The 72,089-nt window shown below is 38.2% G+C and overlaps 1 protein-coding gene across 4 annotated transcripts; it reads right to left on the bottom strand.

The window, feature by feature from the left end:
* Positions 1-13,982: 13,982 nt before the first annotated feature.
* On the bottom strand, positions 13,983-67,331 carry TRAPPC8 (trafficking protein particle complex subunit 8). Of its 4 annotated transcripts, XM_084219150.1 has the most exons (31): positions 66,194-67,331; positions 60,656-60,850; positions 58,439-58,522; positions 55,613-55,702; positions 54,192-54,366; positions 53,644-53,797; positions 52,428-52,509; positions 50,750-50,997; positions 49,021-49,136; positions 47,623-47,773; positions 46,224-46,324; positions 44,636-44,741; positions 42,990-43,121; positions 40,494-40,718; positions 39,374-39,482; positions 38,444-38,638; positions 38,125-38,255; positions 36,953-37,027; positions 36,147-36,273; positions 34,956-35,113; positions 33,708-34,150; positions 31,204-31,351; positions 29,867-29,963; positions 29,344-29,412; positions 29,187-29,227; positions 27,439-27,624; positions 26,847-26,948; positions 20,170-20,217; positions 18,676-18,821; positions 17,034-17,123; positions 13,983-15,008 (listed from the first exon to the last, which is right to left on the bottom strand). In XM_084219150.1, exons 1-31 carry the CDS (start codon positions 66,348-66,350, stop codon positions 14,774-14,776), a joined length of 4,416 nt encoding a protein of 1,471 aa, XP_084075276.1. In that variant the 5' UTR covers positions 66,351-67,331; the 3' UTR covers positions 13,983-14,773. The 4 variants fall into 4 exon arrangements, with proteins under 4 accessions (XP_084075276.1, XP_084075277.1, XP_084075278.1 ...); XM_084219151.1 differs by lacking the exon at positions 20,170-20,217; XM_084219152.1 differs by lacking the exon at positions 58,439-58,522.
* Between the last annotated feature and the right edge of the window lie 4,758 nt (positions 67,332-72,089).

Here is a 72,089-nt window from a genome sequence, read left to right as displayed (position 1 = left end):
CCCTCATTTCTGTGTAAGAGAGTTTTTCAAGAGACCCAGAAGGGCTAAGAGCGCTCCTTGAAGTGTTGGCACTGATCAGAAACAAAGGCAAAGTTATTTCACTTTACGGAAAACAGATAAATAGAAAAGTATGATACGAGACCAACATGTGCTCAGGCAACTAAGATCTTTCTGCACACTCAACTAAAACCAATGAGCAATGCAGTGAACATTTATTTTAGTTGGAAAGTCAGCACCCACCCCATTCCACACACAAAGCTTAAAGTTTGTCATTGCCTGGTTTTTGTAGAAACAGTCCTAATTTCTGGTTATTCAATGTGGATCTCACCCACAGGATGACAAAATGTGGCCACTTCTAGTTTGCTCTTCCTGATAGAAACTCCTGTGGAGCATTTGTAAGAGTGTCTAATGAAGGACATTACATGGTCCCCTTATGGCAGTGTTGGTGTTCTACAAGGCTCAGAAATATGTTAGTGTTAGAAAGTTTGTCCTAATTCTTCCTGATTTATGGCTACCCAAAATAAATTAATCCCCTTCCTCTTTGCAACAGCCTTGAATAATAGATAAAATGCTGTTATATTGCCCTCCCATTTCTTCCTCCTCTGAGCTTAACTCCTTTTCCAGTATTTTTCATGCTTTCCTTTTAGGCAGTATTTTCTTTAGGCTTCCAACCCATTGTTTTCCTGCACTCCAGACTTCATCCTTCAGTTTACAGCCTCAAATTTGTTGCCATGACCTCCACAGCCCATAGGCACATATCTGTGGCTCCTCAACCAAGCATAAATTTGAACTAAGTTCTGCTTGGGTTTTTTTTTTTTATTCTGTTCATAAAATCTGGAATCCTCTGCAGTCACTGGTGGCTTTGGAAATGGATAGTTTTATAGATTTTCCATTCTTGCATCAGAAGTTATTTTTTCTCTGTGTTTAACAGAGATCATTAGAAACACAGTGGGTTATAAATGTTAGTACCTCATGCCCTGATCACACTGCCATCCCTCCCAGCAGTTACTCTGCTGACAGACAAACACTCCACAGAGCTCAGGGAACAGACAGAACAGATGCCTATGGCTCCACCAAATAAGTCCTTTTTCCCTGAACAGCAAGGGTTTGGGTTGTGGACTTGGTTTGGTTTGTTTCAAAAGGGCAATTAACTCACTGGCCCAGCTTAGTGGTCCACAACCTCAGACCAGCAGATCATAAAGGATGATTCTCTTTAAAGCTTCATTTTTAGGCATTTTGCCCACAAAAGCTAATGGTAGACATAAAATAGTGGAGTGCAGCTATGAGCAAATTCCTTCTTCTTGCAGGAATTCTTTTCTAGACCTTTGATATTCACTGTGCCTTTTCTCATCCTGCTACAAAGTTTTGGAGATGCAAAGGCTACAGCCACAGATAATACCAGTATATTGTGGAACTCCCCACCTGCTGCTAAGTAACAACTGCTCTCACACAAAGTCCATCAGCCCTTTAAATGACTTTGCTTTATATCAAATGCTTAAGACACTCTATTCCTTACCTCAAGTCCTTTACTTAAGAATTTCAGGATTACTTTGTCCAGCTTCTCAAAAGGACAGGTACAATATTTTCACTTAATTGCATCATTTCTGCATTTGTCATTGTCCTTGCTGGTTTCTCTTAGCTGTCCCTTACTCCATCTTCTTTCACACCAAATTTATTTTGCCTTCTCTTTTTTTCCAACTGGCCCCCTTTTGTACTTTTAAGCCAAGTTTGAAGATTACACATCTTTTTAGCCTTTCTCCTTGTATTTCTTTGTAAACATTTTTACTGGCTGTAGTATCTTGATATTATAGAACTTCCATCATGTCACAGGAAAAAATTGTAAAGAATCCTCCTTCCATGAGCCCCACCAAGACAGCTGTGACAGAGCCCCCAGATCATCTTCATGGCATCAGGCTTAGTCATTCACTGCCTGAAGAATCCTTTCTGTATGGAGTCTAATTCCCTGTGACTTAAAGGAACATTTCTTATGTCTCATATGATATTTCTGTAAGCCTGAGGTCTTGCAGGATGCTTGGAAAGCTGCTACAAGGTTTTTCTCATAAGTGAGAGTTTCTGGAGTTGTGGGGCTTGTGAAACTTCAGTGGTTCTAGATATGGTGCCATAAACTTACAGGTGCAGAAACATTACAGGGTGCTAAAGAAACCTGGCACAGACCTAGATGAAACCATGTCATACATTTGCAGCAAAATTCATGGCACCTGAATTATATCCCCTCCCAGGAATTCCCGCATGGTGCTCTCAGGCACATGGTGTGATTCTTAGGGCTGTCCTGCGCAGGGCCAGGAGTTGCACTTTGATGGTCCTTGTGGGTCCCTTCCAAATCAGAATATTCTGTGATTCTGTGGTTTCCATTCCCTGAAGAATTCCTTCCTCAGGTTTGGGGGAAGAGGAGGATGGTGAGGCAAAGAAGGAAACAGCTTAACTTTGAGTTTTGTCTCCTCAACTCACATCTTTAGCCACTTCTGCTAACTTTGTTAAGTGGTTTCCATTCATTCTGGTTTCTCTCCCAGAACAAATAATTTGCAATCTAACTACCTAATCTAAAGGAAAAATACTTTTGTTCATAGAACATCCTTGCAGCATATTGAACCTGTCTGAGGCCATGCACACCCTACATGTGCTACTGAAAGTCTTTGAAACCCTCTGATGGTGGTTAGACACTTTCAGTTGGCTCCCTATCACCTGGTTTGGAGCTCTGAGAAAACCTGCCCAAGTGTGCAAGTGTTTGGACACAGCTGCTTACATTTCCTGCTCTGACACAACAGATCTTGCCTCCCTGTGCAGAAATAGTGCCACTAAAAAGTGGCACTATCCTTTCACCATCTGACTACTAGTGAAAAACTGAAGATGAACCGCAGAAAAATGTCAAATCCAGTTTTCTGTTATCACATGGGAATAAAACCACATTTCCTGGTGTTTAAATTTCTCTTCATATGAACTTTCCTGAACTGAAATTCTATTTACCATTCACAAAAAGCCAGTAGGAAACTGGCTGAGATGTGTTTAATACCTAAGAAACATTTTTTGTTTCAGGTCAAAATAAAACCAGTTTATGAGGTGCTAAAAAAAACAAGGACCAAATCCATCTCCTGTACCTTCAGTAATCACATTTCAACTTCTCAAACAAATATTCAAAGACCCAGAGAAATAATTATCTAAGTTGTCCCAGGCAACGATACATTAAAAATATCTCTATGCAAAAGCACTGCAAGAATAATAAATTATATTGGCCCTTCTACTAATCTCAGGAACGTTAAAGTCATGCAGTGTGGCTCCAGAGAATCATTTAAGCTTTTTATGGATCATGGGATTTCACGAGAGTAAATTCCAAGTTTCCATTCTTTGCCTAATGTTTTGAGAGACTAAGAAGTAACGCCTTCAAGCCTTCAGCTCAGTGGATAGTAGCCTCTACAGTTTTCCTGTAATCCCCTGGATCCCAGAACTGGCATTCCAACCATGACAATGAGGCAACACGGAACAAACAATTCCCGAATGGAGAAGATCGGCGGGATGAATGTCTGCTCAAAGCTCCATAGATTCCATAACTGCATCACAGATGAAACATTGCATCAGCGAATGCCCCGGGACAGCTCCACAGCAGGAGCACCACCAGAGCTGCCAGCAGGGAGGTGACAGAGGACAAGGACAGGTGAGAAGGAGCACTCTGGGCCGGGGACACGGCGCAGCTCGGGGCTCCATCCTCCGCAATCCTGACTTGCGCTCCGAGGAGCGCTCTGCCGGCCAGAGCCCGGCCTGAAGCCGCCCGGTGTGAACATCCCATCCCTCCGAGGTGCCGCTGAAAGGACGCGCTGCTCCGGCTGTGCGGCTGCCGTCCGTCCGCAGGTCTGCGAGGCGTTCGGGGACGGGGTGAGGAAGGGATGGAGCCCTACGGGGAGCCGGGCCCTGCGCCCTGCAGCCGCCCGCAAGCGCCCGAGCCCGGCCGCGCTGCCCCGGCCGCGCTGCCCCGGCCGGCACCGGAGCGGCCCGGAGCCTCCGCCCGGGAGCCGGCAGCCGCTCCGGCCGCGAACCCGGCCCCGGGTCCCCTAGATGTGACACACGATGTGACACACATCGCACGGAGCTGTAGCTGTTCCTGTGTCGCCGGGGAAAATCTCCATCCCGGACTCCGCAACACCGGGGTAAAAAAACCCCAAACCAAAACCCAAACCAACCCTTTTATCTCCGCTATAAAATGTGGTGGTGTGCTCTCACCACTCCTCAAAATCTACTGCTGCATACAGAGAGGTGAAGGGACAGCCTTTCTGATTAACCAAAGCAGCTCTAGAGCAAACCTGATTCAGGTTGAGTAGCTATGATATTTTCTGAAAAATCCTTTCCTTAGGATATTTCCTCCTGAGAAGCTGAGAGGCCTCAGGAACAAAATGTAAACAAAGATTATCTGCTGCTGTGGAATGCAACAGGTGGATCTGTGATTGGTCTCATCTGGTTGTTTCTAATTAATGGCCAATCACAGTCCAGCTGTCTCGGACGGTTTCAGTCAGTCTGAACCTTTGTTATTCATTCCTTTTCTATTCTTAGCTAAGCCTTCTGATGAAATCCTTCCTTCTATTCTTTGTATAATTTTAATATAATATATATCATAAAATAATAAATCAAGCCTTCTGAAACATGGAGTCAACGTTCTCATCTCTTCCCTCATCCTGGGACCCCTGCAAACATGGTCACAAGGTTGTCCCTGCTGCCACACAGGGCTCTGGAGCCCACATCATATCCAGGCCAGGGCAGAGGAACCAGGGCTGCTCCATGGTCCCTGCAGGGACCCAGGAGCCACTGGAGCCAACCTCTTCTATCCTTCCCAGGTACCACAGGAGGCCACTAGGTCAACTACCAGAGAGCCATAGAAGCAGCACACACACATCCACACCTGGTGAGAAATACAGATCTATTTGTCACACTTTCAGCACAAGCTGAACCCAAAATGTCTCTGAAAATAGAAACTGCCCCCAAAAGAGCAGCACGTGGTGCTGAGGCAGGGGGTGCAGGGTGGCATGTCAGCAACCTTCAACCACCAACCATACAGCACCATTTCTGAGTGTCCTCTAAGCCATGACACACAGGCACTGAGTTGAAATTATTGCTCCTTAAAGAGTCATATTTTATCATTTTCCAAAAAAGAAAAAAAACTCCAATAAAAAGCACCTCTACTTAAACCCACTGATTTTTGTACCAAAAAAAAGGGAGTAATTATTTTCCTTAAAGTTCATTTTATTCAAAATATGATAATGAAACAGAGTGGAATACAAATCAAAGCCTTCTCGTCATTTTTTATTTTCTCTCCATTAAAACATTCCTTTATTTTGATTTATTCCAGTTCTGCAAATCAAGAAGTCCCATAGACTGTTGATGTTACAAGCAAAATTACGGCATAGTATACAATTCCTAATATAAGTACCTCTCCCAGAAAACTTAAATCTTGTTTTCAAAGCTAATGCCCATCTGGAAACTGTTCTGACTTTAACAACAAGGCTGCAAAATATCACCTAGTCTCTGAATTCATAAAATCAGAAGCAAAGTAACAGTACATTTCAGTATATGTACTGGAATATCCTCTTCCATCCCAAAAAGTAACATTTTAAAGAAAGTGGGTTTCTTAGGAAGCAGTCTAACCTTATGGTTATTTTTGACTGGAAAAAATAGTAGCCAAGGAATTTGAATTGATTTGCACTGATTACTAAAGTGAAGCAATACTTTGATGGAATGCAAAGAGAGAATACCAGGAATCCTGGAAGTCACTAACTCCCCTGGTTCTTAAATTACTCCTTTGCATTTTGAAGCACTGCCCAAATACATCCTGCCTTAGATTTCTGTCTGGGCCACAACACAAATACTTCTCTTTCTGTAAATTTTAAGTTTGTTTTGCCAGTTTCATTTTGCTTTTGCAGAAGACAGTTGTCGTGAACAGCAATTTTAGAGAGGTCCATGATTATCCATTGAAGCCTTCTGACCTCCAGTCTAATATTCTTTAAATCAGTATAAAGGATAATACAGATTTAATCTCAAAAAAGAACCCTTCAGAAAAGCTCTCTATTATAGGACACAAGTCTTATATGAACAATGAAAAGCTCCATCAGCATATTCCCTGGGTTTGCCAGAAATATCCACCAGAGCTTATCTGCCCCTACTGGTGTTTCCTGATATTTCTACAGGAATCTGAGGGAGAAGGAGGCTAAGGCTTTTATGCCTATCTCCTTTTCCCATCCAAGGTGAGGAACAATGGTTATATCTCTCCTTCTTCCATTCTGCTAATGAACTTAGAAAAGGAAATCTCAAATAGTAAATTCATACAACTTTTCAGATACCATTTTCCACCCTCCTTCTTCTCTTGGCCACAGGTGCAGCAACTGCTCAGAGTTCTCATTTACCCTATCACTTTGTCTTAGGTCCAGTATCAGGACAAAATAAATTTAATTGGGATGAAATATTTATTTGGATTTTTTCCCCCTCTGTCCCTTTTTAGTTGCCTAGTGACTGCCCTACTTGCAGATGGGATAGAGTTCATTTTTTCTTAGTAGAATGAAAATATGGACTTAGGCATTTTTGTCCCTACTCCTAAAGAAATATAGTGATCTTAAATTAGTTTCATAGACACAGACACTCTATTAATCAATTATTTCATATGTCAAACAACAGTAGTGTGTCAAACAGTTGGTTTTGCACTATTAATGTGTAAAAGCAGAATTTTGAAATAGAGACATTGACTTCTTTCTCCTCACTCAGGTGCCAGTGCTGTCATTTCTCATCTCTGTGTCTTTGGAAATGCTGCATTGATCAATGCATCCCTCATACAGGTGCTGTATAAGGAACACCAGACCTGACTGTACAATGATAAGCAGCCACACATGACTGAACACCCCAGACAGGAATAATTACCTGTTTTAAAAACTTAACTGTCTACAGCAGCATACAGGATTTTTACTAAGATAGTTGATGCAGAGCATTCTTAATGAGCAGGACCAACTCACAGAAGACAATTCTATTTGGCAAACTGCCCTGATTAAAGATGTGGATAACACAGTCCTCATTTCATTCACCACCAAAGTGTTGGAATTCAGCAACTTGCTTTTAGTTGCTAAGTTCCTTCTAAATTAATTTTGCAAGCAGGAGTTTCTGGGCTGCTGTCTCACCTGCCCTGAGGGTGCCAATGCAGGTGTGTTGGTCTCACAGCTCACTCTGGGATCAGCCAAAGAGCAGGTGCTTGAGCTCTTGTTTCCATACTCTTTCTCCAGAGCTGCTTGGTGCTGCAGGGATTTCACAAGGCTGGAACCTTCCTGCCATGCTCTCCTCACTCTCACTGAGATACAGAGGACTGACAGCACAGACAGCATCAACTCACAGAAAGCATGTTAGTTTTGAACCAACACACCTAAATGCACAAGTTTTCATTGTAAAGATTCTGTTTGGGGGTGGGAAGCCACAAAGCTGCTCCTTCACTACTGCTTCTCATTTCCACCAATACCTAATGAAGCCAAAGTGAGGAAGAGGATGGTAGCACAGTGAAGAAGGTTTCCACTACATAGCTGCCCTTCCAGGGTCAGCCCAACACACGTATTCTTGTTAGTCTTGTGTAACAGAGACATACCACTGTGCAAAGACCTCCACTGAAAGGGATTTAAACATCCTGGTTTTAATTGGCATTTCTCCATGCTAAGGAAATAAATGCGTTTTCATGGCAACCTTCATCAATGTCAAGTTTCACACTCAGAAATTTTATTGTAAAATGCTGAAAATACCTACCAAGACTTCTAAGAAATTCTAGCCCACAGCCAGTTACATAAAAGACTAAACAAAAGTAAACTTTTCTCAGGAGTATGTTCAACACCCACACATATTTGCTGAACTCTGGCTTTCAGAGTAAAAAAAAAAAGTCTTATCTGGTAGGAAAGAATGTGGTGACAAGCATCAATAAATTATTCCCTATCTCCTTGCAATCTTTTACAGATCCATTATTTTAAAAGTTCTAGATATTAGTCTAAAAATATATGTACTTCTAAATGGCAATTCAGTAAGTTAACAAGATACTCTGCTCTAATTTGCATCCATAACAGAACAAATAAATTTAATAGTGTTTTTAGTACCTCTGAGGATACAATTCATCTAGAATGCTTAGCATCCACGTGACCTACAGATGAAGAGAGTGGATTTGAAAAGCAGCCAGAAAGAGAACATGAACCTCTAAGGCAGTGACATCTCCCCTCTGTGATCTGGAAAATAAAAGCTGTTATCCTTGAGGACAGATGTTAAAATGAAAAACAGCATCACTGTGATTCGTGAGTCTTGTTCTCCTAACCTGACTGACGTGTTCAATCAGTTCTGTCAGAGCAGGAAAACTTTCTGGGACACTCTTCTCTCGTAGGCCTCTCACTCCTCCTCCCAAGCAGAGCCAGAAGTGCTTTGAACTGCCACTGCCCTTTCTTCTCTCTGGCAGCTCCCTCCAGTTGCCCATGGCATTACAATTGGGATGGATTTTTACAGAGGTTTTTCGGGTTGCTTTTTGGGGGGGGGTTGTTTGTTGGCCTGTGTTTTAAACTTGTCTCATGGCTGCAGAACAGCCTTGCTTCTTAGTACAAGCAAATAATATTTTCAAGTATTTCCCTGACATTGTGAGAGCTACCAGTGCAGATTACCAAAACCTGCTATTTTCAAAGCATCTCCTGGGTTCAAGAGCTTCAGGTTAACTGCTACTAAAACTAAATGCACCTAATACAACCCTGGTGTCACAACTATAACAAGTGGAGCCCATGACCTGAGTACACTTTTGTCCCATGTGGCATGCCCCAAACAACAGCATCTACACTGACAAATGAGGAAAGATGGGTCTATCAGTGATGCTTTCTTCACGAGGGTAGTAAGAAATATGTTGTCTGCGAATTTCAGGAGGTATTTCTGGTTTTGGTCAGAAGGGGTTCTTACTTCCTCTACAGACTCCTCAATATATAGTAATAGCTCTCTCATGCTAGGGCTTCCAAGTACCTGGGGATCGTGGGGCAGCTGTTTAATGTTCATCACTAAGTTATTTCCCTCAGTAAGTAAAAATCTATAGGAACAGTCTTTGTTTCTTTCTTTTTTTTTTTTTAAGCAGAATTTTCATCACCCTGGAGGAAACAGGGTAAGGAACTATGCCACAATACTCAGGAGGAGAACAATACATCCATTCTAACTTACAAAGAGGAAAACCCACAGGAATAACATTTGCAAGCATCAGCTGAATTGATTTATACACTGCTTAGTCTATAAGCAACAATATTTAAACTGTGTTCATTTTTCCACTTCTTCAGCTACCACTAAGCAATTAGCAAAACTCATTAACCAAGTGACATTTTACAAATTATTTACTCCTGTAAACTAGAAATATGTAGTAAATAAATCTTGAGTAAAATAGGATCAGGAAACACTCAGTGTTTAATCTGTATTCACGCATCTAAAAACAGAAATGTTGAAAAAATTATCTTCTGTTCCAGCCTAGCTTTTACTCTGTAAGAGTAATTTTTCCCATGAAATTGTTCAAGGGATGGAAGAGAAGGCAATGTGCATATGAAGAAAGACTAAAGTTCCCTCAGTGGATTTCCATTACTGCAGACATCTTTATATTTTAGTATACTCAGAAATAATCCCTCATGTCACTGGAGCAAGAGTGTAATAAGTGAAAAACATCCAGGAGTCTCTACTGCATACATTGCAATTCAGCAACCTGACTTCTGATACACCTGGGCTGGGTGACACGGTTGGTGTACACAGCTCTGTGTCACAGTATATTCTGAATTAAAGGCAATCTTGAATATTAAAAGTTCTGCCCCCATTAATCTGACTGTGGCTGTCGTTACACCACATGGTTGCATTCTCCAGGCAGTCTCACAGGCAAGATGATGGCTTTTCAGTAAGGTAGTTGTACTTACATTTCAGCTGAAGAATAACAAAAATGTTGATTCTGGAGTTTAGTCAGAGAAAGGAAATTTTAACTTTAGATCAGTAAGAAAGCTTTGGTATAGTACTCAGATTCTTTATATTGTGTGGTTATTGTGACCCTGGGTTTAAATAATGAAAATCATTTTTTTTTATTTTTCATTTTCATTATTCTAATTACACACTATTCTCTTTCCCAGGGCATAGGTATGTTCCAGTCACTCTGGCACTTTGACAGAATTTTTCTCAAAACTTAATTATATTATCTTTTTATCTTAACAAACATGTTATACATGTATGTCTCTGTGTTACACGGGGAAAGAAATTTGGTAACAGCTCAAAATACAGCCTGTGGGATCCACACTGGCCCTGGGTATCGAGTATTGTTTCTGCTGAAATTCACTATGTCAGTGAATCCAAACTTGAAATTCTTCTATTTTTATCTTGGAACCTTATGCATTTCTTCTGGAGCAGCAGACAATTTGAGTAGCTGCCAAGGAACAGTTCCTTTGTATCTCTCTATTCTGCTACTGGACTTGGCAAAATCCTATCACAAACATGAAATCAAAGCGCAGCTAAGTTTATGCTTCCAGAAAGAATAGAATTTTCTAATACTTAGAACTTTTTCAAAAACATCATGAAATTATTTAGTAAATGAAACTAACTTTTTTTTTGAGGGAAAGGTGATGTTTCAAGGCACAGGTCACTAGAGCATTTGTACCTGAGCAAAAACTAGTTACAATCAAAGCTGGAAATGAATTGGTGCTCATTTCCTTTGTTAGCTTCAAGTCTTGGATCCTGAGAGACAATAGTAATTACCAATGACCTATAACATGAGGGATAATAAGGAGTACGATTTGGCTTTCTGTGTAAGAACTCAGTGGGAGAGAAACAGATCTTCAAATCTTCTATTGACAAGTTCCTAAACACAGAACTGACCTCTCCTTACATTATTTTTCCCTCCTGCTATTTTTACCTGAATCTTTGAATGATACCAAAAGGTTGCTATGAGTTGCTGAATCTGTCCTCACTCAAGTATAAAGTTCTTGATAGAGAGAATAAGAAGTTTATTTTCCCTGCCTATATAGTGGACATACCTTTAAAGCCACTGTAGTGGGTATATCTCAGTTACTGCAATTTATCCATAACCTTCCCAGTGCATGTCTATGGTGCTTTTCCCAAAAGCTACCAACATTTTTGGACATCACAGTCAGTGTTTCTGATTTTGCTTTTGGTTTTTTACAAACTCTCGATCTCATTTATCACTGTAAAAAAATGGGATGAAAAAGTTATTTTGAGTGGAATTTTTAGAAGACTCTAAGAAATCTATTAAGAGAAATTTCCTTTTATTTAGGAAAAAATGTTTTAAAAAGGCAATGGATAAACTGTTTCAGCGCAGTTTTTCTACTTAGAAAGTTAACATTTTATTATTTTGAAATTAAAAAAAAGATAATTGTACTTATTTTTCCTCGTCATCTTTCATTCTAAATTTTTCACTGACCCTATGTGTCTAGTCCTACTTGTTTCACTGTACAGACAGTCTTTCCAGGACGAGCGAAGGATTTCAGAAATCTGGCAGATTTTAAATTTCACAAAACTGTATTTAAATTAAGGGGACTTCAGTGGATTTTGTATTAATTGGTATCAAGTCAGGCTGTGTGGCAAAGACCAATTATCTTCAAACTTCCAAACCTGGAATTGTAACCAGCTCCTAGGGAACACAGGTTTTCACAAATGCTGAGTATCAAGAGAATATTACCAGCCTTAAACCATGGTACAAAATGACTTACGTAATTTGCCAGACACTTTTCTAGTAACACAGCAATAAATTAAACCTACACCAACCACAAGAGTAAGTAAATGGCCATTTTGTTTAAAAGGTAAGCAATTAATATTGCTTTTGCTACAAACTTTTAGGTATTTATTGCTAGTTAAGTCATTATTCCATAACTCAATATTTAGACAGGATTTTAAAAATGTCATTTCAGATAGAGACAAAGTGAATTTCTGTCCATAAGTAATTTAAGTATTAAAGTTATGATAGTTCTTCCTGTTTTGAAGGATAGAAAAGTTTAGGTTACAAGACAAGGCAACAAATTCAGAAAACTCCACAGCTTTATCAGCATAACCATCCCTTCAAAACCATTTTAGAATAGAATACTGTCCTAGTTTCAGCCAAGACAAGTATACAATATTAAAAATACAAGAGGAATACTCCATTTAGAATGATTTCTACTATTTTTGAGGAAGCAGATGGGGATTGCTGCTTGACACAAATAAAAGCACAAGACCTTGCTATGTTATCACAGTCATCTCATACAGACTCTGACTGACTCTGTAAAACCCTATCACTCCAGATCTGCATTCCACAATATGGTAATCTGTCAATGCAGCACTTCAGCAATTTTTGGCAAAGCAGCTTACAACCACCTGAATTCCCCTAGCAAAGGATGGAGCAACACATGCCATGAAGTATGGAAGGGATGGCAGAATTCACCTCATCTCAGGGGCAGGTTTGTTGGTTACTCGGCTCAAAAGAAAAGCCTAATTTTATGTATATTAGTATATGGAATTATTTCTGTATTTTAAGTAATACAAGATAGAATTGGTCCCATATTCCCCAGACTGAAACAGCATTTTATTCTTCACCAAAACCTCCAGCTTGGCAAGTTTCATGGTTTTATGTTACAAAGATAGCAAGAAAGAAAAATTCAGTAGATTCCTAGTACAAAAAAGAACCCTTGGATCTCACAGTCTTTGAGAGCTTTTTCGAGCTATCTCAAAAGTAAAATGTGATATTATGATCTACTGTGAGCCCCCACATTGCTGTGACAGAAGTAAAAGCATGCCTTTGCAGATTACTTATTTACTCAATAGCAAGACAAGATCAATTTTCATTTCAATAGAACTGTTTTCCATCATCACTAGGAGTCCACTATGTGAACAGAGCTTCCCATGTGAGAATCCACTAAGGAGGCATGGTTAGCTCTATTTCCATGCTAGTTCCTCTCCTAAACAATCATACTGTGTCCCAAAGACACACTTAGAATTTCTAATGACAAACCAGGAGAGGCAAAGAGCATGTCTCCAGCTAACCATTGCTACTGCAATTCCAAGAAAGGAAAAGCTCCACCATTGTATTTGAAATCCAGAAAAGCAGGTTACCCCCAGACACCCACAGCTGCTGCTGTCTCTCAGACTGATGAATCACAGACAGCTCAGACATGCAGGTGAGCGTCAGAGCTTACGCATTTGGGTCTGCAGTGCTGAGAAGCTCCAGGAGCTGCTTTGCCCTGCATCATCTCATCTCACTGCTCTGTCAAGAGATCCTCAAATTCTCACCTGCGTTTTACCTACCAGCCACTGCTCAGTGGCTGGATCTCACTGAAAGCTGCCATTTGTACCACCTCCAGCCTCCATCAGAGAAGCCCAACTCCCTCTACAGGGTCTCTCTTCTTTTCATCCAGTTTCTAAACACAATGCTCTTGATAACCCACTTTGGACAGGCTGTCTTAAAATATACACCAACTGTGACTTAGAACACTGTGGCCTACAGAGCACAGCTGAATGGCATCAATAATGACCTTTCTTTCCCTAAATGGGGGTAAGACAGAAAAAGCAATGATGGCACAGCTTAAGGCTGCAATGCTGAGAACCTTTCAGATTATTCTTTCAAGCTGAACATCAGCAGAAAAGGACCTGAGGCCTGAAGCAAGATCTTCATTGACAGAGAATATTTCAGTATTCTATTGATTTAGCAACATGATCCACAGTCCTATGAAGTTTGACTATGAAAGGTTATGCGCTGTGAATGCGTTCCAACGCTTTCAGGGAAGTCTAAAGTCCTAGAGACAGTAATGCAATAGTACCAAACATGAGTAAAATTGGAAACCTTACCTAATAAGAATAAAATGCATCAGAAGGTTATGCGCTGTCTCAAACACCAGCACTGTCCTGTGATAGCAGCAGAACCTGTGGATTGCTACAGCTGTATGCAAAGGGAAACAAAAAGGCCACCAGTCCATACAGTGAATATGGTGTATGCTTTATTCTATTTACAGTACATTTGTTATAAATATAATACATTTCTTGAAAATCTTGAGTAGATTTTTTTTTAAACAGATCAGTTGTTATAGTTACATAATAAAGTAAGTGACAATTTAAATGACAATCTCATGGTTGTGAAATAGTGCATTCTGTTTTGAGATGAATGAGAAAATACTCAAACTGGTTCAAATTTTGTTTTAAATACCCTAGGTGGACTTTCATGTAAACCTTGAGAAGTCACCAGTTTCCATAAATATGAAACCAAAATCTTAAACTAAAGAACCAAGAATCAGAAATGGATTTGAGAGATCTTATTGAACTTCACAGTAAGGTTGGGATTTATCATGACTAATGGCTTCAGACAGGAAAAAGCCAATGAGGTTTTCTTCCTGAATCATATCCTAATACAGCCACAAATATTAAACACACCATGCTGGAAGTTGAACAGCAGTCAAGCTGCATTTTTGACAGGGCATTGGACATACAAGTATGTTCAGACCTGCAGTTAGAGTATTTTATGTTATGAGTATCTTAATTACCAGAGAAGAAATACATTATAAAAGGATAAACGTATGTTCAGTCCAACGTGCATTGCACCGAGAAACAAACCGACAAGTCATCTGAATATTCTGCTATTTTCTTTTCTACACGATCTTTAGTAACAAGTTAGATGTTTGAGGTGCTATTTCAAAAAAACTGCAGCAAAATGTCAACCAGCAATGTAAGAAAAGAATCCCATTTATTTTTTCTTTTAGTGCTTTTGTGGGTTTTTTTTAGGAAGTGGTCAGATATTATTGATAATAATCAGTGCAGGCATGGAGTTCTGCTGACTTGTTTCAAACAAAGTAACTTGGTCCACGAGCTTGGCAAATACTCTGGGGGTTCCAAGGTTATAGACACCTGTATGAACGAAGCAAGCTTTGAGCTGCAAGCTATAGACCTCCTGGCCTTTAAGCTGAAGCTTGTACTGTGTTTGCCCAAGCCATGTAAAAGATCCATGTATTTCTAGTGCTTCAGAGCTGAAAAAAAAAAAAGGATAAAAATGTTAACTCTCTGCACTTAAAGCATGTATTACCAATTTACAGGATTCCCTCCAAATTTTCCCAAGATTTCAAAATGCACCAATTTACAGGATTCCCTCCAAATTTTCCCAAGATTTCAAAATGTCCTCCTCACCAGGCCCTTACAAAGATTGACACTTTCTAAAAACTTTTCAGAAGTCAGTAGGGAACTTATGTTACTATGCTGGCTCTCCTTGGATGAGTGCCAACTGCCATTTGTCTTTGATGCTGCTGAGTCTTTTTGACTGCTTGCCTACAATCACTACCCTTAAATCACTGCCTTCCCCAAATGCATACTGCTGTCTTTGTTCTGCACACCCTCCTAATCTTTAAGAGTAGGTTTTGTAGCAAGACAAAGCTGGACTTTGCAAGGATTAACAGCTGCCATCATAGCTTCAGACAGAACTCCACTTAACATTTTATTGAGATACTGTAATACAACTTCAAAAAAAAGATCACCTGTGTCTCTGTCTTCTTTCCTACCACATCCCTACCCACTCACACCCATTCCCACAAATACATACACACAGACTCAAAGTATCTAGGATAGCCTTGGGTAAACTTAGGGATGTTTATGTCCATCCATCAGCTCAATTTAACTCTGGGTCTTACCAAATACTTTTTAATGTTCTCTGTTTCATTTAAAAACTCTTAGAGTGGCTCTCCCCTTAGCTCAGATGAATCATTATAAACCTTTAATGCATTTCTTTGGTTCCTAATGTACCTGTACACTATACACAGGACACTAATTACACTAAGATGTAGAATGAAGAACTCAGCGTATTCTCAGCTCTCTACATAACTGGCACACAACACTAACACTAAATGTAGTAACAATTTTCAAATTGTCACAGTTTAAGGAATTCCTATTTCAGTCACTCTTAGGTCTGTCCCATGAGCTAGAGTTAAATCAGACTGCATGTCCCACAGGAATAGTCAACATGGGCATACACTGCTTTAGAGATACTGCGCTGATACATTAGGAGAGAGCGTGTGGGGGGCTTTCTTTTAAAGCAGCTTCAAGGTACATGAGGAGTACACTATCTTTCCAAAGACATGTCTTCCAATGTAACACAACATGACCATCTTGTCAAAAAACAGATCAGTGAATGGATCCCTAACTGTACCTGGAAAGTGAACCACACAAATTTTCTGTCTTCCATTTCTGAACCCGTGTATTGGGCTCTGGGCTTTTAAAATCTTACTTGGCTCCACAGACTGTTGGCAAGAAGCCACTGCTCCCCCATGACTAAACCCCTGCAAAGTCTTCACAATCTTTCTCCCTTCCCTGATGGCAAACAGACTAGGTAGTATTATATCTAAGAAGGCAGAAGGGGAGCTGTCACCTGCATTAATCATGAGTTGAAGTTGCCTTGTTTAAACAGAAGTGGCAGAATTACTATGGTACAGATACCATGGTACTGAATTCTCTATTCCACAAAAAATCTTCAGTAAAACTTTTAGAGGCAACTCATGAACATTTCCTCAATGATAATATTTTCCCACATACAACTACAGCACTAAGCAAAAAGGCAGTTATAAAAATCAGCTGCTAAACCTAGAGGAAGTCTTAAAAATATCCAAGGTTCTCCAAAATTTTACATGAAACCAAATTGCGAGAGGAAGTTGCTGTCTACAAATTACTCAGAATTCTAAAAACTAAAACCTAACAACTTATGTTAAATAAAACTGGTGAAGCTCCTATTTCACTAGTGGAAAAGCATTCCCCTTTCTCTAGGAACGATCTGCCGAGTTTTAACTACTCAAGAGTCACAAAGATTAAAGGTCCTGTCTTAGCAGAGACTGCAGAGACTGAAGACTCACAGTTAATTGCATGAGCCCTTTATCAACCTCAATTCTTTCAAAGAAGCCACTGTAGAAAAAATCCTATTCTAGATACTCAATATAGTTAAAATATTACAAGACTCCCCAAGCTAGGAAGGGATCTTAAAAAATATTGGTTTATTAACATCTGCACACTACCTTGTTGGTTTATGCCGCAAATCAATCATCACATCTACAACAGCCTGGGAACAATTGGAAAGTAGAAGAGTGACAGGTACCAGACAGAGGCTGCAAAGAGAAACAGTTCCACATTAAAGAAAAAAAAATGCTATTCTGAGTTATCTTATTTATACTCTTAAACAGTTAAAATGAATTCCAGCAACAGGGAATTTATATATAGTTGTCAATTATGCCAATGTAGGTAGAAATGTAATCACTTACACTGACTAGAGCTACTTAAAATAAAAATTGTCAATTAAGGCAAACTGCATTGGCTCATTTGGGCCAAATGAAGTTACCACCTCCATTCATCCAGCTGAGAAAGGAGACAAAAAGCATAAATACCATCTCAGTTTACAAGAAATCTGCTTGTGTGACATGAGACATTCCAGAATGGGATAACATGGTCCAGTACGCTATTTTCCGCATTTCTGGTTGGCACACTTTGACTGGATACTTTGCTTCTGCACTGCCTCCCATAGAGGAACTGCTGACACTAGGCCTTAAGTTATAACCTGAACAGTGTCCAACCAGAACAGACAGCACGTGTATACGTGGATTTAATGCAGGCCTTTATAGTAAATAAAAGTAATGCAGTTAATTGATATTCTGCTTGTTCACAATTACTATTATCATTTCTATAAATAATGCTGCAACAAGAAAGACCCCAAGATATCAACAGCCAGGAACACAAACTACTGCAGCTAAAACAGCTCTACGTATTCAGCAAGTGATTTGTGTCACTGGAATTCCTTGCCATTGCCTAAACAGTTTAAATATCCTAAACTTGAATAGTAAGAAAATAACAATTTGAGACTGTAACCAGTAAGAGGTGAATGTCTCACAGGGATAATGCATTCTTTATCACTGTCATTAAAATACAGCACCTTATAGAACATTTAAATGTTAGATTTTAGAAACAAATCCCTTTCTTTTGACAACTTACATTAATTGTTATAAAAAACTGTAACACAGTAGAGCTTTCAGATAAACAACTCAAGCCTAAATAGGTACCTTCATGTTTCAAGTACAACCCATTTAATGTTCAGCACTTAAGCCAGGGGGGTTGTTCATATCAGTACAATTCTGAAAGACTTATGGATTTTACAAGTTCCAACCAATTCACTGTAGCAGCAGGCTTTTTGACAAAGGTTAATACTGATATTCTTCCAGGAAACAAGCTCCAGTGATCTGAACTGTTACCACCTTTCCTTGTGATGTAAGTTAGAACCATGTGCAGCTAACCTTGACAAGTGAGATGTTGTAGACATAACAGCTCCTTTGAGCTAAAAGTACATCTTTGTCTGGCTTCTCAAAGAAATCACACTGCTTACTCTGACAACAAAAATAAACACAAAGGGAGCAGACTATTTTTTTTCAGTAAGTTTGATAACATTACTTATTAACATTAAAACTGTGAGCTATGGTGTTACAGTCCATTCTTTTTTATATGAAACTTTCATTTTACCTATAAACTTCTGAAGCAGTGAGTTTAAAAGTGGAACAAGATTTCGCACTTGCATACCAGACTTTAATATCATAACGCACACAGCATCTCTCAAAAGGATTTAAATCCAATTAACAATATTTTTGAAGTTTCTAAAGGTAATGTTTCACTAACCTTTTTTGATGAAAAGAATGATTAAAAGACTCTGGATAATGAAGACTTGTCTTAATAAGATTAGAAAGCTGCTCTGGTGTTGGTCTTGCAGGTACCGGTGTGTTTTCTGGTCGAAAAAACTTTAAGAGAACTGTTTCTGGTAGTTCCTGAAACAAATTTAGAGTAACATTGAAAATGGTAACATAAGGTACAAGAAATCCAGTCACAGAAGTTACAATTCTCCATTATGAACTATAACTCATAAGGGAAACAAGTTTGCAGCATTAAGAAGCTCACATTTTTTTCCAAGGTGGTTTGTATTTTAAGCATGCTGGATGAGGAACTGGTATGATTTATCTATCACCCTCTTTTGAGACAGATTTCACAGTTGCTTATGAAAATCCTATCTGTGCAAGTTTCACAAAAGCATGGTAGTGTTGCAGTGGTTTGCTAGTGCTTGGGTTTGGTTTCTAAGGAAAAGGGACAGCATTTACACTGTTCCCTGTTCAGCAGCTGTACCTAACAACAAAAAAATTCATCACCTGCCCTAGGAAGTTCAAAACAGGAAAGCCAACGAACAAGTTTCCCAGAACAGATCCAAAGTAAAGCAAACAAATTTACAGGAACGCTTGAACACTGACAGAAGGACTGAATAACAGAGTTTATTTGAAATTACATAACAAGCAGTGGCAGATATGAAAGTTACCTTTTGCTCCCAGCTGAAAGCCCAAAACAAGCTCTAACACACTACCTGGGATTCCCCCTAATCCTTTGGATGGAATGAGTCTCTGAAGCAGAAGAAATTAAGTAATACAGAAAGCTGCAACCAGCCTGAATTTGGTGCAGCTTTTCTGTCCAATATCATCTAATCTGGTTTGTGAGTAGGATTTATTCAGGAAGGGGCTGCCCTTTAGTACTTCCTTATGAACCTATTCTGCAGAAAATCCATCTTGAAAGGAAAAAAAGAATTTGCAGCAGTAAATGTCACTGCCTACTAAAAACACATGAAACAAGATTTTTAAAAAGCCAGCAGTAAGTTGGTACAGTATAATAAAGTTAATACTTGTCATTAAAAGGTGATAGATTGTACCTTTTAAGTTGAAAAGAAACAGTACAGGCAATGAAACCTGATTTAAAAACCAAACACACTGGGTGTTTGGAAATGTGTGCAAACACCTTAGCTGCCATGCTGATAATACCAGGAAGACACCAAATGTTTTCATAGGCTTGTAAGTCTTCCCATTGAAAGGAAGAGGAGTTTTTTCAAAAATAATTTGAGAAGAAAAAAAGATATTCCATTGTAACAATAAAATATATTTTAAGTGTTGAATTAATTTGGTGTTTCCATCCTACCCTATCTAACAACACAAACTGACAGCATTAAATACAGCAGAGATTATAGGTTCTCATGTAAATTATTCTCTCCCCTCAAATAATAGTCCAACCAATCTTCAAGGCTGCCTTCAACCACACAGCAATATCCTACACACTGTAGTTTGCCCTAGAGTCAATTACCTGTTCCAAGTCCTCCCAATCAGAATTCCCGAGTATTTTTTTAAAACCCTACAAAAGACAAATATGAATATTTACCTCTACAAGTAGACAAGAACATAATGAAATGCAGCAGAAACATTTACTGGTGAAAGTGCAGAGTGCTGTTTATACTTCAAACCTTTAGTTCTAATATTACACCTCTGATGAAGGACTGGAAAGCAGCAAAATTAATCATTTTCCAGCAGAGCTAAACCTTAATTCCAGCCACCTTTGGGGTGTCAGAGTCAGAAAAGATATCTGTCTCTCCAGGTTTAGCTGCTCAGACTCTAGGCTTTTTGTGATGGTGTACCTAGAACAAATGCTAAGATACGACATTTAGCCCATTTTTCTCTTACCTAGTGAATGGTTCAGGAAAGAATTAAGGACTTCCAAACAATAATCAAGAAGATGTGCATACAGATCAGAAAACTACCTAGAGACTGCTAATAAATGCTAAATTTAAGGATGCATTAAACTCCTGCCCTACTCTGGAGCTTGTGAAAATGGATCAAAGCTTAAAAAAACCAATTCAAAAGCCCATACCTACTTGGCACCCGTACCTTCCCTTCAAGAAGATACACCAATAATTAACAGCCTTATACTGAAAACAAAGCAAAAGAAAAATCAAGAACTGAACAGGTGGTATTTTGTTGCTGAACTCCTTGATTGTCAGCCCAAGTGAAGTATTGCCTTTTAAAAGGAGGAAAAAAAAATCTGACCCCTAAAATCTGCTTGCTGACCCAGTGTGGTTCTTTGCAAAGCCTCCAGCAGTGTCACAAGCTCCAGTAACCAGCATAAGCTGCATACAAGAAAGCCACATCAAAGGTTAGGATTGTCCCTTTCAAAAAACAGTTATGGTGTAATTTGAGTGTCTCATCTACACAAACTGGTAGAGGTAGAGAGGCTTGACGGAAAGAGGTTGGAAGATGGGTGTGTTTTTGTTATTGTTTTACATTTTATAGCTGCATTTTAAAGCTTTTTTGGTTTTGCCTAAAAATACACAACAAGCATTAGCACCAGAACAACAGTGCTCCCTCAGTTATGTTCCAAGAGCTACAAAATGCACAACTGGTGTTTGGAAAGTTGTTTTCTATTTTTAGAAAGCTTCTTGTTGCCCAAAGCCATTTACAAAGGCCAGCTTCAAACAAATACACTCAAATCTAAACAGCAGATTTCTAATTCAAGTAGAATAATCTCAACATCTTCACTTATTTGTGTTACAAGAAAGTCCCAACCATTAGAGTCTGGTATTTTGCTAGTTTGAAATAGCTATAAATCATCTCTATATACACTTCTGAAATGGTGTTTTAGTCATTCACACTAGTTTCAGATATCTCCTGCAATTATGCTCAGCTAAAAGTTGAAAAAGCAACATTTTTAACAATTCAAATCATCTTTTAATAGGTGTAACAGACAGATCTACCCATAAGTTCCTTAACATCTTCGAATGCATTTCCAAATTGAGAAGCTCCTCCTTTTCATCAGATAGACCGAAGTGAGGGTAGATTCACATACGGTCACTTTAAAAGATTTTTATACCAATATTACACATATTAAAATTTTCAGTTTCATAAACAATATTCTTAGAGAATGGGTCAATGTGCCCTTAAGCACACCAGAAAAAAGTAAGCACTGTAACTTGATTTCCAAGTTGGACAGAAAATCAGCATATTTGCCCCATAAACCACAAGTCACACATAGCCAAAAGGATTGACGTGCTCCATTAAAGGGCACATCAATTATGAGGGACCAGTATGCACAGAAGAAAACCTAAACAGGAAAATCTTGAATGGAACTAAGCCTAAGTAAAAGCAGAATATATGAAAGCAGTAGAATAAGAATGAGACTAAATGATGTGCTTTTTTCCCCTTTCTCATTTTAGATCTGAGAATTTCCATTTTAAAACCTCAGTTTTAAGTTGCTTTCTTCAACATGTGACTCATCTATATTTATTCTAGCTCTCAACTTTGAGAAATGACAACTCCAGGAACAGTATTTTACTGATATCAAGAATAATGCCTTTGAAAACACATACCTTCAGCTCTGCCATCCAAAATGGGTAAAACTGCAGATCAAATGTTGCAACTATTTGTAATAGCTCATTTATGACAATAATATAAGCCAAATCTCCCAAACTGGTACTGTATCTGCTCCATTAATTGATACAACAGAGTGAATAATGTGTATTTCAGCTGTTGATGTTGATTTACCCTTAAAAACCTTGCTTTCCCTCTACTGAGGTGGCTTAAGGAAAGCCTTAAATCCTTCCAACAATCTTGTCTTATTCAAGCATCTCCTCCCATATATTCTGGAAAAAAAGTCCTGAACTAGCAAAAGATGTCACTTCCAGTAACAGGAAAAATAGTTACCTAAACCCTACCCTCTCCTACATTTCAAGAATTCCTGCTTCCAACCAAACTGTTGCTGACTCGCTAAGCTGCATACATTTTAAGAAGCTGTCTTACCTAAAATTATCCTCTCTGCCTGCATCCATTCTATACACATTTTATGGATTTTACTTTGGGCTAGCACTGGTCTAATTCACAGGACTAAATGTGCAGCCCAGAACAACACCATGTGCAGCCCTGAAGCACACCTGGAAAGGATGGATGCTATTCCCAACACGCCAACATTCGAATGACAAATCTCTAGGCTGCTTCTCACCTTCCATCGGTGTGAAGTCTTTGCAAACCAGAAATGTGTCAAATGTCCTATTACTTCCACTATTACTTCTATCCCACCATATTACACTGCACTTTTCTTTCAGAATCTTTTGGATTGAATTCATCTGATTAGAAAAACAGGGAAGAACAGTAAGTAATAATATTAACAGCCCTAACTGTGACTGGATGTTTAATGCATTTGAAGTCTTTGTGCTTTCACTAATTTAAGGCAGAGAGGTCAAGAAGAAGAGACAGAGTAGCTGTATTTCAAGTGCAATCTTAAATTGACCTTCAGTTAAAACTACTTGATTCCAAAAAGCATGTTTCAGAAGAGAAATAGAACCTACAGCATTACCATAGTCAAAAAACCAGCCATGATTTACAAATACTCAGCTGAATTTGGAAGTGAGGCTTTTATTTCTTGGCCTGAAATGGATCTAGTCAAAGCAATTCACTTTACTTACACCTTACATGATTTTTTTCTTCATATATTGGTGCCTGTAACTATTAACATACCACTTTGCGGCACCTTCTGATTCAAGGCAACAAACTATATTTAGCATTTTTCCCCTACCTTTAGCCAAAGGACATTCTTTCAAAAATACAAATGAGAGGAAGGATAAGAAGATAAATGTTTTCCATATAATCCAGAGAGATTTCTATATGAAACACTTGAACACTTTAACAAAGTCAATATTCTGTAAGTGCTTCTTCAGCACACTACATGTAATGACTCCAAACTTCTAGAACATAAAAGTGTACGTAGCTCATCACATCTCCAGGTAGGCCCACTGTATCCAGTAGCCCATGCTCAAAAGTAGTGCTATTTTGTTATATTAAAAAATCTCTAGTGTAAACAGCAACAAAAACCATCTGTATTCAGTGACAGAAAACAGCTTTAAAGTCATAGTTATTGTAGTGGTTGGAATGAAAAAGGATTAGTATCTCTAATTCTATTTTGAACAAACATGGGAAGAAAAGGGAGCACATGAATTTGAGCATCAGAAAACTCATATAGGATTTTACTGCTGCTTACCTTTTTAATATGTTAGTACATATAGAAATTTTACCCAAAAAAACATTTTAGCCTTTCCCCAAGCCCCACTGTAACCAGAAGTTATATCTTGATTTTATCAAGTACTATAGCAAGTTATGCTACTGCAGTACAGGAAAAATTGCACCCTGTTGTCTGTTCCACATCCCTGTTGCCCATTAAATGTCCCACAAGGACCCAAGCAGAAATAACCACCCATCACAATAGCTCAGTCAGCCGTCTAACACCTTACAGACATAGGAGGATGAATTTATGCCAGTTCACCCAACTACCAATCTACCAGCTACTGCTGAAATAACTTAAACATAACAGTGCTGAAAAATATCAATCTCCTGTTGGTCACTACAGTGACCAACAAAACTCAAGCTTTGTTTCTCTGAACAGTAGTAGAAGCTTCTGTGAATCCAAACTACATATTTAGAAACTGGCAAAGAGATAATCTGAGATTCACCACAATTGACAATGTAGTAGAAGCCAACCAGTACAGAGAACTTGACCAAAATATAAAGTAAGTGATCTCATTTTGTTCAACAGAGTTATTTGATTAATTTGGCTAAGATCTGAGCCATTTCTCATAGGACAAAAAGAAATAAAGGGGTGGTAGGGGGCAGAAAGGAATTTTGTTCATGTTTCCTCAATGTCCATTGTAAGACTGTTCTTGGGCTGGGGATAATTGTCTGTGTCTGCCAGACAGACAAAAATTTCTTTGCTGGATACAACCGCATGAAGCCAAAGAAGTCAAGAAGAAAGTCACTGTAGAGAAGCAACAAACAAAACTCAGCAGTAAATGCAGACAGAGGACTCTTGCATCCTTGGTGACACCCTGTTCAGAGTCTGGAATTTCCCCCTCCCAGATCAGAGCGGCCCTCTATCATTTATGAACTGGTAACCCACATGTGTTGGTAAAAAGCATGCACCTCCATCTCCCTCTGCTGTCCAGTCCTCAGAAAACAACAAACTTCAATACTGTCAGCACAAGGCAAATCAGAAACAGTCTAGAATAGTTTCCAACCCTGTTCATGACTTAAGAGAATAAATACAGACTTGTAAGACAAAATTATACACTGAAAATACTAAATTAGAGGTAAAGTTTGAGTTTGGGATTTTCTACCACTGCTCCCCCCAACTTTTCACTGCTTGTGTTACTTTAAAAGAGCAAAATAATTCAAAGACAATATACAACTCTTAAGAGATTAAGTACATTATTTTCTATATCTAGCCTAATTTAGTTCTATTTTGGGGAGTCTTTTAATTCTGAAATGTGGACTCAATGAAGTTAAACTGCTGCAAAGTCTCAAATCAATTAATTAGTTACACCTCACCTCCTACCTCAGAGCAGTCTACCTGCTCTCCCCACACTATTATGAGCCAATTAAAAAAAGTAGTATGTGAGTATGTGAGGACATGCAATTTCTCAATTCTTAGCGGTCCTGAGGTCACAGGTTCTTAAAATTTATGCTAACTCTGTGCTTTGGTTATTGTGAGGACACAGAATTTACATGTTTATTAAAAAACCTCAACAACCAATTACTCTTATAACAGATTTCAACTGCATGACAATGCAGATGCTTTCTTGCTCCCAACCAAATTACAGAATGCTTCAAAGGAAGTGTGCTCCTCATGCTCAAGGAACTGAATACAATAATCAGTGTACAATCTATATGAAGATGGTTGTAATAAAACCTGATAAGAAATAGATTTTAGACAGAGAATGCTAATATAGTAGCATATATTCCTCAAAAAACATTGAGAGTACATACAGATCCTCCTTGTTGCTAGCGGCAGGATCAATTTCTTTAATTTGAAATTGATTGTGATACAGACAGAGTTCCAGTCAACACGAAATGCGAATTTCTACCCATACCCTATTCAGTCATTTGTATATTTTAGGATGCAGTCGTGATTAATTTCTATTTTCTCTTCCTATTCATTTGAGAATCAGAACTTGATGAGATCAGATGCTCACAGTATTGTGTCTCCTAACCTTAGATGTCTACAGCGTCATCTACTGTTCTACATATACATTAAGACAGGGAAAGTAATACCTGAGGGGGCAGTTTTCATTAGATTAATACAGCCTCTTATACTGCTCAGCACAGCTAGAGCACATGTGTGCCAATTCCCATTTATTTCATAGCACAAATAACTAAGTGGAAAAAATTATCTTAGCAATGTACAAATACTTAAAGGCTGATGATCCAAAGCCAAATGCACAGCTTCAGAGTAATTCACTACCTGCATTATAGCATGGTATTTATGGAAGACATTTGTCCTGTGATAAAATTAGTACATAGTACTCTTTGCTGCAACTTTAAGATCTCACTAAAAGCTCTATATTATGTTTGCAATATTGGTAAAAACAGCAAGCATGGCACCAAAACAAGAGGGAACAGCAATATGCTGCTCAGGAGAAGTCTAAACAAGCACAAGATTTATTTCCTCTTAGTCTGAACATTAGTCTTCTTCATCCACAAACTGAATTTAGTACAGACATTTTTACAGAACCTTATCTGTAACTTCCATAGCTGTTATCAATTCATGTACCAGAAGACAGCCACCAGCTTCTTACAGATGCTGTTTTATTTCAACAAGCAAAATAACTATAAACTTCACCATTTTACTTACATAACTTTGTTATGAAATAATCACCATCTTTTATGCCATTAACAAGTTTCTAGTTCTACCTGAAACACCAAAGAAGAGTTTACCTCAACAAGAGCTCATCAACATGCTTACCTGCATATTGTTTTTCTCATGTTTCAACTGGGCGTGGCTAGTTCAATACAGAAGACTAAGCAAACCTGGAGTCAGCCTGAATTATTTAGTAATAACACATATCTGATATTAAGATTCTACAAAAGCTTCCACTTACATACTAGGAAATTCATTAAGACCATTTACAGAAAGAAGTGATTGTGAAGGAAAACTTTACTGTAGATTACCTGCTTCTGAGGAAATGAAAAGGCCTCCTTCCCAACTGTGTTAAGGGCAACATGATGCTGGCCCTCCAAAATAAGCTGCTTGCTGTCTTCCACAACATAAGCCTACAGAACATAATACAAAGACATTTGCAGACCAGAAACTATCATAAGATTCATAACACAGAATTACTGACTGCTCCCTAACTTGGGTGGAAAATGCTGTACTGATCAAAACTTAAGAGTCTAGCATGACATATTTCTGCCAATTTTCACTGCTTCAAATGAGACTCTTTTCTTTAAAACAGACTGGGTCACTCTTACAGTTCTGTAAGATCAAGCATTAACAAGTCTCTTAGCTTAAGATTTCATAATTTTCTCTTTTAAAAGAGAGATTAGAAGAACTGGGTGCATCCAGAGTAATGTAGGGACACTTATTACAGTAATAGACATCTTTGCTGCTGGCATCATTATAGTTTGTTTGATTGTTTTCAGGAAAAAAAATTCACCCATAAATTCCATTTGTATTTTCCTGAAAGTTCAGGATACCACAAAATTATTTTCTAGCTGTAATGTTTCATGTCCAAATTACCACAAAGGCCGCAATCATACATACCTTCCATAGTACCACAATGTTCAAATCAACTTCACTGCATCTTTGTATCAATCTGACTGTTTCATCAAATGATTGTTTCACTGCCCTTTGAGATGCATGAGTATGAGATTGCACATGTGTTCTTTTAAATTCAGAGGATAAGCTTTGGAAAAAAAAGTCTGCACAAGGACTGGCTGAACTTATTATCTACAAGAGAAAAAAAGGAAGAAAGCATTCAGAACAGGATGTGAGCTGACTCAAGTTGCCCTAACAGAGCTAGCTTATCATTATAGCCTTTCAGTTCCATTATCCCAGTGGGCTTCCCTTTGCAAAGCTACAGGATGCCAAACACCTTGGTTTCTGTGCCTGACCTGTTAGAGATCAGAATAGCTAAAGGGCTGCTAAATGTAATACAGGGTACACAGCACTAGAACTTGCTAGTTGAGAACTACAAATACCAAACTTGGAAATAGGAGCTTTGATTATTATCACAAAGCAGCCTACTGTGATATATCAAATCTATTAAAGAGAGCTGAAGCATCCAACTAAGTCACACAAAAGTCATTTTTGCTTACTAATATTTTCCCCACCTTAGCTAGAATTATTTACCTAAGTTAGAAACATACACTTTGCTAGCAATAGCAGAGATAATAGATGTGCACAGCACATCCCCACAGATACATGGCACAAACAGAAAAACTGTGCTGTCATGTGTACTAAACTCTTCCAACACCAAAAACCTAGCAAAGAAACTGGTTTCTAAGAGCAATGATACTGTGTCCTGTTGGAAACAACAAGATAAGCAAGTAACTTCAGCTTTACAACCCCTCCCTTTCAAAAAATGCTGGCTTTTCCAGAATATGCTGTTGCAAAGCTGCTAATTATTGCACTAGCAGAATGCTGATACTCAGGGAGAAAATCCACCTTTGGATCCACTGCTCGGAGGGGAGGACTCTCTCGCCGTGTTTCCACTGTAATAAAATGTTCTCAAGGAAAGCTAAAGTTCCCGTAGCTCAGGTTCCAACTCTAAAAATGCACAGAGGTATCATCTACCTCAGATTTTTAGTCCTGACTTCAATTTATATGCCTATGAAATGAAATGGCAGTGAATAGGTTTTCTTTGGCTTTAAAAACTGAATAAATACAGGAAAAATGTATGCTCAGCATAAAATAAGCAATCTGTCATTCAACTGACTAAATCCACTATGCAGATTTCTGACCTAATCCAGGAGGCCTACTTTCCTCTGGTTTTGGGAAAGCATTTGTAGTACCAAGATCATTTACTGAGAGGATTATTCAGTATCTGTGTGTTTAAAAAAAGATTAGAAGAATATGGTAGTCTAGAATTCTAAACTTCTAGAAAAATCAGACTCCTTGAATTCACTGCAGCCTCCTGCAGTAGTTTTGAAATTTGGGGACCAACATCCATTAATTTTCCAGTTTTTCAAATAAGCTGCAATTAGAAATTTTAGCCTGTCTTAGTAAAAGGGTAATTAAGAACAAGAATCTAATATCTGCAGGCCTCTACTAGAAAACTAGAGGGCTGGGACATATTTAAAATAACTACTCCAAAGAGCTGAAAAGTAAGGAAAAGCATTAGCAAAAAAGCCAGCATTGTAATGTGATTCCAAAGTAGTTCAGCTGTGGAGCTGGGATCCTAATATTCCTGACTACAAGCTAGCCTAAGTTAACTTACCACCTCTTTGTCCTTGCACATGACAGGGACACCTTACACAAGACAAAATATGCAGTTGTACCCATCCACCTACCTGTTCATTTCCAAAGACAATATCTGCAAATGTGTAATTTTCTAAGGGATAAAAAGAGAAAGCACTGTTTTAGCATTATGGGAAGTCACAACTTCAGCATACAGTATCCAAAAGAGTATTTTTTTTTAAAAGTTACCACATTCAAGAAAAAACCTACCTGCTGAGTTTTTGCATCTCACTGCTTTAAAACATAACTTTGCTCGCTCTCTGCTAGCCAGTTTAGTATCTGAAAGAAAAAGGCGGCAAGATTTTTTTATTTGCTCTCAGCATAATCAGAGTCCCTTAGACAAAAGTCAAAAGTCTTGACTGACTTTTGTCACAAACACACAGATGACACCCAACAAGCACAGCTAACCAGGCACAGCAATGGCATACAACACAACCATATTTCTTGGGAGGAAAGTTATCAGCCACCCCACACATGGATTTCTCTATATCACAGAAATCATTTACCTGTAAATTAAGCTTGTTTTTAAAATTCATTAAGTTTGAATAATTTATCTGTAAATATATACTTCATGAAATATAACAAAAGAGGGGCTTTAGTATTTTTGGAATGGACAAAGTTATTAGAAACTAATTATTCTAAAAGCCAAATTCAGTTCCCTGTAAGATTCTTTTAACTGTTTTTATCAGCCAGAAGCTAGACTTGCCATCATTTTGGTGATAGAGATACACACCTTTGTCTCCAGAGATGTTAACAGATTTCTGAAGCTTCCAGTGCTTGCTATTGCTTGAAACTTGCACTATATGAAATTCCTTAACACCCGTTTCACTCTACAGAACAGACGAAAGTTATGTCAAAAAAAACCAATCACAACTGTGATGTGCTACATTGCACAGTAAGTGTTCACTGCAAAGTGGCACTGTCAGAATCTTAATTTAACTCATTATTCACACCACTCATAACACACAGTAGTTAGATACAAGGAGAGATTTAATACCCACTGTAAAGTAAACAACAGTCCCAGATCACAGCAACTTCCAATTCCAGTAAATAAAGCCACACAAAGAGGAAATAAGGATCCCCCAGAAAAAGACCCACAAGCTAGTATTTTAGATTAAGAAGAACTTTAACAAAAACTAGGCTTTTTAACTCCAATGCAGAACACTGTCCACAAGGCTACTTAGTTTCTAGGATTACTTTAGGAGCATTGCTGTAACATAAATCCTAGAAACTCAAGATCTATTTTGGGTTTACATACATATACAATAAAATGCAGCTTTTGGAGTTGGCTTCTTTTCTTGTAAAGAGTGAGGTGGTAGTAGAAAAATAAGCCTCACATTGTTAACTTGGTCCTTTATAAAAACATTCTGCCCTCCTTAAAGGAGTGGACAATATTCAGTAAATGAAGAAAAAAACCAGAGTGTACACACCTTTAAAAGAAAATGACAAATCAGCTCAGTGGTTCCATTACCAACTAAGTGTCTATGAATTCTATGAACAGACAATTCAGTTACCTTGCTTTGTGATTGAAAAAATGGGAGCAGCTTTGCCAAAAAAATGAGTAAATTTACATTAGCATGGTTTAAAAAACTGAGTATTTTCATCTGCTTTAGTAAGTCAACGGACATATCTGTATTTGGATTATATTAGTAAAAATGTCTTTATGGTTTGGTGATACATGTAAACAGAAAAACTTCCTTCAGATTGGAGCTTAAATTCTGACTTTGACATTACCACTAATTCTACCAGTGTTTCCACTGAAAGGGGACACAGTTCTGAATAAGACAACCTTGGAAGCTAAGATCAAGAACACTCATCAATTTGGAATAAATCTTCCTAAAAACACTATGAACTATAGTCTTGCAATATGATTAGTATAGGAGACTTCCACAGAGTTAGGATATAACTTCACATTAATACTCTTTCCAACAGTAACTGAACGATCAAATATGCAAGGATATTTTTTGTTGTTGTCGTTTGCAAAGTTACTGTAGAAAAACTTGAGTCTTGGTTCATCATCTGCTGAGCTTCAGGACAGTACTATTATTATCAATACAAATAAAAACTTACAGTATTGATATTTTCTACATCCACAAAGAGCAACATGTTGTCCCCTCTGCCTTCTTCATCCCCAAGTGCATTACTTCTGCAGACAGTAGCCCGAATGTGCAGAGACCGACTGGTACAAATAACTGCAGTGTGCCTTAATACTCTGTGACTAGGAAAGGGAGGAGAGAAAAGGAAAAAAAAAAAAAAGACAACATTCAACATTTTGAACAACCAGGACTGCCCAGAACATGATATCAAGAAATTTAGCTTTTATATTTGTCAATATTAAGGCCATTAGACAATTTGTTCATGCCAACTACCAAAGATACTTCTTTTCACTGAAGATACCCTATCAAACCTACTTTATTTTTAACCATCTTGCTGCATGGGTAGGTGCTCTTTAAACACGCAGTCTAAGCCAGTGTGAAATGTTGGAGAAAAAGGTTCAGGTGCTACCATGTGGAAAAACAATTCAGAAATGTTTCAGATGTAAGACAACTGGCAGAGTGAAAGCAAACAGACATGTATTGGCACACAGATATCATTAAACTATTTAATGCCACCAAATGCTCTGGAAAACAGTTTCTGAGTAAATAAGTGAGAGAAAGACCACTACTTAGTCACATCTCTTACCATAAATATTTACTAAAAAGCACTTAGAATACCACTGCATTCAATAAATTCTCCTGAAAAGAGAATTAAAATAAAGAGAATCAAACCACAGCTATCCTGCCTATTTCCAGGTATGCTCAACCTCCGGGACAGCAGTCCCTTTGTGAAAGTTATCTTCCTGCTTTTCTAAGGACGAATTAATCTTTACAATTCCATTTGTAGACACCATCAAAACACTTGAGCTTTTCCAATGTAGAAGCTTTTAGTTACCATAACTTCCACTTGGAAACATTTTAGAGGCATGTAAAAGTTTGATACGCATTACCTACTGAATATGTTGAAATAATGTGACACTTGGTTTTAGGAGGGAAAAATCGGTGGCTTCCTAAACTCTACTTCACAATGCCACAATTACAGAAGAAACTTTTAAGTTTTCCAGTTAATGTTCAGATATACAGATATCTGTATAGCTTTCAAGTGGTACAAATTACATAATTTTTTCAACACTTAAAAGCTATGCTCCATCTACAAAGAACACTCTTAAACCAGAGCAGCTCCTTTAAGTTCCCCTCAAAACTTCAGTGCAGTAAGGAACAAGTACATTACTCAAACAACTCTCTTCCACCTCTCAAGCACCTCCGTTTCTGAATACTATGAGTTGTTAGGAGACAAATTCCCTATTCCTACAGACTAGCTTTGATATTTCAGAAGCTATGGAAAAATCTAAACTAAGGGTGCATTTGCATGACTTCAGTTTTGAGAATATGCTACTGATCCACTCTCTCAACCATCTTCAACTTAACTCTGCTTTGGTTTACACCCCAAACCAGCCTCACAGTACATGAACTTTGTTTCTCTCTCAGAACTAGCCTAGAAAACAAGCTTCAGCCATAGGAAGACATTCAGTCCATCTTATTAGAGTTTATCTGAAGTAACACTGGTACAGCCACCAAGTGAGCAAGTTTAGGTTGGGATAGTTAATTTCCTTCATAGTAGCTAGTAAGTGGCCATGTTCTGGATTTGTGCTAGAAATAGCGTTGACACAGGAATGATTTTGTTATTGCTGAGATGGGCTTACACAGGATCAAGGCCTTTTCTGCTCGTCACCCCACCACACCAGCAATCAGGCTGGGGCTTCACAACAGGGTGGGAGGGAACACACTGGGATGGCTGACCCGTAACTGACCAACAGGATATTCCACACCATGTGGTGTTATGCTCAGCAACAAAAACAGGGAAAAGGAGAAAGCAGGGCCTGATGACATGTCTTCCCAAGTAATCGCTAAACATGACAGAACCCCCCTTTTCTGAAAACCTGCCTGCCCACCGGAAGTGCTGAATGAATTTCTTGGGAATGTTTTAACTTGTTGTGTCAAACTTGACTATGGACTCTCTCAAGATGGTCCAAAAACTCTACAACAGTGTGCAAGTCAGACTTGGTATTTAACCCCTGGAATGAGAATATCCTTCTTCACAATACAATTACTAACCAAATTTTAACTGACGACAAACTCTTTCATTCAATACAGACAAGACTTTGTTTTATAAGACGTAGAAACAAATTAGGTTATGATTTTTAACCCTATACCTTCAGCAGAACAATGTGGTTCCAGAGGAACTAAATACAAAGGTTGTTATAAAAGAATTCCATTAAACCTCCTTCTATTAATTTATTTTAATAATTTAGTATTTACTACTTCAATAAAAGCAGCACAGGCTATACAATTTCCCATGGAAATTAGATCATGCAGTAGAAAAAAACATTGCTTAGAATAGCAGATAACAGGCCATTTTCACATCATCACAGTGACAGAGAAATTCTGTAATACTTACTTTTACCATTGCAATCACAGAATCACAGAATCTAATGTGTCTAATAAGTATGATAGAGAAGGCAAATTAGAAGAACTTACCACATTTTTGAGTGCTTTTTAATACTTTCGTAGTAAAACAAGAAGTTAATTTCATGAACACCTTCTTCATCTGGTCCCCGTAACCACATTGGCAGCTGCACTGAAGCCCCAGGAAGAAGAACAGCATCAGGAAGCGGAACCTGTATTACTTCAGGTGAACCTCCCGTGCCAACCCCAAAGTCTGCAGAAGAAGCTGAAGACAGCAGTGCTGTTCGCACAGAGGTAGGATCTGTCACAACAGTCTTGTAAGCACTACAGTTCTCAGAGGCTGAAGGACTTAGTGGTGTTAAAACAGCAGTATTTCCACCAAAAGTGAAAAATTCTGGATGCTTGGACACGACCTTCAGTGCAGTAAGAGGACACTTGCTTACATTCACAAATTCTACATACGCTTTTCTGATTTCTCCACAGAGAAGCCCTGTAGGAAAATTTATAAAGAACACCTGTATGGGAAGAAAAGGAGAAAATAAAAACCTAAACACTGAGCCAAGTTAGGAATGCCCCAACTGAAAACAACCATTAACACAAACTCGACTGCTGCCTAGAGCTTCCTGAGGGGAAGTGAAGAGGGAGGTGCAGATCTCTTCATCCTAAAATCCAGTGATCAGACATGTGGGAATGGCTCAAAGCTGCACCAGGGGATGGATGTTTAGACTGGACATTAAGATGCATTTCCCTATGGAGAGGGTGGTCAAACAGTGGAATAGCTTTTCAGGGGGGTGGTCGATGACCCAAGAATCGACCACACTGTTCAAGAGGCATTTAGGCGAAGCCATTAACACACTGCAACTTGGTCAGGCAGCCAGACTGGAAGATCACTGTAGTCCCTTCTAGCTGATCCATCCTACTCTAAAGGCCCCTGCCATTAACCAGTTACCCAGACCATTTTAATAACCCTAGAAAGGAAAAGCACTGTATTTTAATTAAGCAGCTGGAATAACTTTTCTAGATGAATGGCAAGCAAACAGAAAAAAGCTTCTTTGCCTGTTCCTCATTTATCTTAAAATCTGAGTACCAAAGCTGTTGCCAACTAAAATTCTAAAGGGAATATAGCAATTTCAGAAGGATACTAATTTTGAGGCTTCAAGTTTCAATTAAAAAAACCCACACAAGTTTGCCACTAACAGATCAGAAATTACCTGGGAAGATTTAGGCATTAACAAAAGCCAAGTCAGCATTGTTAGAATTATATTTATAAATTGCATTTAGCTATTTTCTCAAAATTGCCAAAAGGAAGTAGCTACGTACCTCTAACAAGGGCATTTCTTCTGTAATAATGGGATCTAAACGTCGATCGGGTCCATATTTAATCGATGTTTTTTCCTCTTTTGTGTTATTAAGTCGAGGTCCTTGGATTTCTAAATCTTGTCTTCCTCGAACAGATAACCCATTGGAAACAAACTTTCCTGAAATAAGTTTTTTAAACTTTTGTTTAGTTGGGTTTTTTTAAGTAATTCCTGACTTTGTCTCTAAGAAATGATCTAAAGCTCCCAATCCAATCTCAAAAGTCAATTTTTGTTATCGGGCACTTATGGTGTTCATTGATTAAGCAGCACCACCAACAAAGAACTATTCAGAGCTTACAGTCATGTAACACATGGCTGGCTCAAGTTCCAACAGCTAGTTATCCATTACTGTGGGCTTTCTCTGCCCTTCAATAGTTTGACTGCAACTGGAAGGGAAGCAGCAGACATAGTGCATGAAGCTGATGGCATTTCATTCCTCTCCCAATTCCTGCCAGGCTGGAGAAGTCACTTAGAGGATTATTTCCTTTAAAGACAGCTACACTCTCCAAATGGTTTTTATTCAAAAGGTTTCCAGGCTCTGAATAAGCTTCTATTTCTTTCAGACACTTGCACACGTTTTAATCTCCATTTCATCTAACAAATAAACTCACCACATGAGAGACAATTTCAGGCGAATGATTCAACAAAACAGGTCAGGTAGCATGCAATTAATTGTCAATTTATACACCAATGTAAAGGAAAGAGAATTCAAGATGCTTAAAAAAAAGCTGTCAGCCAAATTTAAATTTAGGAATCTATAAAAAGGACTTCAGTGCAACATTTAGACAAAAAGTTGAAAGCTAACAATGCAAAGAAATGCAGAAGAAAAATTAACAGCAAGAGAGTCAATGGAAGCTGTTATAGATTCAACACAGCTTAGATGGAATATTTACATTTTGATTTTTTTACTGGTTTCAAAAGTTCAGCAGATGTAAAAGAAGCAATGAATCTGGCCTCCTTCCTTGTGGGATTCCTAGAAGAGCCACTTTGTTCTTTTCCCACTTCAGTTGCTTCTCCTATTTCTACATCCCTACCTGATGGAAGGCCTTGTATCATGACAGTCAAACACTAGACACTTGAATTTAGTTCTACTCTGCAGAAGCCATGTCTCCTCCTTCCAGAAACACACAGTTTAAAGTAATAATACACTTACCTGTCTGTAATCCAATAGAAGGATCTATCCCATCTAATGACACAGCACCTTGAACACTGCCAAGATTATAAACGACTCCCAGAATATGTAGCTCCCCTGTTTGATGGGGAAAGAGCTTTAGTCTTGCCTGTGGAGATACGTTAAATTTTTGTTGTTGTTGCTACTAGAAAGAAGTATTATTACAGTTAAATGTCCAATTGCTAAACACACTCATGGCTACATTTACTTTATAGCTGTGTCAGCTATAACTGCAACAGTAAATATAGATCCATTACTAGATTGAAAATTCATTCAATTCATATACACACAATTTACCAAACCAGTTCACAGCTGAGAAATGCTCACTACATTAGCAAAAATTCCTAAAAGTTAATCTTCACTGTGATTAACAGGGGCAGAATCACAGAATGGCTGAAGCTGGAATGGACTCCAACGTGCCTGCTCAAGCAGGGCCATCTAGAGCCAGCTGCTAAGGACCACATCCAAAGGGCCCTGAACATCTCTAAAGATGGATACTCCACAATCTCTCTGGGCCACCTGTGCCAAGTGCTCAAGCACCATCACATTTACAAAATAAGTAAGTGTTATAAATCAAGTTATTAACATTTCCTGATGATCAGGAGGAGCCTCTTGTGCCCACTGTCTTTGGTCCTGTCACATTTATACAAAGTGATAAGAGGTACTGGAATTTCTGATTCAATCATGTGTTCTGTCAGTTTAATGTTAAGTTCAGACCATAACAAGTCTGAAATGCACACTAAAGTTCAACGCTGAAAAGACCTTTTAAAACAAAGCACAGTACTTACCACTTTTGTCTCCTCACTATTAATTAAAAATTCTGCTATTGCTTCAGTTCCTACCATATCTTCATCAGACGTACCCTGAAAAGAAGAAACAGCTCCTTAGATACTATTACTCCTAGGCAAAGAAAGTGCCATAAATAATATTTCCAATACCCTTCCTAAAGTGCTCAAGGGGAAAAAAAAATCACACAAATTTCCAAACAGTTTGGAAAAGCAAGTGCTGCATGCTCAGCTTCTCAGCCTTTATGAATTAAAAAAGCAGCTTGAGAGCTCAGTAAACATTTACTTAAGAGAAATTTAAGATTTAGCACTATAAATTGGAACCATTCCCAGTCCGTTTCACAGATATTCACAGAAGTATTTATCACACCATTAAAGTAGCAGTTCAGATCAGAACAGAAGGGAAAGTGTATGGGTGTATGGTAAGCCTTGAGACTTAAACTATGTAGAACCATGTTTATAACTCTGGTAAATACTTACAGAACCTTTAGAGAACACTGTGTTCCCAACGTTTTGGCCAGGAAAACAAATTATTTAGGAATTTACTGTACTATTTAGTATTAGAATATATTAAAACCTTTAAAACCTGGATATGACAACAGTCCATCAGAGCTTTTGGCAGCATTAGATGAAGTATTAAGTCAAACAGTAGCACAACAGCTCATCTAAAGTATTCAAAACATTAATTTTTAATACAATAAGTTTTCATTTCTCTTCTAATCAAGATACTAAGATGTTTCTATGTTATATGAGCACAGTTTTTCAGAACACACATTTCATTATGTACAGTAGCTCAAATAAGAAAAAGGTATATTTGATAATCTACCTACTGACACTCATATTTGCAAGTCAAGGCTAGTGTGACTCAAAACAGACATGGTACATATATAAAGAAATCCTGGAAGTATTTTGTTTTGCCTTCAGCTTTACAATACACATTAGAATTTTTTGCTAACTTGGCTGCTTTGTGCCCTACAGACCTAGGAAAATCTTGATAATATCAAAATTATTTCAGTAGCTACTATTCTTCTTGCCTTTTTTTTTTTTAGTTTACACTTAAACCTTCATGTTTAATGTTGATGCTTAAATATTTTTGTATCACAGAATTTTGAATACTCAATATATACTCCATACCTGCAGCTGTTTAGGTTGGAAAAGGATGAAGCTTTCTTTACCTGCTCTTTTGTTTCTCCATCCTGCTTTGCACTGAAGTCTTTAGGTTGAAACTTCCACAGCAATGAAAGGTCAGTCAAAAGAAGCGGAACTTTTAGAGGGTTTCGGAAGGACACTTCTACAGTTATTGGTTCTATCAAAAAAGCGCAAGAAAATAATGACAACAGGCTTTCCCCATCACAATCTGAAGGCTATCTCAGAGTATTCACATACAAACAACTTGCACAGGCATGTTGGCTCACATCTCTAATAAGACAGGAAATATCAATACAAATTTATCTAACCCAGTTTATTTCTGAAGTGTAAAAATCTTAACTTTACCTTCTATCACAGCAAGTGGAAATTTGGAGTTATCTGAGTAGCGATTTAAACAGAACTGCGTTGGTTGAAAGTTTGATGGTATTGTTCCTTTATTTATCACAGACACAACCTGCTCCTCAAGCTCCTTCCACTGCTGGGATGATTCTGAGTCATACTCCTGATCCAGGCTTACATGTGTAGCTGCCTGCTTCTCACCTGCAGAGAGAAAGGCGGTCTTAAAGGTGAGAAGAGTGATGTGCAACAGCTGCATCAGAGGGCAGCACTGGCAGTTTGGTAACTATTCTTAAAATATTTTAAGTTCTAGGTCAATATAATTCTTATACTACAATTGATTTTAAAAGTGAATTGCAGGGCATTTTGACATGCACACATGAAAGACAAGGCTGAGATTAATTTCCATATAGTTCCATTTGGATAGCACAGCATTCCAAGATTTTACCATGCTACATAGTATACCCAGGCTACAGATCATTTTTACTTTATAACAGACTACAACTCCACAGTACAGCCTTGGATTATATACGAATGTCCACTCAGCTTTCTTTACACTCAGGAATCAGAGTGTTTCAAATATTTCATCCTAGAGGAAGCTAACTGTAAAGCTAATTTGTAGCATGGCCATTAGCGTCCAGTATTTGCTACAGTAATAATAATCCCTTCCATGAAGTTCATTACAGACTTGCATTGAAGCTTCCCAGGTGTGAAAAACAGTGACAGTCCACACAACCACATACACAGACTTCATATTTACAAAGAAAGTCTGAAAACATCCAGCCAGTAGATATTAAGCTCAAGCTTTTCTTTTGAAGTATTTTTAAGTTACCCAGTTACTTTAGTTTTACATAGTGACAGACTTCTTTTAAATGGCACCAACTCCTGCACCACTCCTTAAAAAAGGGACCTAAAACTGTTTACTTAATATTTTCTAACCTTCTGCTGGTCGTCGATCATGGCCAAAGAAAACACGAGTTGCTGAGCTGTTAATATATGGTAAAGGAAGCTGTGGTAAGGGACCATCGGGTGACAGCTGGGTTGCATTCTGGAGCAAAGGAGCAAGAAAACAGAGTGTCATGTACATTGCCAATGGCTGAATGATAAGGAAGCCAAGTTAAAAACACTCAATATTTGAACAGGGAGTACTTCTAAGATGGAATAAATAATTTCAATTAACTGTTTGACATAGTTTTTTTTCCCTATAATAGGCGTTTCAAGTTTGAAATCCTTATGAGAAAAGGAGAATAATTATTTTAACCCTGAAATCTAATCACTACCATGGTTGCATTGCTGTTATGAGCTTTATTTGATGCAAACCTTGACTAACTCAGAATTTGATAAACTATATTCACTATCCCACCACCATCAAACAAGATTCTCACCAAGCTGAGCATTCAACCTCCGGCCTTCGAGTAAGGTCTGCCATAACTTAAACACCACAGAAATTCTGTTCGCAAGCTTTAAAAGACAGTAGCTACATGGCTGCATAGTGTGTGGCAATTTCAGCACTAAACACTCCATGATGCATACAGTATACTGCAATCCAGAATCACCCATGAACTTAAACACAAGTCAATGAGTCACTTGATCCATCAAATTCTATCCTTATTAAAGAATGAAATTCACTATATGGATGATGACAGAGCTACCTTGCCTTTATTAAACATGTATTATCAAAAGCCCTCAAAATCATTATAAGTTGATCATAACAGAACAAATCCATCTCCTCTAAAAAACTATTACACTTACCACAACTACAATCCAGCTATGACCCTCAAAAAGAAGACTTTATTGTAATAAAAACACACACATTACTGTGATAATAACCCATACTTATGCCCATCTGTGAAAGGACTACACACATGAAATGCGGCATGTGCGGATTTTTTTAAGTCCAAAGTAAAAAATGGAACACATCAACTAGATTAAAAAAAAAAAAAAAAAACCAAACTGGAACTAAGCAGATAAAACAGAAAATCATTTAATGATTTAATAGAAAATTGGTGGCAATAAAATTACTTATTACTCAAGAAACAGAGACAAGGAAGTAATTTACCTTATAGACATAAAGATATTCTCTTAAAAAAGCTCCTTGCTGAGCTGGAGGTTGTTTACTGTCATTGATCAAAATATGCCTGAAGGCAGACACAGCGTTGTCCAGCTGACGAAGCGTAAAGGACTGACGACCGATGGTGAAGTTAATGTGGTCTTCTGCAAGGGACCAGCCCTTCCCTTTGTAAACCTGCATGGCTTGACAGTAGCAACGTAAGGCATGTTTCTTCTGCAAGAAAAAAGGTAATTCGTCAAATTATCCTGTTATCCACTGACTGCAATTATGACATTATGATGATTGAACAGTAAGACAGAAAAGTAATTTTTACCCCATCCCTGCTACTATGTGAAGTGTAATGTTTCAGAACTGTGCCTCATAGAATCTGGTCAATACTAATCTAAGCACAGAAGTGCTTGTTCCTACAGTACAGAGCCTGGCCTCCAGATTAAGTTCACATTTTCAAAGACTACAGTAACAGGCAGTAAGTTAGAAAAGCAAATAAGAAAAGATTACTTTTTAAACAGCATTCGAAGTTCCTTTAGGACTGACCGCTAAAGTCTACAGAGCTCTACTGCCAAGCCTCAGGACTAAGCTAGATTTAATACATTTCATTCCACCCAGACTGAACTTTCAGTGTGGTACTTTCAGCCAGTTCAGTATACATACTTGTTGTATACATATTTTGGACAAAAATCCATGCCAAGAAAACCAACAAAACACAGCCCTACATACAAGAAAAATTACCAATCATCATATCAGCCACTGGGAGATAGATGGCCTGATCCCAGTCAGTTCCTTTCCTGCCCATACCTCAGGACCCACGCACTCAATCCCAAGTCTAGGTATTGAACAGCTGTATAGACATTCACTGTACAGCTAACTGTTAGCTTATACAAAATGGCAACAGGATTCCCCTACTTACAGCACTAATGGGGAAAAAAATCTAATATACATTCACATTGGTATGGTGATGACAGCAGAGTACAAGCAGTAAATCCTTAACATCAGCACGTACTAGTAACACTTTAAAATATGGTATTATGGTCTGCAGCTAAACAGCCTGGCTGATTTCTCTTCAGTACCATTTTATATTTTTGTTCCTCTAAGAAAAAATAAAATTAAAATTAAATTAAATTAAAATAAAAATTTAAAAATTTAAAAAATAAAAATAAATAAAAAAATAAAGTAAAAAATAAAAAATAAAGTAAAAAATAAAAAATAAAGTAAAAATAAAGTAAAAATAAAGTAAAAATAAAGTAAAAATAAAGTAAAAATAAAGTAAAAATAAAGTAAAAATAAAGTAAAAATAAAATAAAAATAAAATAAAATAAAGTAAAAATAAAGTAAAAATAAAGTAAAAATAAAATAAAATAAAATAAAATAAAATAAAATAAAATAAAATAAAATAAAATAAAATAAAATAAAATTAAATTAAATTAAATTAAATTTTTCCTGTAACACTGAAAAAGTACTTCTTGGAAACCAGAATCCCTACAAGTATTAGACACAAACAACAAAGAGCTGTTACACAATGCGTTCACTTTCCCAGACAAAGGTACAGGATATAAAAGAATGAAAATATGAAAAACTGATCAACTGCTTCCTGTCATTACTGTTCTGTCATAACAACAGACAGGAAAACTACTGCATGAGGAAAACCAAGGAGGAGGTGAAGTACTCCTACTATTCCTCACATCACAGAAGCCAACAATGCAAAAATACTTTTTCTAGTCCTTACCAGGACAGTCAGACTGAGATTGGGTAGGGTGGGAGAAAATCCCTAGCCAAGACCACAGGGCTTTGTTCAAAACAGAATTTTGACACCCTGGTTCTCCTGTATTATTGTCTTGCAATAAAACCCCAGCAGGAAACAAGCACAAGCTATCTTTACAGAATGTATCCACAACTAATGCAGAAACAAAGCACAAAAGTTTTATCCACAAAAGTTTATCTACCACTGTTAGAGCTGCCTACAAAGGAATATGAATGGGAGTAAAAACAATCTGAACTGCATTGCTTTGTCTGCCACTTAAGTCTAACAGCCACAGAGATGCTTTGGTTTGTTGTGTAGTAACTTGTTCATGCACCTACACCTCCAATAAAGAACATGTATTCAAGTCACCAGGAAAAACTAATATCTAAATTTTGCTATTATTCTAATAAGCTGAGTTTAACAAATAATCATATTTAACAATATGATATTTAACATATTTAACCAATATTCCTTTTCCCAAAAAAGCAAATTACTGTGTATAGAATAACACTGAGAAATGAAAACACACATTACTTAAGTTTCAAGTCAGCGATCTTCAGCATTCCTTCAAAAACAGAGGTAAAAGGCGAGGGTGATCAATCCAGAAATAATTTTCAGAAGATTACAGAATACTGCAGACTAACAGAGAAGTGTCAGAAGCCAAGCATCTTTTTTCCAGACTAATGACACACTTACGAAGTATCTAATACCAGGCATTATTTTCTATGTGGAAAGATAATACTTACCTGGCCTGCTTTACTAAATCTGTGGCCAGCCAGTATCATATGAAATGCAAACTTTCTAACCATGGGACTTTTCATGTTTATAAAACAATGGGCTGCCTGCTCCAACAGGAGTGCACTGCGAAGATCTGAATCCTGTTTAAGAGGAAAAAAAAATTAGCCTGAGTTGAATAAAACCATAAAAGTAACAGTGGCCTTGTTTTAATGCTAAGAGGGACATTAAGCTGTAAGAGTTCTGTAAAGCTGAAGATTCTTTTATATGCAAACACTCTATACATATGTGAGCACATAAAATAAGACTAAAAGTATTTTTCAATAGTGTTCAATACCATCATGTTCTTATTTGTTCTAGCGAAGCATATATGAACCTGTTTCAGCATGATTAACAAAATAAGTATTTTCTGCTTTTTCAGTTACTCAGGCTACAGTTTCAAACACTTACCATTATCTCTGAAACACTTTCCCATCTTTTTCCCTCCCCTACCCCTGCAGATATTACGGCTAGAACCAAAAAATAAGACTTCTACCAGGATGACTGAAAAATACAGGGAGCAATGAAACTTGGTGAATTTTTATCACATGCTTTCCTAATGTACAATTTCTTACTATTATATCCTTCTCTTCTGCCAAGACACAGCTGTATTACTTTAACCAATCGGAACAGAATCTACTAGATTTTACCACAGCTGAACTCCATGGTATCAGTGATGCTCATGTATCTTGACTACAAATATACTCTGGCACACCAATATAGTATCCAGTGAAGATTTTCCCTGCAACTACCAAAATGCTCCACAGGCATACTATGTGCAATTTTAAGCTGTAAAATGACCATGCAGAGCTAAAAGGATTTAAATTCCTTGCTAAAATATCTTAGTCTGCTCTTGTAAACACTGGTAGCAAGCTTAAATTGAAATAAAGAATGAAGCCACAGAGACACTTGAGAAAGAAAATTACAGAACTAAACAGATTTATTCCGTGCTTAAGCAGTCCAAGGAAGGTCTCAGAAGCATCACATTTGGTGCAGCTGGCCATAAAATCAGAACTACCAGTTAAACTTCCCTCCAAGCTTTAAAGGAGATGCTACACTATTACTGGAATTACATTTTTCTTCACTCCTTTTAAAGCAATACAATTCCTGGGTTAGAAGCTAATCCATGCTTAATTTCCACCAATTAATAACACAGAAGTGTAGGGTTTCACTTACACAGCAAGGTTCTCATGATTCATACCAGCTGAGCTACAGTAATCTCTTAGTTGCTTAAACTACAGAGAACTTCTGATTATATATGGGATAGCATCCATTATGGCTCTCGCAAGCCATGCTAATACTTTTAACACATGAGTTTGTAAGCTACAACATCCAAGAGCTAAGCAGATGTCAAAGAAAATTAGTTACAAAGCCAAAGATAACATATTTAGCATGGTTAAGGAAGTCAAGCAAGTCATTTGACTAGAAAAAAAGTAACTGTACTAGTTCCTTCACTTACAGCGTACACAGTTTTCTTCACTTCATGCTCTATACCTGTTCATTTGCTACCCTTGGCTAGAAAATATTCTAGCACAAGAATCAGAAGGTAACCTAGAAGTGTTTGGGTAAGAAAACAAATAGTGAGAGGGCAGAAACAGAAAAAGCTACTAAGTTTTACCTCACTGGTCAAACGAATCAGAAGAGCAGCTGCCTCTGAATATTTGCTTTGACTTTTTAAGATTTCAGCACTAAGCAGTACACAGCGTTCAGCCAGAACCATGTTCCTAAAGTAAAAACATGCATGTATTAATAAATATTTATCAAAATAAACCTCAGAGAACTTTTTTATCTCAAATCTTACTGATTTTCTACACGTGGCATCAGACTAAGGTTCTGTTGCTTATTCTTCTTAAAGCAAAACATTTGAAAGTTCACTCCCCACAAAACAACCACATACAGATTGACACGTCAAGTGTCCAATCCTACTATAACAGAAGCTTTATGAAAGCCAAAGCTGGAGAGCATTTTTTAGAACAGTATTGTATTTGTAAGAATACCAAATAAAATGATCTGATAAACAAGCTAGAAGCAGGTTGTACTGGCAAGTTGTACTTGTATACCAGGTGCCCACCAAGCTGTTCTGTCACACCCCCTGCTCAATAACACAGGGGAAGAAGATCAAAAGACTAAAAACCTCATGTGCTGACAAAGGGACAATTAGATCACTCGCCATTTAGTCATGGGCAAAACAGACTTGTTTCAGGAAAGAATAAATGAATTTATTGGCAATTAATAACTGAATAGCACGGTGATAAATAAAAGCAGAAATAAAACACCTCCTGACAAATCCTCCTTCCCAGGCTCAAGTTCACTCCAAATTCTTCTACCTCCTCCTCCCCACAAGCAAGGCAGGGGAAGAGGGAAAATGAGCTGAGGTCTTTTAACATTAACTTATAACATTTTTCCTCTGCTGTTTCTTCCTTCAAATCCTCCTCCCCTGTTTCAGTGTGGGGTCCCTCCCACAGATGCAGCTCTTCAAGAATTGCTCCAGCATGTATCATTTTTGCAGTGTACGGTCCTTCAGGAACTGTTTCAGTGTGGTTGCCCCACTGGTCACAGTTCCTGACAGCCACCTGCTGTGGCATAGGCTCTGTACAGACTACAGCCACCTTCAAGGTGCATCCACCTGCTCTGGCATTGGGACAGGCTACATGGTAGATCCTTCCTTGCCCATGCACCTCCATGGGCTGCAAGGGAAAATCTGTTTCAGCATGGTCTTCACCACAGGCCGCAGGGAAGTCCAGCCTTCTCCTGACCTTGGTATCAGCAGGGCTGTTTCTCTCATTTTCTCACTCCTTTCTCACAGCTGCTGCACAGTTATTTTTACCCTTTCTTAAATGTGTTATCACGGAAGTAACAACAGCATTGCCAGCTTGGGCAGCAGCAGGTTCATTTTGGAGATGAGTGAAAACTGATTCTGCCACAGGGAGCTCCTGCTGTCTTCTCACAGAAACCTTCCTTGCAGCCACTCCACTACCTAAAAATCTACCATGTGAATTCAATACACAAGTTCAATAAGCACTCTGCTAAGAAGAGCCCAGATCTCCTCTCATGCTATCCTAGATATGTTCGTTTATCTTAGTCCTTAAAATGTTACCATCATTCTGTGATCATCTGGCACTATTACTGTGCAGGGCAAAAAAGTTAAGCCACCAGATCTTTCAACTTTCACCATTCAAAGATCAGTACAAAAGTAAACAACATACTTGCAGATATCTCGATAGGTCTGAATTGCTGTCTCCATGTAATGAGCAGGATATGGCCTAGGAGCTCCAGGCTGAAGAAAAGCTGATACTGCTGCCATTTCCTACAAGAGAAATTCAGAAGAGTCAATGTAGGTTTTTCAACAAATCATAAACCTCAAAATACTGAGGAACATGTTTTAATTCAAGATCTTCATCTAATCAGTTACTGGCATATAAAAGTATCCAATACACTCTAACTGTAATACAACAGCCTATTTATGGCTCTGCTTATAATTAGCCAGATGGTTACACAGAAAAGTGTTTGCAGTTGACAGTACCCCCAACATTGTGCATAAGCATCGATTCAGTGCAGTTTTACAAATCCAAAAGAACTTCCTATTATCAGGAATATTATTCCTGTAAAGTAGCACTACCATGTATTTTAAGATGAGGTCTGTTTTTTGAGTTTTGCTAAAATGAAATTACATTATCAGCTTCCAAGAAAACTCTAGTAAACATGCAGTCTGAAATTTTACTTCTTTTCTCATGTATTGAAAATATTATAGCAAAGATTTTCTGCAGAAAGTAAACTCTAAGACTAGTAAATTACAATAAATTTGTCATTAAGTCTTCTTCCATTCATTCGGAAATTAAGATTTCCTAATATTATTCTGCTTATTCAGATTATCTAAATGCAGAGCAATTTTCTGAACTGTAAAAACAGACATTTAAGTAAAAGTTTTAATCAAGATGCAAAGGTGTACAATAATGCATCCATGCCTCTATGAAGCAGAATTTCGAATTTTAGCAAGTTAACCAGACTAAAGTTTATAATATGTATCTTCTAAAAATTGATAAAATTACTAATTTCCCCCCAGTTTACTCCCATTTATCTTGTTGAAAACTACTTTAGTCATAACAACCTTCATTCTTAGGAGGAAATGATAAATGAGTATGGGTTTAGAATGAAATTCAGTAATGACATACTCAAAGCATAGCCTTCAAGTTTTAAGTCACCTGAAAACACGTACAATACCATATTTATAGTGACAGTCTTGAATTTCTGGGAAATAAGTATTTTGCCTAAGTCTAAAAGAGATACTACAAAGCTATTTTACATCTGGCTCTGAATTATCAGTTTAAAGATCAGGTTTTTTTGGAGGTTGCATTCTAAGTTTTCTCCTTTCCACATTTTAAGAATTAACTCTCCAGTTTTTATTCATACCTTTGTTCCCTTCATATAACAGCAGAAAACAGATTTTACAACACCTTTGAGTTTCATAAAGATAGGCAGCAGATTTGGGGAGACCCTTACAAATTTGGAGGTGGAGGAGAGAGACTGCATTCTGTTACCTTCAGAAAATATCAGAGATTATCAGCAAAAATTCACAGAAATGTTCATGTTACGTGAAGTACCAACCAGTGCTCCAGCTGCATAAAGCATTGCCTGATCATTTAAGAAGTCCTTCTTTGCTGTATGGTAACAGCTATATGCAAGTTCATAGTGTTGCACCAAAAAGCACAAGTCTGCCATCTTCCGGATTTGAAGCTCTGGCGCTTCTGGTGGATACCTATAAATACAAATATTTAAATTCAAAGTCATCCTCTCTCAGCCTTGCCCCAAAACAGCCAAGAAAAGTGAATCCGCTTCCTTGCTGCCACACGTAACTTGGTTTCACATCCTACTTTCTGACTAGCAAGATTCACTGTTCCAGTAACATTGAAAGCACACACTCCTCTTAGCCAAGAAATATTAGAGTTCATAACTACCACTGAAAATGCTCAGTCAGATTAACCATTAGAGCTAAGCAGAACAGAATGAGAAGGGAAAAAAAATAAGATTTTGACTGTTCACTTGGCTTCAAGTTGTTATTTCTCCGCATTTCTCTTGAAATAAAACTATGCTTTACGTCAAAACACTGCAAGTTCCTGTCCTATGCAAGCATCAATCTAATTTTTGGTTAATCCAATATAGATGATTCACTTCAGTGATAATCAAATAGATTTTCACAAACACTTGCTTGTCAAATGCTGTAGGAAGTGAACTAAGCTTACAAGTTCAAAACAGAAAGCTGGAATTAGCAACATTTTGATTACAAATCCAAAGACATGCAAGAAACATTTGAAGCTGTATGTGCATGACAAGGACATTAACCTTTACTAGAAAATGACAGAAGTTATTTAGATTTCTGTGGTAAAGACAGTTGGAGAGTGTTTTCCAAGATTATGCATCCTAATTCACAGAGGGATTTACCAAATCATACAGAATTAGTATTTTGATAACACTTATAACCTGGTTTTACTGTATTCTAACACAGGTGCACTAAGTATGAAATTCCCTTTAGTTTAGCTCTTGAACACATTGTAAAAGCAATATATTCAATACTCTGCTGGAACAAACTGCATAGTTTTGCATAAGCAAAAACACCTATACATGGGGTTTGGCTGTAATGACAGGTGGAAAAGCCTGTACAAATTCTTAAAAAATCCCTCATGACAAACCACAGCTTCTTTTTATGACTATTACTCTTAAAATCATGTGTTCATATTAACTTAAAAAGCTTCCTTGTAAATAGGGCAGGCAGATGACTCTGCAAACAGTCTATTTCATCCCCTTATTCTTTAAATTCTGCTACTCCTTTATTGTACACATTTAGGTACAGTACTTTTCATGATTTTTCTAACTGAAATAATTCACAACATTGCTGGTTTAGTTCACTTTGCAGAACACCATCGAACAAACACATGCTTTCCCTCCTGCCCCTAAAAAGGCTACATTTGCAGTTTAGAACTAAAAATAAGGACTGGGATTACTTACAGCAAACCAGAAGTATTCTTGAGCTCATTTATACTTTTCTCTGGAACCTTGCTGCCACTAAACCATTTTTTAGTAGCAGAAAACAGTGATCGGCTCAAGCCTTTCCTGGATATTAACTGGAGGAAGACACTGAATTAGAGCACTATATTGCAAGAAATCTAAGTTAAACTAATATAAAAAGCCAAGCTTCATTATGGCTTTGTAAATTGATTTTTCTTCCATAAAACAGAAATAATCAAAGGAGTTAAATAACTAAGAACACTCTTTCTTAGAATAAATCTGACACTGAGACAGAAGTTCATATATTTATTTTTATATATTCATATATTCATAGTTCATATGTTTATTTTATCTCAGACAGTTGAGGTTTACTATTCTATCTCAGACAGTTGAGATTTGCTATTCCTTCTGTAAACTGGAGAAACAGACATCTTAAGAACTTGAACATTTGCTACATGTGTTTGAAAACTAAATTCTAAATAATTAGAATATCTAATTTTGGGTAGCAGTCCAACCTAAAATCTAGACCAAGTGCATACTACAAGAAAGAAAGAACCTTCTCTCTCATCCACATAAAGCATTATCACACCACGAACATCAATTTCAAGTGTCAAAGGTATGTGGCAAGCAACATTACACAACTTCATTTTTTTAGATACTTTCCACTTAGAAGGAAACGTCTGTAGGGAATTACTACTCCCATCCTAAAAGGCAAACTATAATGACTCTTAAAAGGTAATTTTAAAAAGCAGAACATGTCTCTTTTCTTACCAGGACTAGGGATATATCACTGCATTCCTGCTTGCTACACTTTCCATAACCACTTCTTTTTAATGCTTCTCCATAAAACTTAATAAATGTAAATATGGTCAGCACATACCAACTCCCAAAAGTCAATTCAGGGAGTGAGCTTTCCTAACACGACATGACCTTTCATATGAAAAGACCTCATACTTATAACTCTAAATTGAACAGAAAATCCAATCAAAATAAAATCCCAACTCAGACAACAGACAGATATTTGGGTCCAAAACTCAATGTAAATACAGTAATTTGATTGTATTAATGTAAGTCAATCCATCTCTTCAGCTGCTTAAGCCCATGTAAGAGTGAAACACTTGTAAAATAAAGGACTTCACTGTGATGTAAATAATTTTAATGCGTGACCTTGACTGAACATGGACATGATATTAGTCCCACTTCAAAAAAATGCCAGTTTGAGAGAAGCATATTCAGCTGAAAAAACTGCTGAAATCAACAGAATTACACAATTCAGGGTGTCCCTGCAATTCTTCCGTGTCAAGTAGCAGCTGAGGGGGACAGCTTTTTTTGCAGATGATTATTGATTAAATAAATTTCTTAAATTTAGTTGTGTATTCTGATGTTGAAACATCAAGTCTATTTTGTTCCCCATGCCAGATTCATCCAAAAGCATAGAATATTAAGATACAACAGATTTCCCTGGAAACAAGTCACACAGGTTTTCACCAAGAAGTCACCTTGCACTGGAGCTGTTGATACAAATTAGTTCTTGTTTTTTAAAAAGACAAGTAATAATGAGAAGACTTCAGTTATTCCTCTTAAATCTACTAACAGTTTTCAGAAAGACTGTTAAATCCTTAGATGAAGAAAGAAGTAATACCGTCAAAACAGATTTCTGGGTAACTGGATTTATACCCTAACCATTTTTCCTTATTATAGCACTAAATGTTTTTAAAAGTAGACTGACCTGATCATTGAGCTGTCGAATTGTTTTCTCTATGTGTGGCAAAAGTCCTCGAAATGTGAATTCCTGTATGAACTGCCTAATTCGATCGTGATCTGTGAGAGTTAAACAAGCACCATGAGGTGTCCCAGAATTTGACTTCTTTGAGTCTTGAAGTGATGTAGAAGCCTTCATGTAATCAGTGCTATCCAAACTGCCACTGGGATGATCGAGTTGAAGGGGGTGAGTCTTAAAGTTATTTGACAAGCTGTCTGTTGAAAGATTGAAATAAAAGCTCCAGTAAGTATAAAGCTACTTAAATATTTTGGGTTTTAAAGGTCATTTTTACTAACCTACTTCAAAGCTTTCCTTACTCAGAACTCTGGAAAGCAAAGCAATTCACCAACTGTTCTGCACTACAGATCAATGCTGAGCAAGCAGCAGCTGAGCACTGAGTATTGCATCATTCCTGCAATTCTCAGAAAGTTCAGGCAATCTCAAGAATTTCAACATGACTAAATATGTACGGTTCTGGTTCTCAACTACAGTGCAAAAAAAATCTTCTAGTATGCTGAGTAATATTAACAACTTTGAAAGAAAACTACGGAAACATTAAAATCAAAATAAAGCATTCATCAAAGTTGGGATTACAGCAATTACTACAATGGCTCCATTCTCTATTTTTATGCTTATGTTTTAAGGTTTAAAAAAAAAAAAAAACACAAAACACACCTAATTTTCCATGTTGTTCCAAGTAATCATGATGTAAAACAATTTCCTCCAAAGTCCTCTTTGTTCAATAGGAAGGGCTGCTGATCACTATTGCATTTAGCTTTTTGAAATCGACTGAGACACTGCTTCACTCTAAGACTTAAGCAGTTCTCTTATCTATAAGAAAATCAGCTTGCTCTATCTGGCACCAAGCAAAGCTGAGCTGGGAAAGCAAATCCTCAATGGATATTACTCATGAAATCTAATCCTGAGTTTGTAAAGTTCAATTGGTAGCTCCCAGACTACACCTGGGGTGCAAGGCCTTCAGAGATGGCAACTATAGGGTCTCCTACACATGCCAGGTCTCCACAAGCCTTTCAGGTGAGCTATGAAGGATCTGGGCCGAGGCAGGCCAGGCAATGAAGGGTACCTCACTTTTACCCTATTTGGTGATGCCTCTCATCTGAATCCGACACAGCTATCTTAATTGTTTTTAAGGGTGCAATAATTTGGACTCAATTTCATTTACTATCCTATCCCATCCACAAACTGACTTCCAAAGCAGGTGCTTCCAAACAACTTAGAAACTAAGCACTTCCCTAAGATTTACAGATTTAATACCAAAACCAAGGACAAAAAAACTCCAAATTCTCAGTTCCCAAGTTAGAGCAAAGCATACAAACCAAAACTTTCATTATTATAAAAATTGACCATTTAATCCTATGCTATTTTCACTAATTACCAGAGTTTGCAGACAATATGCTTAGACTTACAAAATATGAGCCGAATACATCATTAACCACCTCATTAAAGAGATGTCACCAATCCAGTAGGTCAGTACCACAGCATTTTTCTTTTGAGGACACTTAGAGCATTTAAAAAACCATTACTCTGAGCTGCCTTACAGACCACCTAATTAAATACTGTCGAAGATAAAAGACAGTTGTTTAAATGCTATAAGATCAAGGTTTTCATAAAGTTACAAAAATACCTTTAATTTCACTGTCTATGCCATCTGATATCAAGTGATCAGTATTCTTGTTTGAAACAGCAGTATAATCTTCATAGGAATCCTGCCAGAAAAGAGGGGGGGAAAAGTCAGAACTTTAAGACTACTCAACCACATACAGAAGTCATTAAACAGTAGTTGTCAATGCCAATAAGTTAACTGAATTACTACAGCAGCATATTTGTTCATATGTATTAACTTCTCTAAGTAGTTTCTGAGGCTTTAAGAAACTGTCTTATTTTAAAGATGAAAGTTATATTCACCAAATGAAGCAAGTAGCTTCTAACTTGCTCAACTGGCTTCCCTGTCAACCAAAGTAACTCCAACTCTTGCACAGAAATGCCTACAGCAGCAAAAATATATTCCCTAAAGCAGTTCCTGAATAAGCACACACACACAAAGATCTATATTACACAGTTGACATGGGACAGAAAAAAAAAGAAAAACATCTGATTAGTTTATGGTGGACTGTAACTCACTGGTCCTCTTAGCTTACAGAATATGGAATGTTTTGACTTTTCAGTAGCAGCTGATGCCGAGAACGGCTACTTATAACAGACAGCTACATTTGGTAAAGAAATATGATTCCAGAAACCTTTTAATCATAAGACTTATAACTGCAAGTCAGTCAAAAGAAAACTCAAAAAAGAGTATTTTTTGTTCTAAAGCTAAAAATACAGATATTTATGGCGAACTCAAAACACACTATCCCTTGCAATCTTAGCAGATGACAGACCAGACTAGACCCACAAGAAGCTATCACAAAAACCACGCATACTCCCACAAAACAACACACCCAGACTATTTAGTGAAGTACAGAAGTCCCAGGGGAAAAAAATGTAAGACTGAGGAAGACAAAAATGAAGGTAGAAAGTTACTATGAACAGGACACCTCTGAGGTTACTTCCTCTTAGAGAGCTCTTATTCTTTCTTATTTATTGTCTACTATTTCTGTGCTCCTGTCAGTTTATTTCGGACAGTCCAGCATTTCAGTGCTCCTTACTGTCAACTTAAGTAGCATAGAGGACAGCTTCTACTGAGGACTCATGCCCTCACAAAAAGCCACAGCTGTGTCAGAAGTGTCTGGACTGCCTACTCATTCTGTAGTAACACATACATAACACTAAGGTGAAACTTAATGCAACTAAAGCGGACTTTCATAAGCATGGTAAAATCTGTTTTTAGAATACTGTAATACCTGGTTCTGGATAGTGTTTTTCTGAAGGTACTGACTCCAAGGATCTGGTATCTGTTCGTCTGCCCCTCTGTTAGACACCCGGGAATTTATTTTCAGCAAATAGCAACCCTGAGTTCCATATCTCTGTTTCATCTCTTCATAAATGGAGTCAGCTCTGAAACAGTAAAACAACATTTATCCTGTCTTGATATCAAACTAACTTTAGAGTGTGTACAGCAACAAACTATTTTAGACTATTATCCATAGCGCTTAAAAGGAAAATTCTCCTATTTTTAAAACAATCCGTTATGCAAGAATAAAACTGAAAATCTTTGAGAATTAGTTCAGAAAGCACCAAAGAAACACCTACCCCAAAAGCTGGGACTGATTAATTTCATTTTACATGAACACAAGAAGAAGATCTAAAAATAATACTTTCAAATATCTGTCTTGATAATAGCGTACTGGCTGATGGATCCTGTTGCATGCCTAGTCTCAACAGAATTTATCAACACAAACATTTTGGTCAAAGAGCTCATCTGTAAGCTCACCGAAGGCAGATGACCCACCTTTGTTCCTCTCCTGTGCTTACATCATGCAGTAGCACATAATATTTGAGGGTGTTTGGTATAAACCACTTGGGATATGAGTATTCACTACTGTGCTGAATCCGATGTTGTTCTTGGGAGAGCTTCAGGAACTGCTCCACGGGGTCAGGCTCACTAGAAGAAACTACCAGCATACCTGAATTCATTAAGGACATATACCCAAAGAACAAAGGGACACCACTGATCATAGAATAAAACAGGAAATGTATAAAATAGAATAGATGATTACTTAGGCATGTAAAAAATGCTGCACGAAATGAGATGGAACAGGAGTTTTCTCCAATTCTGACAGTGAATCTAAGTTTAAGCTGCTACATGATAGCCAATTTAAGATTTTAGATAGAGACCAGATGTTCACATAGCAAACATGTAGCTGAAATTCATCCCCACTCTATTTTAGCTTTCAACTTCCAAGGAGAGTTGGGGCTTTAAGTTATCACCTGAACAACAGTGATGACCAGCATTCATAAACACAGCAACACCACCTGAGTAAAAAGCAGAAATGTTCACATTTTTATCTCAATGCAACTACACAATCATTAATAAGGAACATCCCGCTCTGCTACATCTCACCAAATCAAAAGACGTTACTTCAGAGAAGCCAGAAAGCAAAGCTATAATTTAAATGTTATTAAAATTCAGAAGCCAGAATCAGTATTTTGCAAAGTTAATTCTGCTCAGGTGTGGCCATTATAATACCTTTCCACTATACTGAAATTATAATGTTCAGTACAGAATTAGGAACAGTGTCATAAAACCTGCAGTATCATAATTACTGTAAAGCTTAACACCAGCTACATCATGAAACAGTGATTATTCTCAATTTCCCTGTAGACAAGCAAATTGGGCCTAAGCTTTGGTTAAAAAAGTGAAAGCATCTGGGCATCATTCCAGTCTTTCCAGACTTTTTATCCAGCATAGCTCAAAGTTCACCAAATTTCCAAAACATCATCTCCCCAACCTCCACCACTCCATCTGCTTACAAAAAGCTATTAAAAAGCAGCAGATGCATCCCAAACACATTCCTCTGTTGTTGATAAGGGATGGACAAGAGGTACCTAAAGAGCTACTTATACAGCAGAAAGTGTCTGAGGATGATGGAGTTTCCTTTACAGGTGTTGTCTTTGAGCTCACTTTGACACAAAAAGAGTGTGTGGAGAAGGGGAAAAAAACCCAATAGAAACATACAAAAAAAAAATCAGGCCGAACAATCACAAAGAAAACCCTGATGCCCTTATGAAATCAGTCTGTGTAGTCAGACACAGTGGAAAAACATATACGCTTCAAATCATAATTGTGAGTTACTGCAAAATGTTCAGTGTCTCCTGCATTACATTTTGTAACAGCCCTCCCTGGAGCGGTCTGTAATATTCAAAGGATACATGCAACATAGTGGTTTAAGAATTCATGATCAGATGCAGGCATGGACTGAAGAAAGCATTCTCTGTAAGACTCAAACCAAGGGGTAGTAGCTGAAATACACAATAAAACAGGATGAATTAGACTATTCAGTGAAATTTGCTTACCCATCAATGAAAAGGAAGTATGAAAGACTACACCTGAAAGTGAAGCCTGCAAACTCTGACAAGGTTTGCATGGCAGAGGAAAGAAGGGGGAACAGTCCAAGGAGAAAGTATTTTAGATGCAACACAAGTAGGAGAAACAGTAACACTTGAACCAAATCCTGTGAAACTGAATAGCACCTTAAGCACCACATTCCTCACCACTGCAGGCTCACATGTATTGAGTCCTTCTTAAAACGACTGCTCTTTACCATCCCTTTAAAAACCCAAACACTTGAAAAGAAAGAAATAAATTCTTCTAACAGTCATAGAATTTCTGGGCTAGGGATGTAAGAATTGATCAAGAAAAAAAAATTCATTTTTGAGTATGTAGAGGAGCTAAGGATTACCAAAACCCTATGCTGCCTGTTTTCTACAAATGTTCACTTGGCTTGACAGCAGTCCCCTTCCCATTCCTTGCTAAAACAAACAGTTAAGCTGGCAAAGATCCAAGAAGATACAACCTCAGATCCAAGTTGTGCCATTAATGCCTAATAATTTTAACCTGCCATGTTCAATGCCCTTTAACAATAGGAATTTCATTTTCCTAAGACTAACAAATCAAAGGAAATCAAGGATGTCTGGGACATCAAAAAAATGTGAACCTAATATTGCCCATTTCTTTCCAGTCCAGCTATAAGTCAAACAATGAACTATTATTTCTTCTTTAAGCCTGTTCTATTATATCTTTATTCTTCAACTCCTTTCTTTTGAGTGGGAAACAGACTCCAGAGCAAAATCAATCCACTTTCAATAACCTGATTTCACACTGAAGTCACTGGAATCCTGTGTCATCTCACCTGCAAACTAGAAAACAGTAACTAGTAGAGAAAAAAATTGTTTAAAAAATCTGAAGGTATTTTCTTTATATGACCCTTAAAAACCCACATTGCAAGACTTTAGTAAATAAAAATAAAATAAAAGTAAATAAAAATTTCTAATGCTTTGTAAAGTTCTCATGCACCCCCTCATAAAAACCAAGCCAAAGAATGGCTTTGATTTCTTAAGCTAATTTTGGAAACAGGTTCACTGTTATGTTGGAATTATCTTCTATGGCACTCATTTAATGCATTTTGTTTAATCCTACGTTGTCAAGCCATCTTAGATTGGCTTCAGACACACAGAAGTCAGATACAGCCACACTTGAATTCAGTCTAGCAGTCAGCACACGTCAATTAAAAAAAAGCCTAACAGGAGACAAACTTCCAGCTTTTGGTTACAGCCTTTTCAGAAACTGCTCTCTGAGTACTTATCTAGGATATAAAAAGCTCTTGGCTTTACTGAGTCCTACATGCAAACATGCCAACTATTTAAATTAAGGAAAACACAACTTGTTATTATTAAAAGCAAGCCATAAGAAAGCGATTCATACCCATTTTTCACAAGTATAACAAGCCCTGCAGTAACTCTGGCTCAAAGTAAACACTGTTAAACAACCTAAGGCAAAAAATTTTCACTTCTGTTTTACAGCTGAATCACAGCAAAATAAAAAAATCACGTGTTTTTTAAAATCTGACAGTTACAAACAGGGAAGTACTACTTTGTTTTGTGGATTACTTCCCCCGCCCTCTTTTTCCATTAGGCCTATTTAAAAACCTTGGAAGCAGCCTCAAAGGCGACTGGATTCCCTTTACACAGCAACATCAACAGGATTCACTTGAGCATTTTACAGGGCTGTAATCACTTACTGTAAATACTTGATAAACACACACCATACTCAAAACAAAAGCAGTATTTGAAAAAAATTTCACAATTATAATGCCTCATAACACGTTACAGCAGTGTAGACCGGCACTGTCATTCAGGTAACCAGATCTATACACCCTGCATTTTTCCAATATGCTGGAACAGAACTGAAGTTTTGGCAAACTTGTTAACATGTGCAGAACTTATTAAGGAAAAAAAAAAAAGTAATATTTCTAACAACAGCTTAAGAATGTAAGGTCTACTTCATGGAGTTTTGTACACTTTAGGCATTTAGCAGGATCTGAACAGATACTACTGAAAGGATAGCTATTATTAACCAAAGGTATAAACTATATTAATATATAGAAATGAAAAACATCAAAACCTGGCTCTTACAGGCCACAATGCAGAGCCTTGAGAGGTCAATAACCAATGTGGTTTGGTAGCAATAAGTCTCATAAACTACATAAAAATGCATTACAAAGCTTTTTTTTTTAAGGATCATACTCCAGAAAGAATGTCAATATAACAGAGACACGTGCTCTAAGTACAGTCAGCAGTTAAACTCCAACTTAAAAAGTGTTACTAACCTCTGAGACAGATGTTCCCCAGAGAAGCAGAAAGTACATTTGAAACACAGCAAGGTGACAGTTTACAGTTCCATAGGATCAAACAATCCAGTGTTTTTAACAGCATCAGGTAATTTACCATTGCCACCCGTATTGATTGTATGGAAAGACCAAATGATTTTGATTAACAAGAGTAGAAATGTGATTAAAAGAAAAATTAAAACAACCACCACCAAAGATTTTTCTGTTAGGGGGAAAAAATGGAGGAACACACATCTACGTCTGGAAAAGTGCTGAACAGTTGTAGCAGATGGTAAGGAAAGGTGGATGGGGCACATGGAAAAGGAGTAAAGGGCAATTTGGCAAATCAGCACTAACCACAAAAAAATACCTGAATAAAACGTGGATGTGTTCAGTTCCATCAGTGTCTCTTTCCAATTACTGTACCAAGGAACACTAGCTTTAACTGAGCGATCTGATAGAAAAAACATGATATTATTATACTAAAAAGGGTCAGATGCAAACACACTCTCCGCTTTTACACTCTAGCGAGAAGTAGAAAAAAATCTACACCATTCAGGCCCATGAGGGGTATTGAGGAGATTTGACTCCAGCTAACCCTAATCATGAATATTTCAAGCTTCTCAACATTTGACAGTGTACTTTAATGGAAATCAATATTAATTTCTAGTTCAGCCCCAATTCTAGGCTTGAACAAAAATGGAAATTCTATCAAGTTGCAAAGTTTTAAGTTGTATCTACACTTTATTTCTATTTTACTAGATTGAAGATACTCTAAATCTAAGGCACTAACTTGTGAGATTTCCAAGCCTACAGTACTAGCTAAAAGTATCTGAATACATTAGCTGCTGAAAGTGGTTGCCCCAACATTCTCTTTCACGTCAAACATATTCCTCCAATGCCTCATGGCAGCATTTATATCATGCAGCCCTGAACAAACATAGCCAGGGAACTGATCTAGTAGTAAAAAGTCTTTCCTTCTCTCAAATAATTTAGTTCTTCAATGGGATCATTTTTCTTCACTTTCTACATCCACCAGTACATGGGAGAAGCAGGCATGGCTTAACACAAGCAACTTTTCAGCAACCAAATGAGTCTCCCAGCACTAGATTGTGGAACTATAAGAATATTAAACAAAACTGTAACAAAGAAGGACTAAAAACAATTAAATCAATACAACACAGCAGTTCCAAAACTTTTATCAAAAAAAAGAGCAGGATTATGACCCCAGTGCCAGAAACATCGTAACTCAGCTTCTTAAACAGTGTTCATCTTTCTTCAAAACAGACTGCACTTGATCACCATTAAAATTATGGAAAATCTTTTAATATCACTATCCTAGAAAACTAATTCACTCCCAAAAAAGAACATATTGAGAACCGATGAGTGTTTCCCATTTGCAATGTCAAATGATTATGTTCTGCTGTCAGGAAGGAATGCATCCCTCGGTTTGAATGAAATACTCCAAGAAAGTTGAAAAAAAATACCCTAAATGTCTTAGTAAATACTCATATTAATCTAAGCATAAAGAAACCCTCCTTGGTACTTCTTCATAGTCTCTTACACTGTAACGGGGATACAAACTCCTCCATCAACAGCATTGTCAGTGTTTTGTGAAACAGGGTTCCACTAAACGACAAAACTACTACATGAATTTGTCCTTCTTTGTGATCTTAAACAGCTTATACACCTCTCCTCCTGTCAAATAAGCATCACCAATGTGATCTACAAACAAGGGCAGAGAAATTTAAAAATATGTGGGATTTTCAACATATCTCAAAACCAAGAGGTTTCCAGGCTCAGGTCTTTTGCTTTATAACCAACACAGGACATCAAGTTGAAGACGTTATCTTGTAAATTAGGTATCCAAGAGTTAAGAATTATGCCATTTTTCCATTATACACATTTAAAAAAATTACTACAGCAGCATCAGTCATTAATCCTCACGAAGTTTTATCAGTATTGCTACAGCAGAGCCAAACTCTTCACTGCAGGCTGAACTTTAAATACAATAAATTACACATGTTTAAATAGGGCAGTGCATACATGCTTTGAACTAAGTACATGCTCAGAGGCTTTAATGGATTAGGGTCTTAATTGGGAGGAGTTCAATCTTCTCAGGTCCTAAGATCAGGTCTCATTTAGCATTATTCACAATACCTCATCTCTTGGAGATCTGAGAAAAAACATTTTTAGAATACTCTAGTCATTTTCACAGTGAAATATGAAGCACAAGTTCCACAGAAGATAAAGCCGTACATTACCACCAACAATATAAGTTCTGACATTTACTCAGCCAAGTGCAACAAGTCACTGTATCAATTTTGTAACAAGAAAACTACACAACCAACAGAAGTTAAGAAGAAATACAACAAAAGGAAAATTAAAATTATTAATTCAGTTCAACCACTCTTTCAGCATTATATAAACCCAAAACTATTCGATAAATCCAGGGCTTCAGTAAAAGCAATGTCTCAAAACTGAAACTCTGAATAATTTTAGAACATGCCATGAAGCTAAAATAAAGGCTAGAAGCCTCTCAGCCAATTCCAGTTTACATTATGAAAAATACAATACCATTACATACCACTGATGTTGAGATCATAATCTCCAGCTGTGATCACATTAGCTACCAGTCCTTCAGCAGGCTGACTGACAGACACAACATCATGCAAAAGTTTCCGAATAGCACCGGGCTGAGGTGGGTGAGTAATGATGTTATTGACTGCAATCTTCAAGTTTTTAATGATGTGAAGCTGATTATTAGGATCTCTCATGTGAACTAAAAAGGAAAAAGAAGAGGATTTGTTGAGAAGTATAACAGACAGTTAAAATAGTTGTCATAAATTAAGTCTTTTCCAACACATTTTCTCTTGGAAGATTGCTCCACTAAACTTCTCCATCATCAATTTTAGATCACAGTCCATAACGCTTGACTACCAAAAATGGAGGGGGGGGGAGGTGGTAACAAAAAATTACTTGATGTTCAACATTAAGCTCATCTAGGCAGACTGATTAAAGAACAACATAGGACCTTAGCTAGTAAGAATATCCACTCCATCTAACATAGTACGTGCACATCCTACACTGATAACACTCCCTTCCTTGCAGAACATATCAACTTTCATGGAAAAGCCACAGGAACCATGTATGGATTTCAGACAACACATCATGTTTCAATCAGCAGTTTCCAAGAAATCCCTCACACACAAATAAACAGCATTTAAGAAACTTGACAGGGATAACATAGTATTTCACTCATCCAAAATTAACATATCCTAAAAGACAAGCTGAGAGAGTTGCGGTTGCTTATCCTGAAGAAGGGGAAAGACCTTAGAGCAACCTTCCAGTACCTACAGGGGGCTTTCAAGAGAGCTGGAGGAGTACAGGGGCACCTAGTGACAAGACAAGGGGGAATGGTTTAAAACTGAAAGAAGGCAGATTTAGATCAGATATTGGGAAGAAATTCTTTACCGTGAGGATGGTGAGGCATTGGAACAGGTTGCCCAAAAAAGCTGTGATGTCCTTACACTCAAACAGTTCAAGGCTTGGCTGGACAGGGATGTGAGCAACCTGGTCTAATGGAAAGTAACTCTAACCTCAGCAGGGAAGACTTAGAACTAGATATTCTTGAAAGTCCCTTTAAACCTAAACCATTCTATGATTTTTAACACTATAGCTTCCTTTGTAGAATCTTGGTGAAAATTGCTCTCTAAAGCCATCTGTTTTTAAAAAACTGTTCCAAACATTTTCAACACTCCTTACAATTCTGGGCCTGCTGTGATTTTTCATGTAATTTCAGCCTATTTCAAACTACAACCACCACCAAGCAAGCCAGACTGGGAGTGCAGGCAGGACACACTGACTACAGCTGCCGAAGCCACCTGGTGCTACCATGTGCCACACAGCACAGCCCAACTCCTCTACATGTTATTTTCACAAATTCCTGTATGGCATACAAAAGGTAGTATAAAGGAAAATTCTCAAGTGTTTTCTTCATCTTTCAACTAACTACAGAATTCACACCATAAAGGTCTGAAACTGAGTATTCAATCTGCTCCAACCTGGAAAGCACTCCACAACTTCTCCACAAGCCTCTTCAGAAGTAACAAGTACACAGCTAAAGTCAGATCACACTAGATGTGTTCACAATCCATCCTAAATGTTGAAACAGATTTCTAATGTCATTCAAATCTTGACTGGTGTAGTTCTACCTTCCTCAATCACATATTCACTCCCAAGCTTTACCAGCACTCAAGCTCATGGGAAAACACAGTAAAGCAGGTTAGAAAACTCACCCTGCCAAAACCAGCCTAAAATTGTGTGGGTTTTTTCAGCTATAAGTTTCAGATTGAACTCGTACATCATAAGGCTTTACCAGCACCTGAACAGGCAGCTGTACTGGCTAAACTTTACTTATTTCAGTTCAGCGTTTCTATCAGAAAGCTGAAGCACTTGTTTTGGACGGGGCTTTTTTCATCTTATCACACTGGTCAATTATCAACCCTATTTTGAAATTATCAATTGTAAAGGAAGTGGCAGGAACAACTAGGAAACCAGTTTGCCTTCACCAGGACAGCTGTAACCCTACAACACATCCTTGCTGTCTGTCCTAAATGTCAACAGCCATAATAATGAAGAGCAACCACATTTCCATACAGAACACAGATGACATCTCTGGCATATGTTTAATGATAAGGACTGAAATAGCAGACATACGTGGAACCCCAAAAAGTTTTAATACAAAAAAAAAAAAAAAAAAAAAAAAGACATGTCTAGCATTATACATTTTCTTCAAATGTTTAAAAGATAATTTCAAAAAGTACTTTGCCAAAACTGGCAGCAGTATAATGTATTAGAAGAGTATCTTTCTAATTAAAAGTTGAAGATGCTAAGATACACATGAACAAGGAATTCCTAACATCACACTAAACTCGAATAAGCATAGTGTTCCCATTATACTTCCTCACATCTTGCACATATTTAAGGCTTACAAACAGATAAAGTTATCAGAAGCTTTTTTTTTTTTATTAAGGTCAAACACTTCAAGAGTAACCAATGCTATCTTAAAGCGATACTTGCTAATTGACATGTACTGTAATCCTCCCTCCCACAAAGACAGTATTAGTTCATAGAGTATTTTTAAAGAGTCTTAAAAACAGGATTCTATTTTAAAGAAAACCTACCTATATACACAATATATGCCTACCAATCTATACAATGCATGCACTTGTTAAATCAGGCATCAGTTTTTACTAACAAACAAAACAGTTAAGACAGACAGCCACTTTGAGAATAAATACGAAGGTATAAAATCCTCAGTATACCTTTGGTTTCCTTTATTAAAGGAACTTGAAAATTTGGGGAAGCTGTCCTTTAACTTTTTTAAACATTTCTCCTTCACTAACAGGAGGTGACTTACTTAGAGAAATCAAGAGGCTAAAGATTACAGGACAGAGTACCCTGAATTTGTGCTTGGGACACTCTACCATCGCAGTTTGCTGAGTACTGCAAGGGTATTTTTGGCTACACCAATATTAGCAAGTCACTGATAGGCCAAAGTTGATGAGTAGATTAAATACTGATTTGTGCAAAGGGTGTTCCCGCTGCATCTACATTACATATCTTTGTGGGGTTCTACTTGAAATTAGATAGAATCTGGCCTCCTTAAATTGAGCAACCTGCAACCTCAACAGTGTGTGGTTTTACACTACCTGAATAATTATGCAGGTCCTTCACATCTCTGTTAGCACATGAAGGATGACAGATACGTGCACAGTAGAGAGCTCAGCTTAGTTCCTGTTTATCAGAATTGTTTTGCACATATATCAGTAGATTAATTTCCTACCTGCACTGCTTCTAAGCAAGAAGGCTGACAAACACACAGCCTCCAGCTGGTTCATAAACTACGTAATTCCTAATCTCAGACAAAAATATGTATTGTAACAGGACTCTAAAAATGCAGTAGCAAATCCATGACTGAGCTTTTCAAGTTATAGAAAATTCAAGAAGCTATTCATGTACTTGAAACTTCTGCATAAGCAAGGCACAGCTTATTTCTAAAGGGATGAAATACTAATCAATCCAATTTTCTGTTACAAATTCAATGGAATATCCACTAAGTAAAGAGAGATGGATTAATTTAAAATTAACAGCATTTCACATCCCCTAAGAAAAATTGTGCTTATAATGGAAGACATCAAAACAGAATTAAAGAATCACAGAACTATTATAGTTGGAAGGGATCACTGGAGATCATCTAATCCAACCTCCCTGCCAAGCCAGGATCATCTCGAGCAGGTAACAGGAACTGCCTGGGTGTGTTTGGAATGTCTCCAGAGAGGGAACTCCACAACCTCCCTAGGCCGCCTGTTCCAGTGCCCTGCCACCCACAATGGAAAGAAGTTTTGCCTCATGTTGAAGCAGAACTTCTTGTATTTTAGCTTATGGGCACTGTTCTAATAGCTATCACCAAAATATCATAACCAGACATACTATGAGAATAATATTATAACCAGAAGCAGTAAAACACAGAGTATGTCATGTACACTCATTCTGCTGTACCACAATCAGATCATTTAATCATGCATTTCTTCCTCTCTGTCCTTACCCTCACACATGCTGCTTCTAACACAAGAACTTACAGTCAGCATGCAGTTAATATTTTTTCCAGGCAGTAGGAAGAGGAAGTCACTCTTGGAGTGAGGAACTGGAGTCAAGCTTGTGGCCTGCTGGATCAGAATACACAAAGTAGTGCAGCAACATAACCCACTGTGCCAACTTTCACTCAGGGAACACTGAGGATAATTCAGGTTTGCAAGTTCCTTAACTGTCACAATAATTGGACCAAAATAGTTGCAACTGAGTGAATTAATTAACCTTCCAAGTGAATGCTTAATTTCCAATACTCAGCCTGGTTTTGTTTACTAGATGCATTTTGACAACCTTTCACTATAAGAAAGAGATACTTAACTTCAGAACACTAAAGATGTGAGCATCTGCATTTGTTATTTTCATCTCTGCTGCAATCTCACATAGTTCATAAGCATTGTTAAACAAAATGAAAAACATTTATGAACAAGTTCCAGTTGGTAAGTTACTAAGACTCACTTGAAAATTAAGGCAGATTTTTAACACTAAGTAGCTTTTAAGCTGCTGCCATTTTTAAGAGAAATGCAAAAATCTAACAAGAATAACAATAAAAGCTTCATTTTCTTGCACTCTTTCCCCAGCACATGACCTGCAGAGGCTGCAGTCTGAGCTACTTGTCTGTCAGAAACCAAATCTGACAAATGTCATTGCATCACTTTTCTGACAAGCAGTTCTCTGCAAACTGCTGTCCTGCACACTACTGTAATGAGCAGCAGCTTGAAATGCATAGCTTACCTAAATTAAAAACAAACAAACTCCAGATAGTAGGGTAAAGTATCACAGCTAAAAAACTCTGTTGTTTTTCTTAAGTGGTCAATCTCCAGTTTTCCTGCTGCTTCACGTGGTCATTTTGCCACATAAACAGCTCGATTCCCACTCCTTCTTTGCACAGGTCTTACTCACAGAAACGTCAACAACAACAACAAAAAACGCCTATAGAACAAAGCTATAGGCAAGAGAAAAGAAAAGCCCTGCAATTGAAATTAATGTTTCTGAAAGAGTGGCCGTACTTTCAACGCCTGGCTACGGCAAGTGTGAAATCCAGTAGAGTCTACAACAAGAGTCAGGTACGAGTACTAGGGAGGTAACAGCAAAGTGGTTTTAATGGAAGACAAAAAACCTCCTGGAAGAGCTGAATTTACAGACACCGTCCTCTTCAGCCGTGGAATGTCTCCAGGAGAAGCCGAACTTCCCCGGTTCCGCAGACCGAATAAAACTAAGCTGACTTAACAGCTGTCACCTGCGACAACCCCGGCAAACGCGCGTCTCCGCCAAGCCTGTCACGGCTCCCGGTGACACCCACCCGGGCGGCCGCCGCCACGGCGCCGGGAAGGGGCGTCGGGCCCGTCCCGCGGGCAGGCGCAGCCCCGGCAGGCGCAGCCCCGCGGGACCCCCGGAGGCCGCGGGCGGAAGGGAGCGACGGCGCCGCCTCCCCCGCCCCGTGTAAACAACGCGCTCCGCTCCCGGCACCGACCTTCCGAGGTGAGGCGGCAGAAGGGCCTGACGAGCTCGGCGAAGCTGAGGTTGTTCCTGCGGGTGAGCCGCTCCGCCTCCTCGCTGCACAGCGCGGCCACCAAGGGCACGAACGAGTCCTGGATGAACTCCTGCACCGACTGCACGCACTGGGCCATGGCCGCCGCTCGGGGCCGCCCGAGACGGCCCCGCCACCTTTCTCCGCAATTCTCCGGATTATTCTTTCTCTCCCTCCCTCCTTCCCTATCCGCGGCTCCCGCCCGGGCCCCACTCAGCGCCCGCCGAGCGCCGCCATGTTGCGCCTCAGCCGAGCCCCTCGGGGAGCGCCCGCTCCCGGCGGCCCCCGCGCCCGCTCATGTGATTGGCCAAAGGGGCGGCGCCGGGCCGGGAGGGGGAGGCGACGGTGGCCGGCCGGAGGGGGGGAGAGGGAGCGCGCAACCCAACTTTCCCCCCTCCCCGGAGCGGGCAGTTGGTGCGGTCCGGGCGGGGGCGGCGCGGGGCCGTGGGACGCTCCTGAGGGATCCTGGCGCCGGGATGCGGGCTTGGCCGCCGAGAGGGAAAAACGGTGCTGTCGGATTTAAAAAAAAAAAAAAAAAAGGCCAAAAATAACAACAAAAGTGCGAAATTTACCCCAAAACAAGAAAAATAGTGGGGGAAAAGCGCCCCGAAAGAGCAAAAAAAGCGCCAAAATAACGACGAAACAAATCAAAACATGAAAATTAAAAAAAAAAAAAAAACCTCAAAACAAACCCCCCAAAAACCCCAAAACAAACAAAAAAAAAAAGGTCAAAATTACCCCCGAACAAAACTAAGGGGGGGAAAAAAAAAAACAAGAACAAAAATCCAAACCAAAACAAAGAAAAAAAAAACCAAAGCAACAACCATAAAAACACCAAAATAACCCCAAAAGTAAGCAAAACAGCAACAAAAAAGGAAAACAATTATACCTTCCACCCCCCCCCCCAAAAAAAAAAAATGTGGGGAGGGAAATAAAAACCACCAAAAAGGGGAAATAAGCCCACCAAAAGAACCCGAAAACAAAAACCCCACACACGAATAAAAGTAGGCACATCAAACCCATGGATGGTTAGCCATGAACTAAAACACAAGTTCTGCTTCTACATGAGGAAGAACTGCTTTCCCCCGAGGGTGGCAGAGCACTGGAACAGGCTGCCCAGGGAGGACATGGAGTTTCCCTCTCTGGAGACATTCACCCACCTGGACACGTTCCTGTGCCACCTGCCCCAGGTGACCCTGCCTTGGATTAGATGGATTAGATGACCTGCAGAGCCCCTTCCAACCCTAACAATTCTGAGGTTCTGTTAAGAAGTAAAGAGTTGCTGGGGTGTTCTCTGGGAGATCTGTCAGTGCTCGGTTGTATGCAAGACATTCAAACTGGGAAAAATAGCCTCGTTTTTAGAGCTTTGCCCATTAAAGCATGATATTAAAAAAAATCCTTGTGCACAGCGTGGTGGGCAGCTGTCCTGGGGGATTTCCTGGCATGTAGAAGCTGGTTTGTGGTGGGACAAGAGCTGGCATTTGGCCCCGAAAACCTCCCCCAAAGGAAAGCAGTTCTGTCAGTTTGTTCAAAACAAAAACAAAAACAACAAAATTTTTAAAAGGAAAGAAACAAAACCCCCACAACAACAACAACCACCCCAACAAAACAACAATTATAAAAGCAGAAAAAATATCCCAAATAAAACCACCAAAAAACCACACAAAACCCCCCAGAACAGTTAACTCATGCACAGGAGGCTCCACTTGAACATGAGGAAGAACTTCTTTACAATGTGGGTGAATCTGGTGTGATTTTTTTAGAGAGGTTTGCAGTCTCCTTCACTGGAGATGCTGAAGAATTGTAGGCATGCAATCCCATGCCATTTCCTCTGGGATGACCCTGCTCCAGCAGGGATGTTGGACCTGATGGCCACTGTGGTCCCTTCCAACCTGAGCTACTCTGTGACTCTGTTAAACATTAAGGAGTTTTTGGGTGTTCTCTGGCTGACCTGTCACTGCTCAGTTGTTTGCATGAAATTCAAATGGGATGAAATAGCTCCTTTTCTTTTTTTTGAGATGTGCATGTTAAAGCAGGATTATCACCCAAAGTCCTTTTGCATTTTTCACCTCAATAAGGAAGTCATTCCGAAGATGACAGTGATTATCCATGGTGAAATAAGTGATTTGAACGTGTTATTTACAAAAAAGGAGTACTGTGGTAGGGCTGATTTTTAACACCCTGCCAGGACAGTCCTTGGGACAGAGCTTGTAAACATCACAAAAAAGCCCATCCTCTGTGAATGAAAAAATACTTTTAATGTAGACAGTAAGAAAAAAATTTAATAGGCCATACAAATTGCTGTTGTTCAGGATTGGTCCCTGGGAATGTTATCTAAAAGCTACCAGATATTGCAGAAAAAAGGGCTTTTTGCTTTGATAGCTTATTAGAACAAGAGGAAAGCCAACTTCCACAATATTTATGGCTTATCCACATTTGGAAATTCCCAAGAGCTATTCCAAAATCATGTTTTCACTGATACATTAAACTAGGATCTCCACATACACAATTTGGGAAAATGGTGCTTGTTTCCCATTCTTCTTGATCCATTACTTCTGAACACTACATGAGTTATATCCAGTAGAATGAAGTGGATCAGAACTCCCGATCCTGTGCACACATTACTTGAGTTTAAAAATTATTTTAAAATTCTGACCATCATCATGTCCTTCTGGCAGAAATTCAATTTTTTATTTAAATTTCTGGCAGAGATTTAAATTTCATGTGGCTATTATCAATCTTCAGTAGCCACTACAGAGTGACAAATCAATCATTTTAATTGTAATTGTGTTGGAGGGGTTCTTTTATTATAGCAGCTCTAAACTTATATTTGTGTGCTCAGAATTTATTCTCTGTGATTGCAAATATGTTGTACAAATTTTCTTTTTACCCATTATTAGAAATGTTGTGCTTAGAATGTCTCTGTCTTTGGATGATCTCTCCCAGTAGGACACTGTCTACAGGACCAGTTTTGTCACACTAGTTTAATGCTGTTCTGCCCTCTCATGGACTGCTCTCCTAAGACAAGGTAACGGAATCACAGAATCAATTAGGTTGGAAAAGACTTCTGAGATCATCGAGTCCAGTCTTTGACAGAACACCACCTTGTCAACTAAACCACAGCACCAAGTGCCATGTCCAGTCATTTCTTGAACACCTCCACGGGAGGTGACTGAGAACCTTTTGATGCAGCCTCGGACTTGCCTGGAGTACTGAGGAGGGGTGAAGAACCCCATCTTCAATGAACACAGCAGCTCAGGGTGTTGTATCCCAGATCTGTTACTAAAAAATGGGGCAGTCAATTAGGATTCGAATACCTTTATTTACAAGGCAGAAGATTCATTAGAAGGAATATAATAAATGACTTGTAGCACCCTAAGTCTGGTAATGTGTGCACAACATTTTGCTTTCAGATTCTGACAATCTACAAATACATAGGACAGACAGTGGACAGAAATACAAAGGGATAATACCATGTCACAAATGCATGTTTTAACCATCTGAATTATTTAACTGAAAATACTGGTTATTCCAGAGAAAGCAGTGGATCAAAGGAAATGGTATCTGAACAGAAGTCAGAGAGTATAGGATGGAAAGTGACAGGGGAGGCCTAATCAGGGAATGGAAAAAGGGAACAAATAGTAAGAAAGTGTCATGAATAGATCAGAGCATAAACATCACCGTGACACAAAAATACATCCACTGCTTTAATTTTAAGAATAACCAGAACATGACTGTAAAATTTGGAGCTGAAACTGCTTAGCCTCTACCCTTTGCTGTTTCTTTCCTGCTGCCAATTGTGCTTTTGTACTCCTTTGGGCTGGAAGCTTACTGAACTTGTAAGTTTGGCAATTCTTCTATGCAGATAACCCAGCTAGATCTTTCTGCTGAACTCAGCTACTGCTGAGGAAGTTCATTTGAAAGGGGTTTTGCATCTGTTAATAAAATATTTGTATTACCGTGTAGGTTTAAAACAGAGGAGAAAGAATATAGAATTGCAAGAGCTGCAATCTCAGGCTGAATCCAATACTTTCATTTGTAGTCATTTAAATATGGGATGTAGCTGTTTCCCTGTGGTAGTTACAGGTTAAACTATGTCCTTCAAAGTTTACAACAAGGATTCCTAGCTCCTTGCAAACTTCACATTGGAATTTACACTCAGTTCAAATTTCTGAGTTACAGAATTAATGTTTTTCACAGCAATCCTCTGCCACATAACTTGAAATGAAAATTTTAAGATTTAGCTAAAATCACACAAGAAGCTATCTATTGGAGGGGTGAATAAGTTAATTGAGGGGTTTTTTAATAAACCACAGCAATACAAATAATTTCAAGTTCGATACCAACATGGATTTACACCTAGTTAGCTGTTGTGTGGTAACTCCTCAAGATTAATCTGGGACCCTGATTTTTTGACTTTTGGATTTGGTTATGACCTTTACTAACCTGAATAATGTGGTCGTCTGTGTCAGCAGACACTGGTATGGAAGACAAATTGCTGCCAGAGCGAAGCTGTGGTTCCTGCAGTCTGCCATGCATCAGCAGCCCTCTAAGTTTCATTGCCTTCCACAAATCAGGAAAAGTTCATGAAATGTCCTTCTGCAGCTTGCAAGACAAAGGAAAAACAACACATGCACAGGAAAAAGAGGAACTCCTCCTAAGCTGAATCATCACAGCTTGTCTTTTTCCAAAAGACAAGGAAAAAACCCAGTTCTGAAGGAAGATTTTAGACAGCAAGGCAGTAAGAACTGCTCCAGGGGCCTCAAGTGTATATCAAGGCCAGGGTGGCTGGGACATGGTCCAGGTGATTGTCTGGACAGAGTCTGCTGGCTGAAGCAGAAGGTCAGATCTGAAGCTACAAGGATTAATGGGAAAGGTTTGCCCAGACATGCTTCAAGGTGGTAGCAGGGATCAATCTCCTGCTCCCCTGAATCAATAGTACACTCTCCCTGACTACTCGGGATGCCAGTGCCCTTGATGGGCACAGGATGGGAATGGGTGACCCTGCAGTTCTCCTTCCAGGCATGATAATACAGCTCTTGATAATACAGTGAACAGCTCCAGGTATTCAGAGAGAGCTAGGAGTAGCTCCTGGTGACCCTGCTCTGGCTGGGGATTCCAAAGTAATCGTTCTCTATAACCTACCTCTCTTTTGTTCCCCAGAACCAGCCATGTACCATCCCCCTGAATCAGCCCAGGATTAGCAGTAATCTTCTAGTCTTTGCTGGAGACAAAAGAGAGAGACAAGTAGAAAAGAAGGAGAAATTAAGTAAAACAAGTGTATCAAAACTCAGCAACACAGTCTTTGGATCCATTCACCACAAAACTTTGGACATTTATAAATTTTACCACTCTCCTTGTAAGAAAAAGTGAAGTTCTCACGTGCACTTTGTCACACACTCTCATACTTCCTTTTTCCTGATTATCTCAGATATTTCTACCTAAAGTCTCTCATCCTTGCTGCTCATTTCTTTTATACTGTAGTCAGATGATCTTCTGGGGGTCCCTTTGTCAGGGAAATTCCTGAGGTTGTTGCCCGCCACTTCCTGAAACTGAGTCGCTAAACTAACAAAGGACTAACAAACTGGTTCTTGATTTATAGGCAACATTTGTACTAATTTCTCCAGAGCAGTTCCATCTTTGCAGTCCTAGTCACATGCAAAAGCCCTACATGTGATGTGTCCCTATAATAAGGTGTCTACTGCAGTATTTATGACTTAGTGTGTGTGTAGAGTGTGCAACTTTGATTTTAGGTGATCCAAAGCAAGCAGGTGGATGGGAGCCAAGCACTTGTTACAGTGTGCATACACATAAATGTAAACAAATAACTGAAAGTCTG

Source organism: Fringilla coelebs (genome assembly GCF_963513975.1).
Source record: "Fringilla coelebs genome assembly, chromosome: 1".
NCBI lineage: Eukaryota > Metazoa > Chordata > Aves > Passeriformes > Fringillidae > Fringilla > Fringilla coelebs.
The sequence above is the reverse complement of the archived record's forward strand: the minus strand, read 5'-3'. Positions and strand labels throughout refer to the sequence as shown.

What these genes read in the sequence shown, in the direction of transcription:
- TRAPPC8 (XM_084219150.1), bottom strand. Translation starts at nt 66,350, where the DNA reads ATGGCCCAGTGCGTGCAGTCGGTGCAGGAGTTCATCCAGGACTCGTTC. An exon ending in AGCACAGGAGAGGAACAAAG is followed by an intron (nt 53,798 to 54,191) that starts GTGGGTCATCTG and finishes TTACTGTTTCAG; the next exon opens with AGCTGACTCCATTTATGAAG. An exon ending in ATAGTGAGGAGACAAAAGTG is followed by an intron (nt 36,274 to 36,952) that starts GTAAGTACTGTG and finishes GTATCTCCACAG; the next exon opens with GCAAGACTAAAGCTCTTTCC.